Genomic DNA, 72089 nt, shown 5'->3' on the forward strand with positions numbered 1-72089 from the left:
GATATCTTATATCCTTGAATAGGATGTTTATCATGAGTTTATTTGTAATGTTGAAAAATCAATAACACTTAAATGTCTAACCACAGAGGATTGGTTAATTAAATTACAGTTCCTATATACAATAGAATAATATTCAAGTATTAAAAATAATGACAGATCTTATACAACCTTTTTAAATTGGAAAACAGAAGATTAAAATAGTCTTATCAATAACTTGTCATACAAGAGAGATGGTGGATGAATTAGGTTAAGTAACTCCATATTCAGGAAACACATCTGAGGATGACTCAATGTCTCTCAGTAATACTGGGCACTGCCTTCAGTGGATACAACAGAAGGAAAAACCCAACCTCAAGGAACCGTGACACTCCACCAGGTGCAAGCTCCTTCATTTTTAAGAATGTCACTTTTCAAAATCTTTTTTAAATGTTGTGGTCCAATGTAATAGATTTTTCAGATTTCCTTGCTATTCTTAAAGACTTCCCAGTCCATCCCAGGCTTTTGAAAAATGTGTTCCTTTCATGGAATAGTGTTTCTGTTTTCTGGGAAGGAACATCACTATTTCTATTTTTTATATACAGTATACACTCTGAACTTTAGATGAGGTTTTTTTTTTTTTTTTTTTTTTTTTGGGCTAGAAAACTGAAGCATACAAAATTCATCATCACCTATTTTAGTAGCCACCTATTTTAGTAAATTCATTGACTTTGTGACATGACCTCTTGAGACTACATAGGTTTTCTACTCCTGTAATGTTCCAAAATCTTTATTCTACAATCTGTACCCAGCTGCTCAGACGCCCACACTTTAGAATCTAGCCCACATATTTAAGTGTCTAGTGAGTTCATGCAATTGCAGCTAAGTAGTGTGTTACTTCTCCAAGGTAACCAGTAAGACGTTTACCTGTCAGCCTCCAGGGACAATGACTAACCTGCAGCAGTGTCTTTGTCCAGTAATTAGGTTTGAGGCAATTTGGCAGGCTGCTTGAGTGGGATAACTAAAAAGCCTTTAATGTGAGGTGCGGTATGGAAAGCTTCATTCCGATGAAATCTGCACCCAGGTATTGTTAGTGTATTTCCTTCTTTCAGCTCCCAACATTTGCTGGTTTTGGTTTTAGTGTTTTGTTTGTTTGTCTTTTCTGAGCGTTCCTGACATCTTTCCCCACCTCCCCACTGCCCAGGGTAACCGAGGAGAAAACAGACGCCTGGCTACCTGGGGAGTTGTTTTGTATCGTTTTGCTTATCTCTACCTATTTAAACTACTGAATGCAGTCGGGGTTTAGATGAGCACCCCTTATGATTTAAAACAACAAAAACTTCATGCTACTGCAAGCATAGAGGTGGAGAAATCCAGGTAGGGTGATGGTAGCTTTACCAAAAAGAAAGAAAAAAAAATTAATGTGAAATGAGCAAACATAAGTGGTCAAGCTACAAGACCTTGGGTATAATTCTTTGATGAGCAATTCTATGCGTGACCTTCAGAGGAAACTTACCTATTTTATGATTTGTTGACAGGCTGGTGTTTGACATTTTGACTAAAGGACCTAGTTACATTGTGAAAAGAGGAAGATACCCTTTAGGTAAGAAATATAAACAAATGTCTTCAACCCAGACATTTTTGAAAGAGCTCAAGAGACTCCCACTAAAGTGCATGAGTACTTTTGCAAAAGAAGACATTTTAGAACCTATGAGCTTGCTGTTAAATTATTTTTTCAGACTTATACAGAAGAATACAGTGGATACAATTTGATCATTAAATCCAAGAATTAGAAAAGCACAGCTATTGTAAAGGAAGAGACTGGAGAAATAAAAAGGCAAGAAGAGTATGAATGAAATGTTTAAGCTTCAACCTATTTTTTTCAAATATATAGATCCTTTGAAATTTCTAATCAAGAATAAAGATAACATAGAGGGAGATTAATGTTTCTACTTATCTTTACCATAAGGGACATTCGGAATGTTCTTCCTTCTAAGGTACTGTTTAAGAAAAAACTAGAATATTTGACAGAGATTGAAATCTCCAAGGAGAAAGTTATAAAACATCTTGAGAAAATTCTGGCTCACTAGAACAGAAGGAGTGGATGACATTTAGCAATTAACTCTGAGAAAATAAAAAAAGTGCAATACAAAAATGCTGATAGGTTTTGCATAAAACAGAGTAATCTATTTTGGCCTTGAACAGCTGTTAACAGTTCCTTCAAAGTCACTAACTAGCATTCAGCTGAAAATTCCTTTCTATCATCTATGTGCCTCCTATGGAAAAAAAAAAAAAGGTGAGGGGGAAAGGTGAGTTTCCTGTTGTACCGAGATTTGTTATAGGAGAGAAAGAGATTTTATTTTTAGTATGCCAAGTTTTAATAAAGGGTCTTCATAGTCATGGCTTTGGAGCTTTCTTCTCCAATGGTAAATTCACTTGCTGGATACTTTTATTCAGTATGTCATCCTTTTTTTGAATCGTCAGGTTCTGCAAGATGAACATCCTGGACATTTATGAATGAGATGCTCTAATGGGCATCTTAAATTCTCTTACTAAATATTTTATCTTATAGAAAAGGAAATTCATTAGAAGTATGTTAGGCATTCTTTTACTAGAATAATGTTGGATGGTTGATATCAAGGAACAGCTATACTTTAAATGATTTAAATTTTTGTATTGCTCTTCACAGGCCAAAAGTTATTATCAACAAGCTGAGAGTTCCATTTAATCACAAGTCAATATAGTACAGCAACTCCAAATATCTCAAAGAAATGTCAAACTGAAGACAGAAGCCCACAAAAAGTTCATGATTGTGAAAAGTTAACATACTCTAAAGAAGGTTTTAAAGTTATTTTGGCAAAAAATCATTCTATTGATGAAATAAAAACATTTTTTCAGCATGCGGCTTAGTGAATATTGCTGACAGGGTTAATTACATATTTTAATAATCAAATGTGTGCTTGTTGCCTGTAAATATGAATTAAAGCATATATTTACATGTATAATCAATGTAAATCAATCCTCATTTTCTTCTATGGTTAGATTACCAACTGCATGGAGTTATAGGTCAAGCACGGTGGCTCATACCTGTAATCCCAGCACTGAAGCTGAGTTGGGTGGATCATCTGAGGTCAGAAGTTCGAAACCAGTCTGACCAATATAGTAAAACCCCAGCTCTACTAAAAACGTAAAAATTAGCCAGGTGTGGTGGCGTGTGCCTTTAGTCCCAGCTCCTCGGGAGGTTGAGGTGGGAGAATTGCTGGAATCTGGGAGGTTGAGGTTGCAGTGAGCTGAGATTGTGCCACTGCACTCCAACCTGGACAATAGAGCAAGACTCTGACTCAAAAAAAAAAAAAAAAAAAAAAAAAGATTAAAAAGAGTAAATCATGGGCTTTTGTAAGGCATAAAGCAAGCTAAAAAGGACTGTTTTAATAAATGATCATTATCAGATCATTCCAGTCTCCAGTCCATGCAATTTCCACCTATTCAAAATATCCACTCTATTCTCCACCTGGCTACCTTTCAAAACTATCTCAGGTTCACCCTCCAATCCACAATGATCTCTCCTGCCTATGAACCAAGGTCACCTAACTTCATAGCACTCATTTGGCAATTAGTCATTTGGCGAAAATATCACCTGCAATATTTCTTTAATTGGTATTATTTAAATTTATACCTATCAATCCATCCATCTATATCTCCCTCTTTCTCTCTTCCCCTGTCCATGTCTCTTCTTTCCTCTCTCCCTGTCTCTCTCTTCTTTACCTTTTAAACTATGTTTTAAGCTTTATGGGAGTAAGTATCAGATAAAGTAAGATGTATGACCCAGTATTTCATGACATATAACACTATCTTGCATACAGTAAGTGCTTAATAAAAGTTTCTCGATTTAAGAAGTGAGTTTTAAAAATCTACCCTTATAATGGAGGCCTGGCAGGTGTCTGCTGAGACTTAATTAAACTGATGAGCTAAGATTTGAAGGATGGGAAGTGGTAGGTAGCTAGACAGTAGGGTTTAGCAAGGCTTGGCAATCTTTCAGAGGTGTTGTGCCAAATCCTCATTCATCCACTGCCTCCCAAGGTCGGATACATGGCAACCACTTTGGGAGAGGGGAGCATGGCAGACTCTCACAAATAATTCACCTACCTGCCCTAACAGAGCCCACTGTGGTATGAAAAGGTTCTGATGAGTTTCTCAGGAGACAAATGCCAAGGACAAGAAGGACAAAAGTTTCACAGGCCTTCAACTCATAGAATGACCAGGGAAGAGGAAAAATTTGGAGATTTCTTCCTAAGTACCTGAGTTCCTTTTACCATCCAAGAATGCTAAAGCCAGAGTCTTAATTATCAGTTAAGAAACACAGTTTTACTTGACAACAAGATGAGAGAAAGATAAGACAATTGAGGGAAGAGTTTCTGAGAGAAATTTGGTAGCCCACAAACTTACTTCTTCCTTCACATTTTATCTGTGACATCAAAACCATACCAATAATATCTCTTTTCACTTCACCACTACACAACCTATGCATGTAACAAACATACACTCATACCCCATAAATTGATGCAAATAAAAGAATTCTACATAAAAAGCAAAAGACATTTAGAAAAGTTTAGAGCAAGTTTTGCCCCCAAAATACCAAATAAAATAAAGAGAAACAGGAATGACAGTGGAAAGATAAAATCTTCCAAGAAACCTTTAATTATTCTTGATGCAGTTCAGGGATATATTTATGCTTTGCATGATGCTCAAAGTTGTAGAAATGGAAAACCTGACTGAAAGATTTACTAGTAATTTAGTCACCAAAGGTACTTAGTCCAGTTTTAAAAACCCAGTAAAATACCAGAAATTCCTCTATGTTAACCTTCCAGAATCCTACGTAGGTTCTAGTGGAAAATCTTGAATCAAATGCTTGTAAGTTTTAATATAAGCTCAAAATCATTACAAACTACCTTCATTTTTTGAGAAGGAAGGAAAAGAAAAGTATAATTTTGGAAAAATGACAATTGGATATAAGGATATGTAGAATTATATATAAAAAATATATAATTTTTGCTCATTACTTCTTTGAAAATAAAAAATGCACTTACCAATATATTTAACATAGAATTTCAAAGGATCTAAAGACCCATATGTGTGAAACCCATAAAAGTCCATAAACCCCAGATTAAAAAAAATCCCTGTTGCAGATGGAAATACCAGCTGCATGGAGGATCATGGGAAGACCACTGAAATTCTACAGGCACATGGTACCTTTTCTAGTCAAAGACCCAGCTGTGATGACATAGTTATTGGAAATGCTTTGAATGCAGTAAATTTACTTCGCATCAATGTAAGTGTAGCAGACAGACTAATGCCCCACCCCGCCACAAAGATGTCCACATCCTAACCCCTGGAACTTGTTCATATGCTCTTACATGGCAAAGGAGGATTAAGGTTACAGAGACAACTCAAGTTAATAATCAGCTGACTTTGAGATAAAGAGATTATCCTGGATTATTTGAGTGGATCAAATGTAATCACAAAGGTTCTTATGGAGGCAAGAGAGCTAGCGTCAGAGTAATGCAGTGTGAAAAAGAATGGACTGGCCATTGCTGACTTTGAAGATGAAAGAAAATCACAAGCCAAGGAATGCAGGTGGCCTGCAGAATCTAGGAGAGGTAAGGAAATGAAATCCCCCATCGAGCCTCCAATGAGAACACAGCTCTGCCAACATCTTCACTGTATTAGTCCATTCTTACACTGCTATGAAGGAATACCTGAGACTGGGTCATTTATAAAGGAAAGGGGTTCAATTGACTCACAGTTCTGCAGGGCCGGGGAGGCCTCAGAAAACTTCCATGGTGGAAGAGGAAGCAAACACATCCTTCTTTACATAGCAGCAGGAAGGAGAAGAATGAGTGAAGAGAAGGAAAGCACCTTATAAAACTATCAGATCTCATGAAAACTCACTCACTATCATGAGAACAGCACTAGGGTAACTGCATCCATGATTCAATCACCTCCCACCAGGTTCCTCCCATGACACATAGGGATTATGGGAACTAATTGAAAATGAGATTTGGGTGGGGACATAGCCAAACCACATCATTCACTTAAGTCTAGTGAGATCCATTTCAGACTTCCGCCCTTCAGAATTGTAAGATTATAAATTTGTGCTGTGTTATGCCAATAAGTTTGTGGTAATTTCTTACAGCAGCAAGAGGAAACTAATACAATAGGCAAGAAGAACAGAAGGAGAAAGTTGTCCTTTTTCTGCTAGCCTGGGAAGCCAGAGGGATTGGTATATTGAGCAGAGCAGCCCAACATTCCAGAACTATAGGAGGTTTTGATCTGAAATCTGTTAATTATAAAGAAAAAGTACAAAATAAGTCAAAAAGGACATAAATATATCCAAGATAAATTGATAACACTTTGATAAGCACTTATTATGCACTCAGCAGGCTGCAATTCAAGGTAAAGAGTGCAAGATCAATGTAGGTGGGTAAGTCCCTCCCTGAGGTTCAGAGAAAAGGCTTGGTCTGAAAGTGTCTTTTTGATGGCAGAAAAGAAAATGCATCTTTAGCTACACTCTTTCACAAATCCATACATCAACTGATTTTCTATCAAAAAAATAGTTCTTTAGGTATGACTATAGTTACAATCAGAACAGCTTGCCTTACAAAAGAATGTATTTCCCATAAACTAAAAGTCCTAGAAGTGTTCTCTGTATCACTCAGCTCATTTTTCTTCACACATTAGTCTCTGTATCCTTTCTTTATCTTTGCAAAACTCAATTTGACATTGGTACCTACATCAGTAGATACTAATAAGCAAGCAAAAACATATTTCTTTCCCAAAAATCTGTAGACAAACATTCAGTGTCAAGGACAGATTTTTTTTTCCTATAAGTTTTGAGGACCACCTACAACAGCCATGACAGCTGTGCTAATCGAAAAAGCAAACGAGGCCACAAAGGACTGTTCTTTGACCATGTAATCAATTTTCCACTCAATGCATTGTTCATTCTTGGAGACTTTAATGCCAGAATTGATTTTAACAGCCATTATAGAAATACTTAAGTCAAAGGGCTTGCAACCTTTTTTAGCATGACCAATGGAATTTTTAAAATAGATATGTGAATAAATCATTGAGTATGATTCATATGCTCTTTTAAAAAGGTTCTTTGAGTCACTGTCCAGACACATTCTTTACAAGTAGTCAAGTGGACTAAGTAAAATCCCATACTGAGAAATAGTGCATTAGCTACGTTTATGCTTATAAAATTATGTTTGAAACCATTTTCAAACCATTTGTATACCATTTTCAGCATTTCCCAGAAAAGCCAATAGATAATCAGGTAGCATATAATAGATTACCACTATTCAACATGAAACCTGAAGGAGTTGAATAAGGAGTCATGATGACAAAAAAAACTGTGACGTCAATTTGTAGTCAAGACAGATATTTAAGACCCCAGAAATAAAGAGAGATAATAAAGAAATAGCTAATTACTGCTCAAGGTTACCAGGTTAGAAGTTGCTCCATATGAAATAAAATGTTGACAGAATTAATTAAATGACTATATGTATTTCTCAAAAATTCAAAGAACGAGATAAAATAAAACCCTTTGCTTATTCATATATTTTTTGTAAGAGTTACTTGGAGCATTCCATGTCTGGAAACAGAAATGCACATAAAATGAAGTCTAAGCCATAATTAATGTAAAGAACAAGCAATCTATTTACAAAAGATGCAGATTTACAGACATTTAATATGTGGAAGCTTTTCATAACTGATAGTAGAGCTTTAGTTTGTACTCCCGTAGTAGACAAATTTCTGATAAACTAGTATCTGTTTAAATCATAACAAAAAATGAGATTGCCCATTGTTTGTCCAGAATTTTACAATTAGATTGAGTTTATGTTTGACTGAAATAGTATAGAATCCAAGTCACTGGACTGGAGGATTGATAGGTAAATCTCATTATTAGATTACCCCCTCAATCTTACTGTCTTACATTCACCAGCTGCCAAAAGACTTTAGATGCCCCACTCTGCAGCACATCTAGGCTCAAACATTTTCATCATAGGGCGTATGCATGGAGTTTAACAGGCAGTTATTGTTCATGGACTGAACAGTGTTGTTACAGTATGACCAGGCATCCCTCAGAATTCTCAGCACCATACCTATTCTTAAGGATGTGTCCTAGGTGTCATAGGGTACACTAGTGACACAGATATGACATCTACATTAGCAATCAACATTTATCTAGAGTTCCACATGAACCACAAAGCAGAGCTTTAATTCCATTTTAGGTTTTAACTAGGAGCAAAGAAAGTGGGCAAAGGATGATGTCTTTCCTCATCTTTGTTCAGTGTCAACACTGAGCACCATTCACTCATCTTGAAGTTGAATGTGCCTTCTTTTCATGTTTCCTCTTCAATAAAAACAAGACAGAAAAGGTTCTCAATATAAAATAATTTCAGTTTAATTCCAGAGAAACGTAGAATTAAACTCGCTAAAATGTTCATTCTTAACATCCCATGGCAGGGGGGCGGACCAAACAGTATATTTATTGATTTAATAGTCAATAAAATCTCACGCTTTGAATGTAACTAACATCTGATATTCTGAAAGTTACTGATATTAAAGGTGCATTAAAAGTCATTCATAGAAGATAATGAGTGAAAATTTCAGGGAAGGATATAGTTTGAATTTCCTCTTTGAAGATGGAGAGAATAAGTCAGCTTGACTGATAATATGAGATGATTTCGCATCAAGAAAAAGATCTATTAGAGCATGCATTAAAAATGGCATCACACCTCTCCGCAGGGCCCTGACTGACACAGGAAGCAATTGCAAACTCAAAACTTTCAGTACTCTTCAGGGAGTTTATTTGGTAATTTGTAATCTTATTTCTGATTCTGTAAACAAAAGACAGTCAAAAGCAGCCTAATCTTCTTTTGGGACAGCGTGGCCTTCAAAAATCAAACACGCAGTCTTCTTATGCAATATTCCCTTTGTACTCTGATTGTCATCTTCCCCCTTAAGGGCAAAGTGTACTTTGACTTCATCTGCAGAATACTAAATATAGATTTAGCCACATACATATTAACAGCATTTCTAAAACTACTGGAAGATCACTGAAGTATCTAAATGGCAATGATGCACATTTCTGCATTGGGTAATCATATATTGGATGGATTGGGCTGTGTACTCCTGTTCTTGTATCACCTTAAAAATGATTTGTAAAAATTATTTGACCTATATTTTAAGAACCTCAATAAATACTAGACAGTTGAGGGTTATATGTATGGAGAATATTCAGAGGAGCTATCAATGTGGTTCTCAAAAAGTCCTTGTCAGGCAGGTGATTAGGATTTAAATGCCTGATTTCTAAATATATTTAATTTCTTTTTTTCTTTTCTGAGATAAACTCTGGCTCTGTCACGCCAGCTGGAGTGCAGTGGTATGATCAGGGCTTGGCTCACTGCAGCCTCAACCCCCTGGGCTGGTGATCCTCCCACCTCAGCTTCCAGAGTAGCTAGGACTATAAATGTGCACAAACATACCCAGCTACATTTTGTATTTCTTTTTTTTTTTTTTTTTTTTTTTAATAGAGATAGGGTTCACCATGTTGGACAGACTGATCTCGAACTCTTAGGCTCTAGTGATTCACCTGCCTCGGCCTCCCAAAGTGCTAGGAGTACAGGTGTGAGCCATCACACCACACCCAGCCTAAATATATTTAATTTCTAGACTCAAAATTTTTGAAAAAATATAATTATTAATGATGTATAAATCAAGTTTAGCTTTCTTAGCCTTTTCAATTAGTAGGTAAATGCTCATGTTGTCTCTTTTCTGACAAGCTTACCTAATTAGAGTGTTCCACAGGTTGATGAGGACAGAAGATAGAATAGTCGAACTCCTCTTAGGAAATGGAGCACAATTAAAAATACAACAGCAATAACACTGACCCTTAATTTATACCTCAAATTTACTCTCCATACTTTCTGCCTTTAGTAAACAGATTCCTACAGATAAAATTACTCCATTACAAACCTAACCTCCTTTGGTTAAAACTTTACGTTCAATAAGAAGTGTTTCATGATGCTTTCTATGTTATAAGCACTTTCCATATACAATGTTTTAATCTCACCAGTGTATTAGATGTGCACTATCATCATCATTGTTCTCACTGAAATCGAAGCACAGAGATGTTCAGTAACTTGCCCACAATCTCACAGTCAGTAAGTGGGAAAGTTGCAATTCAAATTCCATCAATGGAGCTCCTGCGTCCACGCTCTTAACTAAAATGCTTTGCTGCCTCAGAAAAGTATAATCACATTCTTTCTTATACTGGCCAGTCTTTTCTTGTGCTTTTTCACTCATGGGTATATAGGTTGTTTAAATATTAGCTCATTTCCAAAGGAGACTGTACTAATTAAGCACCTAGTTCAAATTCCTTCCTCTTATCTCAAAGTACTCTCTGCCACAAAGTACTCTTTGTCGTCAAGTACAATGTCATCTCTCTCATTTCTTGCTTAATCAAGCATATCATAAACTTAAGCACATGTTATGTTTGTCCTATATAAACTTGACTTTTGGAAAAAAAAAAAAAAACAATTTCTGGTATTTAATTCATGTAAGATGAATAGAGACAAAGATACGTAGTTTCCTGTCCTTGTAATTCATGTTTTGGTTTGAGTCTTCAAAAAATGAGAGATATTTGTTGCCTTTTTGGTGACTCTCACCTTGAAACGATCTCCTTTTATTAATTTTAAATTTTTATCTGGAATTGAGGATTACATCCTCCAATTTGGATTGAGCAGAGCACAGGAGAAAGGAAGATATTCCCCCAAAGCTACCCCACAGCTGTATTATACCATTGTCCATAAGGGCCTCTTTATTTCTCTCCTTTCTGACCAGAATTGGCCCATCCTGGCAAGGGGCTAAGAAAAGGGGAAATGGTGAACAGTCTTAGCTTTAGGCATACACGCATGTGGAACAAAGTCAAAAGGGTCTCATCATTAAATCAGCAATGAACAACACTCTATATGGCAAGTAACACAAAAACTCAATTGCTTTAGCAAACTGTTTAGGAAAACAAATGTCTTGCAAGTGGGGAAATGCAGATGCTCTGACCAGAGCCAGCCACTCCACTTTTCTCCATCCTTCCATTCTCACAGTGAACTCTCCCTTTCTTATCCTTCATATCTTGTCAAACTTTTCCCCTTTTCTCGTGCTTTTTCCTCTGGTCTGTGATATAGAAGGTGCACATAAAAGGCATGTAGATCACTAGAGCAGGAAATTGACATATATTTTGTCATAGAAGTTAATCCTAGTTAACATATTATTGAAAATATTACTGCAAAGAGCAGAGGAGCCGGGTGTGGCTTCAGGACCCTCGAGGAAGGAAGAGGATGCCCTACTTGTTGGGTCAGAGTCAAGGTAGGTAGAGGGAGTTCTTCTTTCAGAGCAGAGGAGAGGGACTGATGACAGAGGAATTTATCCATCCAGCCATCTGGGCACACTAATGGCACCTTGCACCATAGCACTGGGCCACCCAAACAGAGCATCAGAAAAGGAGGGCGATCAGACTGAGTTGCTCAACACTGCTAGATCCCCAAACAGATACACAGATCTGTCTTTGGAGAACAACCTCTTGCACTACTCAGGACCCAGTGCTCATCTGTCCCAACCAGCAAAATCTGAGCCACACTGAAAGAAAAAGAACATGTGACCCTTTATAAAACAATTGACTAAGGTTTGTTAAATTTTTCCAGGAAATATATTAAAAAGGAGTCCAAATTGGTCACGTCTACTAAATAGAAGCTTCCAAAAGAAATCAATAAGCAGGGCCATATTTTAAAAATTCAATTCCTATTGAGTTTGCGGGCTCTCTTTTAGTTCCATATGAAATTTAAAATAGTTTTTTTCCAATTCTATGAAGAAAGTCAATGGTAGCTTGATGGGGATCACTTTGCAGTCTCAGTCTTTCAGTGTAAAATGTTTTCTCACTATGAACCCCTTTAAAATCTATATGCTTGGCATGCTAGAGAAACGAAAGAACAGTTCTATTAATGAGCTACAGGCACAGATGAATTTTAATAATAAAACTTACAATCCTTAAGTAAAGACTTGTTATAGGAGAAAGTAAAGTATTTTTAACTGTTCTACTGTTTTCTAAAATTAATACATAAGTGATTTTGTTTATGGGATATCCTCTCTGAAATGCCTATGATATTTTGTGCTACTATTGCTTGCTTTTTGCTTCAATATATCCATTTTCTCATACATTAAATTACTAGACAAAATTTAATATACTTTTTCTTTTGAGACAGAGTCTCACCCTGTCACCCAGGCTGGAGTGCAGTTTACCTCCTAAATATTCAGGGAAAAATATTATAACATCTATCCTAACTACTCTATACAATGGAAAGTATATAAAAAGCATTAAGAATTTAAAAAACATCACAAATTTACATTATATTCACAATATGAATTCTGATAAAGTATATTTGAATATAACATCATAGCTACGGAAATTACAAATTATACAATCTTTCCTCTGAAAATGCTATCTTGATTTTATAGAATAGTCAAATTAGGAAGTTATCTAATACCATGGTAGTATTTATTTTCTTCATTATGCTTTTCTAAATTGTTCAACTTTTATAAAGAATAAATGTTTTACTTAATTTATTAAAATTAACATTACAAAACAACCAAGCAAATACATTCTTTGCGACATCTCTGTTGCCTTCAGGAACTTCAGCAATAAAAATTCAAAATCACATTCAAAAAGCCACCAGACTTCCATTTCTGACACTACAGTGGACTGGGTCATATATATTTTTCCTCATGTATGATACAGTAAAAATAGAAACTTGTGTCTCACTTTCATCTTACTAAACTTGACAACAAAATTTCAACCAGATCCCCTGATCTTTAATTGGCACAAGTACCTCTTCCGTTTCTATAGTTGCTTATTCTAAACAACAGACTGTTTAACCTTCTCTGATCCTACATTGTAAGAAAGGCCCCAGTTACTCACTACTAAGATCATAGAACAGAATCCACATAAAACGGAATTGGTGTGTGGCTTGCCTCCATTTCATGTATCTTTACATGTATTTCTCCAACATAAGATTTCCAAAGAAAATGAAATTAGAAATTATCCCAAACTTGTCATTGCTTTACCATTTCCTATTTTTCAAATTATTTGAAAATAAATATTTAGCAAAAAATTTTGCTTATAACAAAATGATAAACACACACACACACACAAAAAGAAATAGCTATCTATTGATTTCAGTCTTCATTTTGCTTTCTACTTTAATTTTCCGTAGGGACCCATTTCCAAATCGCACTCTAAAAAGAGAACAGTAAAATGTAGAGATATCTTTGTCTTAAATGACTAGAGGAATGAACAGTTCTGTTAACGAACTGCAGGCACAGAGAGCATTTTAATAATAAAACATTATGATCCTTTGCTCCTCTCTTCCTAGCAAGTGCTTCTTTAAGTTCATCAATGGATTCTGACTTTCGTACTGTGTATACTTATCAAAATTGCAAAGGGATTCTTTCTGATGCAGACTGCCATCACATGTCACTATCATTGATGCTAGAGCTTATACAGGTAGTTGGCATCCAGAACAGCTTTCTACCTTTCCGCTTCATCAAATCCCCATCATTTTCTAATCACACATGAGAGCATCCTTTTTTCATCTCAACTACTAATTTTTTCCTTCTCCTCATATTTAATTCCAATATTATTTTAACTGAAATGTTGGCAGTTATAGTATGCATATAAAAAGCTATGCAAATGAAGCATTATTATATAGATAATACATGTGAATAACTTTGCAGTTGCTATGCAGCCAAACCAGATATGTGTGTAAGGACACCCCATCCAAAAAGAACTGGGAGTGTCCATGCTGCTTGACTGTTGATGGACATCTCCACTCTGAAAGTTGCCTTTAGCTGTATAAATGAACATTGCTCAGTGACAAAAAGGAAGTCATTTTGATGATACACTCAAATATGCAAAAAGGAAGTGCTTGCAATACACCATTGCCCAAACCTCAGAACTCCTGTCTGAGAATGAAAGTACTTAACAGCACTAACCAACTGCTTTGTTATTGTGCTAAATCATTCCTGCCACTTTCTAATGGGTCAGTTAAAATTACTTTCATTTTTACCTAGCCAGCAAGTTCTAGTTCTTCTTTGCAAATGAGGCACCAGCTATTTGACCTAAGAACAGTTATTAGGTGAGTTTTTGAGCAGACAGTTTTCAAGTGTTAATGATAGAAGACCAAGATTTCTGATTGATCCTGAGCTTCATTCAGTGAAAATATATGTTTGCATAGGAATAGAAGGTCTTATCAAAGCTAAATTAAGTATTTCAACATAAATCTGCGTTTGCTGTCTTAAAGTGTTAGAAATTCCTATCCCTTGACTTATATGGGTGCCATAAATTTTACTATTGAAATGTACAGGTACTCTCTTTTTCATACAGATGAGGTCATTATTGATTAGCCTAGGAAATGGACTTCAGAGAGTGTTCATTTAAACTCCATTCTCTTAGGAAAGTAATTTTCATAACAATAATAAAAATAAAAATAAATATTTTAAATATAGGGTTATATGTTTCCTCTCGTCAGTGTTCCTTTCTGAAAGTCTCTTAAGCATGGCCTAATAGTTGGCTGTAGTTTTTAAAAAAAGAAAAATTAAGATGCCTTAGGTCAAAAAAATCAATTTTGGAAGTAGTAATATCAATTTCCTTGGCAGAGTTGCTGAAGAGTTTGTATTGACTGTGAATCTAAGTTACTAAGAAAAATTAGTGATATTAGCAAATGCTTATACTATGCAAATCCCTGTGATAGAGTAACAATGGCTCATTGTTCACAGATGTGAAAAACATTTTCGAACAGTCTGAAATGATATGCATTGTCCCTTACTTTGAGATTTTGATTTGATAAATCTTAGAGTGACTTAAAATGTATTCAATCTCTTTACCACTACCCTGAATTTCAATCATTTTTCTTCATTTATGAAAGAAAATAAAGAACTTAGACTAATAATTGGAACTAAAATAAAATGTTCTACCTTTTCACTTACGATTTCCCTAACGGCATGCTGATATTGACTCAATCCAGTAAACTTCCTCTGAGTCCCTTATTCTTAGGACCTTTATGTTTGAGGCCCTGAGTTATGGAAAAACTTTGGTCTAATGGAAATAACTTGGTTTAGTATTATAATACATTCATTTCCTTGGCCTCATCAGTGTGCCTGCTAATGACAAATCTCTTTTTATGCTGAGTTATCAACCTCCACCAGATGGACATATTTATTATTCTTTATCCTTTCTTGTTGTGCACTCTTACAAAATTATTTTCATTTACTCTCTGAATTTCCAAGTTTGTTGTCAACTCCTCCATGAGAATATTCCTTTATGAATGCAAACATTATCTGGTGACCAGATATCTGGTGACCATTTGAGGATATCCTCTTTAAATCACTTCTAAAATGCCCATTGTTCTCTAGGAGACCCCAATAAATCTGCTCTCTCCCACACAGAGGTTGATGTCAAAGCAAAACTGACCATACTACTTTACCGCCTAAGCTCCTTCAGTGACTGACTCCTCTTTACACTTCAGGTGGAGCGCTGAGCTCATTATAATAAAATGTAAGGCCATTCAAAACATGACCTTCAATTACTGTTGACTTACATTGTGCAATTATTAGGTCAGTGCAAAAGTAATGGCAGTTTTGCCATTAAAATTGCAAAGCTGCTATTACTTTTGCACCAACCTAATATTTCTTTTTGCACTTTAATTTCCATGGCTCACTAATTGTACACACCTCAAACTATGAGAACTCCAGTCTGTACCCTACATGCTGTTTTCTATACTTAGAGTGCCATCCCTGAACTCCACTGTCACCAACCACACCATGATTTTATGATTAACTTATATGGGTGATCTTAATGATTCTATTCAAGGTTCCTGCTATCGACAACTTTAACCAATTGCTCCCTACAAGGCATAGTTACTCACTCCACCCCTTGTAATCTCACAGGAGTGGATACAGACTGCTGTTACGTTACTCATAATGTTGATTGCAATTATTAAACATGTCTTTCTCTCATATTTTATTGTATTCTCTATTAAGTCATTTATCTATATTTCTCCAACAGCTAGCACAGTGTTTGGCATGGAACAGGCAGTCAATTGTTGGTAGAGGGTAGAAATCTTGCATGCCAATATCATTTGCAGATTACAAATTCCACTGCCAAGTTATCTTTCCTTGTTCCTTTCTTCCTTCAGCCAACAGGTATGTATTTGGTAATGAAGAATATTTCTTTCTTCTATAAGTGAGGTATATTTAACCACTTTATGCCACTCCTACATCCCTTTTCCCATATCACTAATTTTTAACCTATTGGTAACTTTTATGCCTTTAAATAATATGCAAATAGTTTTACTTGTTTCATCAAATCAATTTCCTGACTTAATTCAGAGAACAATAAGGATGCCAAACCCTCTTTCTTTACCTGTAACTTTCCTTTTCTTCTTTCAATCCCAAATTCAGCCATGCTTGCTTTCCCTTTAATAAGAGTAATGGCATTTATGTTCTGTACTGTAAAGCATAATTATGTTTCTCAGCATTTCTTGTATAAAATGACAATGCTTCATTGTTATGACTGTGTGAAAATTATATACTGAATAACCACTAGTGTAATATAATTACATTAAGCACAGATTTATCATTTTGTTGGGTTTTCCTTAGGTTTTTTTCCATGAAATTTTTTTCTTGTATTGCATTCCTTTATTGCTTTCTTAAACCATTTCAAAATCTCAAAAATAATATTGAATCTCTGAGATTCCCCCTTCATCCCAGAAACTCGTTTTCCAGAACCTCCTCCCGAGTCCCGTTCTCATCTAGACTCATTGCTCTCCAGATCTGCTGCACCACTGATACCTTGAGTCAGTTCTACCACAGTCTCTGGATTCTATTTCTCTTTTTTGGTTTAAATGTTCAGAATCTATCCTTACGTAGCTTCCAAAGAAACAGAGATAAATCTTCTGTATCCTTTCAGACATGAAAATATTTATCTTCTAATTTCAAATTTGATGGAGAGATTAGCTGGGTATGTAATTGTAGACTAAAATGATTATTTCTCAAACCTTCAAAGATAGTGCTCTATTAATTTCTAGCATCCAATTACACAGATGTGCAGTTAATGCTGTAGGGGAGGAAATACATCTTTTTCTTCCTCCCATTTAGGTTCATTGGCTGGGGGTCCCTAACAAAAGACATTAACAAGAACACAGATTAAGAAGAAAAGCATACAAATTCATTTCCATAGAAGTTTACATTACATGGGAACCTTTGAAAAGAAATGAAGACCTAAAGGATCAGTTAAACTTGAATATTTTTTATAATAGATTTGCTGAAGAATGGAGAGTAGATGCAAAATATAGGGCAAGAGAGTATAATGTAATGGAAATAAATGAGGAAATTTAGCAAGGCCTGTTTGTCTAGATTCTTCTTGGCATCTCCGTGTCTTTGGAGATAAGACTGCTTCTTCCTTCCAGATATAAGAAGGGGACCTCACACATGAAAGTCTTCTGATCTACTTACGGGGAAAGTCAGAAAATCCTTTTTGGCTTTATGAATTACTTTATGTGACAAAGGTAGGGGAAGGTAAGAGTGACCTTTTTCTCTTGAAGTTTGCTTAATTCCTGAGTCTAAATTCTTCAACATGCCAAGGTGCCACATTTTGGCATAGTGTGTAACCATATTTTGGGGTAATGTGTCATGAACCCCATCAAGATTAATCTGGTATTTGTTGCTTTATTTATATTTATTTCTTTTTGGAAGCTTTTAGAGTATCCTTGGTGTTCTGAGGACTTCACAATGGTGGTCTAGTTTTTGTTGTGTTTTGCACATTGTGCTGGACATTGATCTTTCTGTTTAAGAAAATTGTCTTTGATTATGTCTTTGATGGTGCTACTAGTTGAATATTGGCCCACATATTGATTCTATATATGCTTTGTGTCTTATCTGATATCTTTCCCTGTTTGCCATTTTAATCTGCTTCCTGAAAGACTTCCTTGCTCTTAGTTGTCAAGCCTGTATTCATATTCTAGTTTCTGCAATTTTTGCATTTCTAAAATGTCTATACTTTAAGCCACCAGTATGACTAAATAATAAAGAATCAAAAATGGATCTAGTTCAATGCTATGGTTAGAGTTTAATAAAACATACTTGCTATGGCATAAGAAACTTACTCAAACTAAAATAAGGTATAAGTAAAATGATCATCAATCACACTGATTACCTTTTAATTGAATATTACTAAATAGCAATATATCAATGAATTAAAAATAAAATCACAATAGTTTAGCCTTATAATTAGAATCTCTATGCAGAAAATACATTGGGAATATATTTCTACTTTCATATTTATTTTTCTCATCTAACAAATAAAAAGTGAATCTTCCATAGCTCATAATTTAAGGAAAATTTATTTGTTTCTGTTTACAAGAAATTAGAGATGAAAAACATGTCCTCATCTTTCACTTGAACCACATTGGTGTACAATTATCCAACATAAAACTTGGCAAACCCTCATATTTGCCTAGCCAATAACACAGTTTGGATGTTGAACTAGCACTAACTAAGAAAAGGCTTTACAATTCTAGTGACTTTGAAGCTAAAATTTCCAAGTCTCATTATGTAGTTATACATATTTGACAATAAGAAATCCACCCAAATCTACCTATCTTTCATTGTTTACTTTGTACCAGTTTACAAACTTGCTCTTTCTAAAGATTTTTAAGAATGTGAATCAGAGAAACAAAAGGACTTTGAATAGATTATAATTGAAGCCAGGTGTCCAAAAGAAGACACTTTTTTTTTTTTTAATTATATTCGGTGCAAAGATAGATAATGTGATTCCTATTTACAGTAGTTCATCTTGGCCTTTAATCATTTGTTTATCCACGAGACTATTGATTGCTGCTCTTGCCAGAAGAACAGTAGTGACACAGGGGTAAGAAGAGAAGCAGTGTAATTCTGTGCTGTTGGCTGTTGTAAGCGATGAAACTATAATTCACAAAGTGATAGATAACAGAAGGTAATTTTATGGTTACTAAGAATGAGTTTGCATTTGTTTGTGTAGTTACTATATAAATTTATAGATGCATTTTGTTTGTATCCCATTTTAAATTTTAGTGACTGAGCAGGAAGAGGATTGAAGTAGTATGAGGAGTATGTTCATGAACTCCTTCTTTAGCAGCCACTTGTAAAGGTGGACTGTAATTCAACATGAAATAGGTTCAGAATGTTCCCACAAACTCATTATAAATCAAGCTGCTTCGAAGGTATGGTGTTATTAAGCTTGTTTTTTGATTTTCTCTTGCCCTTCCTCCATCATCTTATCTACAGAAAGAGTTTAAAGGCAGGAAAAGTAATTCAGCAAGGACCTACTTTTAGTAGCTGAAATAAAGAAAGTGTTGTTAGTGCATTTCACTAAGCCATAAATGTAGTTCCAAGAATCAGGGATATTTTTTTTTCCATGTCATTGACTGACTTTTTCTTATGCTATCTGGCCAATGTTTGACAATGAAGTAGTTAATTTATGCACACAAAATTGTGTATTTTATGTATTTTGGAAGCTGTAGAAGACTGTTACAGGAGTCCAACTAGTGATGAATCTCAACTGATTCCAATAATAATAGCACAGTAAACCCAGATGAAACATGCCATGGATTATAAAGGTTTACCTTTTTGTTCTTGTATAGAGCTAGAAAATCATTTTTAATATATACTTTTTTAATGTCTAGGGAAACTTTGGTCTTATTTACAATAAGAATTAGGATTAAACCTGGTAAGCACAGTTCCAAGTCTGCGTTGAGAGACTTGCTGTCTTACTGGTAGGTCCTGTCCAGTCTGTGAATTGTTTAGGTTAGCTTTGTGTACCACAGTGGCTGTCACCCAGTTGATTTTTAACATTACGTATATTGAATAAGACTGGACTAAACTTTAAGAAACCTGTTTTATGTAATGAATGGCTTCCTTAGTTCTTACTAATTCCCAATGCATATTCTTACCTAGTGAACAAATCATTTTCTCCTTCTGAGGTTTTACACCAGCACTAATCATTCTAGGATTTGGTTTCCCCTACATCTCCTAACCCCTTTTCCAGCACTTTCCATAGATCCCCTACATCTCCTAACCCCTTTTCCAGCACTTGCCATAAAATAGGCTCTAGGTGATTGTTAGCTAAACAATAATGAATGCAAAACAATCTGTAACCATGAAGTATCAGAAGTCTAAGAAATCAGAGTATTGGAGAATTATAAAACCTAAAAACTGTCTTCACTTCAAGCGTTAAATTCTAATTATTGCCCATTTAACTCAGTATTTAAACACTCTGTAAATCTAAAAAGATTCCCAACTTCAGCAAGCCCTTTGAAAGATCAAATGGGAAAGTGACTCTTCACGAAGACCTGAAGAACAAAAGTGATATATAAATGCAAAATAGGATTTAGAAAAGTGTTGTGGGTTAATAAAATTACATTAATTAAATATGTATTTATTGAGTAACTATTATGGCCTTAGCCTGTACTATATTCTTTAGGCCAATTTTTAAAAGTGAGGTCACATTTTATGTTTCTAGAGGCTTTTAATGTAGCTATAAGGGAACAATCTGATGATGTAAGTAGAACTCAATGACAGGTTAAACAATGATCTAGCCAAATGAGACTAATCACTCTTGTCCAAGTATCTCCCATATTTTTCTAGCTCTTCATATTTACTTATGATATTGCCCATGCCTGGATAGGCAATATCACAAGTAATATGATATAATATTATCGTATTGTATATGGTCTGTTCTTCCTCCCAGTTCATGTCACTCTCTGAAGCCATTCCTAGTTGCACCAGTAAGAATCACGGTGTCCTTTCTCCATGATAGCACCACTCTTTGACCTGTAGTCTGCATTTAGCATTATCTCCTTTGCATTACAGGTTTGCACATTGACTCTTCATGTCCAGATTGAAACTCCTTAAGGACCAAGACATAGGTGTTTGGAAATGCAAAGCAGCACGTGATACAAAAGAAAGACACAGCAATATTTTTGTCCTTCTTCTTTCCTTTACCCATGCAGTGTTTTAAATTTACTAGCTGTTTTAAACTGATTGCTATTGAATGATATAATAAGTCATACTGATATTAGGTATGATAGAAATTTGAGAATTAATATGGAAGAACAAGATGGGGTTTGTGATCATTGAAGATCATTTCATAGAGAAGGTGCAAATTTAGCTGGAACTTAAGGAAGAGTAGAGGGCATATAGAGATGACTTGAAGAATAATTCACAGAATTTGTAAATAAAAGCAGGAGGGTATTTGTGCAGAAGACTATGAGGCCAGCATTTTGGAAAGTCATGGGAAATACGGTTGAAGAGGTGAGATAAGATAGATGTTGGAAGAACTGGAACATCTGTGCTCATTCTACTTGGGCACAGAACTTTGAACTGGGAGGTGATAGGAAGATACTAAAAATCTCATGATCAGAGGAAAAATAAAAAGAAATCTGAATTTTAGGAAGCTTAATCTGGCAGCAGAGTACAGAATAGAATAGAAAAAGAATAGGTTGGATGAGACTAGATAAAATTGTGCTATAGTAATTCAGAATAAAATAGTGTGTTTCTAAATTACAGTTCAAGCCACATAAATAGAATATTCAAGAGAAAAGTGTGAAACATATGCAATAAATGAAATATGAGATGAACATATGAGATAAAGACTTGGTGACTGTGAATAAAGGGCAATGATTTCTTATTTCAAATTTATTATTACTATGCAAACATTTTTACAGAACTGACATAGTTTTGTAAAATTTTAATACAGTGAAGACTTTCTGCATCCTTTCCTACAGGTCTTTGTGATTTTGATTACCCTGAAATGAACCACCTACTTTTGAAAACTTCATTCATTCTTCAAAACTACCTCAAATATCTCTTCTCCATGAAGCTTTTCTTAATAACTTCAGGTGGAGGCAGTCAAATGTGCTCCTTTGTCTATTATGCATATCACATTCTTCCTCATATTAAATTTACTTATTTGCATAATTGGTTCTTTTATGACAATAAAGTTCTTGACACTCACCTTGAATTATTCCTCACTAAGTAGCTAGCACAAAGTAGGTGTTCAATAGTTGGATCAAAAAGATAAAAGGAATAAACAATGACTGAAGGACTTCTAACCTCAGAGACTGAGAATTCTAAGGTTTGGAATATTCACTGGAATAAATAAAATAATAACAAGAAATACAAGTAATTTGGAGTCTGAGTGAAATTTTGGAAATAGAGAGGTATTATGGGGTTACCTGCAGAGAATGAATCATTGAAACTGATAATGTCTTAGTGAAGTAAGACCAGACAGAAAAGAATACAAAAGTGTGGCAAGAATTTTGGAGAGTACCCATAGCCAATGGTGAGGAAGATGAAGATAAACTGGTAAAAGACGTGGCAAAGAGGGAAGTAGAGAGAGACCAGCAAAAGGCTTTGTTCTAGAACCCAGTGAATGACCAGGCTTTAAAGACCAGTGGTCAGCAGTCAAATGAAGAGAGATGCCCTTTATGGTTTGTATATGTAACCCTGATAAACAAAATAAACAGTACTGAATCTGATTGCAAAGACTCTGACTTACAGCTGCTGTTAAGTTGTGTCCTTGAGAGAAAAAAAATAAAAATCCAGAATACATTACGTGTTAGAGCATTCAAGGAAGGAAACATCTACACAACAGCTGCAAATTATAGAATGTATGCTTTACAACAGTATGTCAATGAAAATAGTTCGTCAACAAAGGTCACATGTAATTCCAGTTCAGTGTACACTAATTTATTTTTTTATTCCATTTTTAATGAATTCACATTAGAGAGGTTCTTTTGAAGTCATAATGTGTTATTTTTAATAATTTATTTCTGAACTTTAAAAAATTAATAATATTTGCACAGGGCCATTTTATAATCACAATATGGCATTTCAAGGTGTGAATTATGACATAATAACTCATACCTTGTGCGTTTAAACAAGCACTCATCCTATGGCCTCATTCTTAGCAAAGCAAAAGATATGAATTATTATGTAATAACTCATGCTTTGTCACATATTATTACTTAATTATGGAACAAGAGGAGAATTTCAACTAATTTCAGGCTTGAAAAAAATTTAACATTTTATCTCTGGAGTAAAAAGCTCAAATGCTTATTTGACACAATAGAACCACTTTAAGCCTTTCCCATTTGGACCAGGTCCATTCAGACCACTCTAGACGAACTTTTTATAGCACCTTTGTCCTTCTACTTCTTCCTGAGAATCTTAGGAAGTTTCTGACAGAGAAACTGAAAATCCAATGTAGTCCTCTAGTCTATATTTCACAGAATTATTCATTTAGATCTCCAAAACAAACAGCTGTATTACCTCAAAGAAGTTTTTAAAGTACTATAAAGAAAAGTAAAATCTGACTTCCCTTTCTAGTAAAAATGAGCAAAAAAAGAAGAGGAAATGAGAGAGGGAGGGACTAAAGTATAAATTTCTACAAACTATGATGATTTTCTGAGAGTTGTTAAATGAAACAAAGATCCCTCCAAGACAGTATAAAATACACTTTTCCATAAACCATTAGAAAATAGCATATATATTTTCCAGAAAAGGATATAAATATCATCTCAGGGATATATCACCAATAGTAATTATAAAATGAGTTTATCTCAAAATTCAAATGAATAAAGTTATATATTTAAGGCCTTCCTTGATCGTGGAGGTGTTTTCTGCCTTTATGAAACTTACAATACAGAAAGAAAGAAAATGAAAACAGAAAAAAAGACTAGATATATTACAAGTTTATTGAACTCTTGCTCAATAAAATAGCCAACATACTGAACAAATAGTATAGAGTAAAAGGGCTCTAATCTCTCAGGTGCATCATTAAAGAATGATATATTGAAAACATGTGGGATTTGTGTTGTTAGATAAATGAGATGGAAACAGAAAGGATCATGTACACGTACAGAATAAACCACCATGCCACTGACCAACAGATTGCTGACTGATTGATTGGTCTGTCTCTATTACCACTAATCTATCAATGAACTAATGTTTAACTTTGTTGCATAAGTTTCTTCAGAAGTCATTCTTTCCTCCTATATTACCTATGATCCCCCACTCTAATTTACTATTGTTAATAGCATTTTTGCATCTTAGAGTTAGGAATGGTAGATATCAGTGACTTATGGCTTGGAGATCTCCTACATTCAAAATTTTATGGAACCTTCTCAATCATTGTAAAGACTTTTGGTGATACCACTGTGGAAACAGCAAGGTAACCGAAGGAGCAAAACCATGCTTCAAAGCCACATGTTTGCTTGCCTTATCTTGATGTTTTATGTACAACATCTAAAAAATGTTTGTCTCCTAAGGGATACGTGGCCTCTCCTGCTTTAGTTCTCCAGTAATTGCTGTAGAATCTGTCAGTGTACCTCCAGGTATCGAGACATGGCAAGTGTTTTCAATTACTTTTTAAGATCTCTGATGATACAGTAGTGCAGTCTTGTATTAGCCCTTGGTCCTTTGCAAGCTGGTTTAAACTCAGTTCATTGTTGTCTTAAGTTTGGCATGTTTATAATGGCATGTCTAGATGGTCATGAATTATGAGAGCACAGTAAGAACCAGATTATATGTTACTATATCAATTGTTAATTAACCAGTGATTATATCAACTGATTTATAATTAGGGGTAGATGATTTATAATATAGTGCTTGGTTATAAATGGGACTTAAACATTAACCACTTATTTAATGCTTTATGTAGGTTCCATTTTAGTTAGGCTATGTTACACAAATTAGATTTTATATGATTTTTGGTAGCACATATATCCAAGATGAATCAGTATATAAGACATATGACTGCCCAAAGTCAATGTCTCTTTTCCTTATATTATGTAATTACTTTATCTAGAATATTTACAAAATGATTCTTAAATTTTTATTTGTACAGAAACTTGAGAAACAATATAATCAATGTGATCATTACTTTAACGTTCTGCTGTTTGTGTTTATGAACGCCTTAAAATAAAAGCTTTTTAAAAAAATTATTCACTTAATGAGAATAATAAAATAAGATGTTTTTCTTCATAGAATTAGATACATTCCTAATTGGTTCTCTGATTTGCTGAGGTCTGGATCTCATTTAATATTTCCTGGTTCTGAATGCAATACAGTTTTATATACTTTAGTTAAAGAGCTATGACAAGGCGCTAAATACCACAGCAATAAGCAATTAAGAAAATGAATCCTTTTAAAGAAAAATAAGGGGCAGAGCAGTGAAAGTTCACCTAGAATGGCAAGCGCTGCAGAGAAAGCAGATTACTAAAATCATATTAAGGTATTATTATGTATCATATAATAATATTTATTATTGTCATAGGCTTCTACCCCCTTAGTTTAGTAAGATACATCACAAATGTCCCTACTAAGTCTTCTTCAATTCACATACAAGATTAAACTCATGGCTCGACCCACACTCCATAGGAGAATTTTCTATCTCACAGACGGGGAAAAGATATTTGCAGTGCAAAGCAGTATCATTGCAATGAATTTGGGGAGGACTGTTGCCATAGAGTCCAAAACTGCTTAATCCCAATGTCTTTCATTTCCATCTGAGAGGACTCTTTGTCTCCAAATTCCTTTATTAGAATATTTTAAATGGTAGTTTATGTGAAGTATCTACAAGCCAGCTATCTAGCTTCAATACTGAAGGTAAGCTGAAGGAGTCACAAGTGTTTGCAACTATCTGGGTACTGCTTGAACATATAAAGAAAACAACTAGCTTGCTCTCAATGCAAAATGAGCAAAACCATAGCTCGTATTTTTTATCCAAGTTTGTCTAGTTTCTTATTTTGTGCTCTTTAGATGTGGGTGTCTATTTTTCTTTCTGTTTTTATTTTCTAATAGTTTTAACCTAGGATTTAATGCTTCTCATAGAAGATATAAATAATTCTTGCCAGAATTCCATCTTCTCTTTCTTACTCCCAAAACAAAACTTGCCAAAGAATTGAATATAAATATGACTCAATTAACAACAGCCAACACATTTTGAAATTTTCTCCACAAAATTGGGGACTTTATAAATGCACATGCCATCTATTCTTTGAAAAAAGCTAAGTCAATTATTTTACAATACAGTAGCATATAGTCCCATTTTCTAGCTAAAACTTAGCAGGGTGGTTTGTTATATCCTTATAAATGTCTGCCCTTTTAACATACTGTAAATGCATTCTAAAACGTGTGCTAGGTTCTAGTTGTTATGGGGAAGAATTAATGCATTCTATTAAATTTAACTTTTGCTGAAACACTCTTACCTCAGCTAAAGCTCAGAGCTGTAACTGGAGACTAGCTTCTAAGCAATTAAGGAATAAAATACCTGGCTTTTATAATCCATCTTTTGTTCTGGGAAATGCCTATACTTAAATCAGTATGGCGTTAGACAGGGACTTGTGACCGCTAAATATTTAATTTCATCAAAGTCCATCCATATTCTATGCTTTGACAACCCCATTACTATATAAGTATTATTTAAACAAGCAGAAACATTTCAATTAAGTATATAAACTGGTCCAGTGATTATGCCCTATCTCTGGACTCAAAAACTTACTATACTTCCCCACAACAATATAGAATAAAATACAAATACCTTAGCCTAACATGTTGGTCCATTACACACACACCCCAAAATCCACACTCTTCATTTAGCAATCTTAGTCTTCAGATCTTTCCTACAGTCCCTCTTCCAAGTTAGCCTGCTACTGGTGCAATTTATGCAAATACTTACTTCTTAACTCACATCATCCCTAAGATGTTTAAAAAAAAAAAAATGTCCAATATGGGTATAATCTGGATTATGTTCTTATGTTTTCTCTACAGCTTAGTGCCTTGGACATAGCAGGTGCCCAGTAAATATTTACAGATTTGAAATAGACAATAGACAGTACCTCCATAGACCAGCTACCCTGGACCTCATGCTGTATGTGGTCCCACATATCATAAACACACATGATAAATTAAACGTGTTTTTAAAATACATAGGTACCTCCATCATTATAGGCTAATTGACTCAGCACAACTCCATCTTATCTAATGTGGCTGGGCCCCCAGAGAAATGCTTCTTTGTGTTGCTTTGCTCAATATCTTCAAAACAAGACAATTGTGTTATAATGCCCTCCCTCAGCGTTTGTAGGTTGTGCCTTAACCTGCAGAAGAAGCCCTTAGATTCCTGAGATTTATACTAATTTGAACTCTTCCTCTCAGACAAATAAGGATACAACCAACACTCGCACTGTAAACATTATTTCCTAGTAGTGCCCATCAGCCATTTTCTAGTTTCTTTTTGTATTAATGAATTTCATGAATTAGCACAGTATTTGCAATAGTTGCACATAGCAGCTGAAAAATATTTTACCATATTAAGAAATTCATATAGCCTTTAATTTTATATACATGTAGGTCTAGATGAAACTCACATAAAACATAATAGCAATATTATACATTACCTGTTCAATGGTCATTGAACACTAGAATCACTTTATTTGCACAAAAACATTTAAATTAATTTTTCAAAATAATAAATGGAACATTTTCAGCTATATTAAAAAACTTTGGACTTACTGATATCCCTTAATAATTTGTAGACTTATTTTTAATGTAATCAATAATTTTTAATAGGTATAATAAAAGAATTTTTTTTAAATATATAAAATATGTTTAATTTTTGAATTTTGACTTTTACTTATATCTCTATAAAAATATATTCAAATTTTATACAATTTAGTGGTGGTTGCAGCAGAAAAATCCAAAAAGTTTTCTTTCTGTGAGTTAATATATATAGAAAAACACACATGTATAAAAATTAGCCATAATTCAGTCATTTACATTTAAAATTTAAATGAAAACTGGTCAGTGTCTACTACTATTAAGATTTTAGTGTATATCCTTCTAATTTTCCCAATATATTTTGTACTTACATAGACATATATGTGTATAGTATGTATACATTTTTGAAGCAAAAATTGAATCATGAAATATACATTCATGTGCAACATATTATATCCAAGCTTCCAAAAGTAAAATTTAAAGGGAGATCTTAAACATCTCTCTTTAATCAGTTTCTTCACATTGCTATTGCTATTTCCTTCTGCAAGTACATCAGAATATAGTGCTTTGATGCTGAATTCTATTCGTTTCCTTTTCTTTCCTTTCTGGAATTGGATTCAATTGTTCATATATTTGCAAACCAGTACTTCCCCTGATCATTCAAGTTGTTTATTGGAAAGAAACTGACATTAAAAACTGACCTACTTCTGGAGGACAATAAATAGAAGCCCTGATATAATCTAAGAAATAAGAGAATAATTCCTCAGTGGTCACTGACAGACACAAGCAAATTTTCAGTTTTGAACGAAAAGGAATGGGCATGTTCTAGCCTAAAACTCTGTCTTAAGTTCAGGCAATGGCTAACCATAGCCACCACACAGAACAGAGGAGGGAAAAATGTCCAAAAAAGCAAATGTCTAAAGTTGCCCTGCTGTCCCATCTTATTTGCACCATCAGAAGAAAGAATGGGAAGGGTCTGTGGACCAATATTCCCAAAAGGAGGATTTCGCCCTCAACTCCCTCCTGGATTTCATCAACTGCATATGTTGTTTCTTGCTGCAGCCCCACGAACATTACCACTTAATAAAATTGTTTCACTCTTTGGTTGTCATAAATGCCACATCTATTTAAAGCCGTGTTTTATTTAGTTAAAGTTTGCTTTGTCATCCACAGAAAGGATTATTAAATTGAACAGGTGACTATTTTAGCTAAAGTTAAAATCAATACAATTTAGCGGGGCCTTAGGCGCTAAATTCTAAAACTCCACGTTTTTCACTTTGCCGCAGCTCTATATCTAAGCATCGCTGACGGTTCTTGCTCTGTGTTCACCTATGATTTATGGCTGTTCTAGTAGGTGGGACGAAAGCTTCAAGGCCTCTTGCAGTGTTTAAGCTTCTAATAATCAGAGGAGTTTTCTTTTCTTACTCTTTGAACTGAGACTGCCGTTCTCAGTTTTAGAAACTCATTAAAAAATGGAATTTTAAAAAGTTCAGGGCTTAATCTGTTTTCTAAAACAGTTAATATCTGACTTTTAGAAAGAATGTAATTCTATAAAACATGCCCTCAAATTTCATCTAAAACCAAATCAACTGAAGTCCTTGGATAAGGATTTTTAGCTCTTCCTTATTTCTTCATTACTCTAAGATAATGTGATGAGAAATGAAGTCTTTGAACGCCCTAGACTGGTTCCAAACAGAAAAATTTTTCTAACAGCAAACTTCTTGTTCATGGAACTATAACTCACTCTTGAAAGCATGGTGTTTCTATTTTCCTATTTAATTTACATAATATAAATGGTTATAAATAACTATCAGAATGTTTCATATCAAAGCATGAATGATTATTAATTGCCTAAACACAAAGAAAGTTTGTCATTCAATCACTATAAAAATTATTTTTCATTAGGTTGGCATGTTAGAAACTAATTATTTTAATAGGCATGGTTAAAAATTCACTAAAAGACACCCCCCAAAATGAAATATATGTTTTTTATTCTAATTTGTGTGGGTGCATAGCTATACATAGGGTACATGAGATACAGACATGTAATGCATAATAATCACATCATGTAAAATGGGATATCCATCCCCTCGAGCATTTATCCTTTGTGTTAAACCTATCTTAAAAAAAAAAAATCTGTGAAATCTAAATTTCTGCTATCTTAACAACAACAACAAAAATCACTCAATGGCTAATTTGGTTTACTAAAGTATGTATACTGCCAGAAGTCTTCCTTAGGAATTAAGGCACAAAAATTCAGTTTTTGTAGCTGTATTAGAGTGTAATTATTTATTTTGTTGTCTCATATTGGTATACATCAATAAAAAATAAAATAGATTTCACTTCAATCATATTAGGACATGTTTAATAAAAACACTGATATAAAAGAAATTTGAAAAATCCTTAAGGTGATTCCTCTTTAGTGCTTTCTGTTTTTAAGTTATTCAATCCATTCAATGTGAAAAGAAATGAATGAAACCACTACAAACACAATACATTAGAACTGAGAAAAATTATAATATGAAATGTATATTTTAAACATATACTTTTGGATCTATTTTAAAATTTAAAAATAGGAACAAAGCACTTACTGTTGTTAAGAAGATTATACCTCTATATAATTATTTTTATTTACCCTAAATAGTCTATGCTTTTAATCAATTGACTTGGCATTCAGGATAGAAACTTACCTAATTATTTGTATTTATCTGCATGGTAACTGACTATGTAAGTTATGTAGACAACTCCTAAAAATAATTTCAACAGATATTTTAACTTGCCACAAAATTAAAGGTTATTGTAAAAAATTTTGAGGCAATATACTGAGAATTTTTTCTCCCTTCAACACACACTGAGAGAAGAACACAGAGTGATTCCCTGAAATATTGAATCCAATACTGAATGAATAGGCAACACCATTGTAATTGTCATTAGTAAAGATTTACATCTGAAATATCAGAAACACTTTAGGACTATTGACTTATACTAAGGGATGTTCAAAAGCCTCCCTTTATTTTCAAACTTCTATTTGTAGGGAAAGGAAATAACCTTTACTGTATAGTAGGTATAAAAGAAACCAGATGATTCATCTCTGTGAATCTGCTTGTTGAATTTGATGGATCATTCTTAAAAGCGACGTTGCTAATCTTCAGGTTTTCTTTTTTAGGTTATTCACAGATCAGTGGGTTTTCCAGCTAATACAGGTCTGATGCTCTTCTGTCTTCACACATGGTATTCATCATATCTTGACAAGAAAAGACCTTCAGTCTACAAATAACCTTCACTGAAGTAAGACATGTAAGTGGGTTTCTTTATGAAAGATAGATTTTATGGCTGAATAAAAAACAACTGTAGTTAAAAAGTGTCATTGCATGGACTTATTTGAAGATTTTTCCTTAAAGGAACTTTAATGTTTGTTGTTGAAACTACTAATAGACTAAAAAAGAGAAAAGTATTAAATTACTTTATCATTAACCACAAACGCAACAGGAAGGGTTGATCAGCTCCGTATTTTATCATTCAGAAGCGTTCAGCCTTTAAAATATTTAAGCATCCACATTAGTTCTTGTCAAACTAGCACAAAGCAGTGCATAATATGACCTGTGTGTAAGAGCAGAACAAGATAAGAGGGTACAGTCAGGGTGAAATTTCCACAATGGGATTGCCCTGTACTATAGATAATAGTTTGGCTTCCTGTTTCCACACAATTACAAAATGATGTTGAATGTTTTCTTTATATTTTTACTTGGTCATACTAAGTCTAGTTGGTATGGAACTACCAAGGAAGTAACAATAAATTTGAGGCATCCTATATGCCATGTATTATTTCATATGGCCAATTAGAAAAAATAAAAATCAAATTTTATGGTATCAGACAGCATGATAATTGGGGTTCTCATGGTATAAATAACTTTAAAGAAAATATTAAGAACTTTCAAGCAGGGCAAGAATTAAAATAATTTCTCAGCGTAACTAAACATCTGAGAATCTCTTTGCATAGTGCCTGCTGTGTAGTGAATAAAGGAATGGCTGGGAGACAATTTCTTAAACACCCCTTAAAATCTTCCATTGGCCTTATATAAACCAAAGCATATAGAAATACGATTATCAGTGAAATTAATATTGAGTATATAAAAGCACAAATTTTAACCCTACTGTGTGGGATGAGGAAATACAGGAAAAATGTGATTTCCAGGAGGGGATTACAGAGTACTAATGAAAAAAAAATCCTTGTAAATCTTAAACCCTAATTTCAAAAGACATTGATTACAAAGCTTTCTGTCCTTCTCTAGTTTTCAATCCAACAAATGATCCTGGAGAAAAATAAAGTTACTATTAAGTGAGATATCAGGAAATTTCACAACAGTAGGTATATATTTATATAATAAAAAAGTTGGGATATATATTTTTATGTATATATCTACCCCAACTTTTAATTTGGTTATTCATTCATTCATCCATTCATCCATTCAATAAACATTGAATTCCTGATATGTACAAGCTGCTGGAGAAACAGTGGTCAGCAAGACAGATAAGGGCCCTACCTTCAAGTAGGTTACGTTATGATGGGAGAGAATAACAATGAACAAAAAAAAATATAAAATAATTACAGACTGGAATAAGCAATGAATAAAATAAACCAGGTGTTATAATGAAACATACTGGTTAGGACAGGTGTCTCTGAGAAGATATTCAAGCTAAGATGCAGGAGAAGAGGCTAGCTGTTTATCTGAAAACCAGGAGCAAGCTGTTTCATGCTGAGGAAACAGCAAATGCTTGGAAGGTTCTAGAAGTTTAGAAGCCAGTGTAACTGAGGTTTTAATGACCAAGACATAGTCCACAAAATGAAATGGGAGAATCAGCCAGAATAGATCAAGCATTATAGGCCTGGAAAGAGTCTGGATTTTGTCCTATAGTCATTAAGAATTTTAAGTAGCCTTTGATAAGATGTGGAAAGATTAAATCCAATCTCAAAGCAAAGCACTGAAACAATAGAGAAGGAGGAAAAAGAATCAAAGGTGAAAAAGGATTTTAAATATACATAAACATTGAATGGCCTAAGCAAAGTTAAAAACAGACCCATATATTGGAAGCTTTATAAACTATCCTTGTGGCAAATATTGTTGAATTATGGAAAACGAAACAAAACAAAACCTAATGGGCATAGAATGCTAATATATAAAAATGCAGCTTTCAATCATATTTATATATACTGTAAAATAAAAATGCATAGACCTAAGCATTTTGAGAAGTTTTGTTAAGTTTTATTAAGATCGCAGCAATAATAAAACTATTAAAATTTCACCTTCAAGAGGAGAAAAGTGGATGCTAACACAATATATTGTGTACAGTCTCTTTAATCTGTTTTAAAGTATTAATTTTTAAAATCATTGCTTTCAGAAATAATTACTTATTTTAATATTTTATCCACACTGCAATGTAAGAGTAAAATAATTTTTAACCTTTGGAGAAAAGATACTATTTTCCAGACTGGCAACTTAATAAATATTTGGGTGACTATACCTGTCTTCAACATCTAAAGTGGACAATTTAATACAATAATATCATTCAGTTGTGGAGTAGCATGCAATTGAATTGTTATAAATTTACAAAAATGCCTGTAATAATATCACAAATTAAAACATAAATTGATAGAATTGTGGTAGTATGTTTTTACTGTGCAAGAGGATCTGCTAAAATAACCAGCATTTAGGAAAGTGAATGGAATAATATAAACACTTAAATGTAAAAATTACAGATATGACATTGGATATATTAAAGTATTTTGTGGCAAACAAATATTAAGGGAATAATGATTGAATTCCTTCCTAAAATAGCTTTGCCAATGCAGGATCCAAACTCTCTGATTCTGCTTGCCAGAGCATTTTGTATTTTGAAGTAAGGAGCTGGATCATACTTAGGTTTTTCTGTACATTAAGAAAAGTGTTAGCAGTAAAAAGTCCAGCCCTGGTCCTTCTGTGAAGTCCTAGGGACTGCCAAAAACTCTGGGGTATTCCACATCTACTTTCATTATCCATTCATTCATTCAAAAGTAATTTATCGGCTACTGTGTGTCAAGCACTGCCCTAGACACTTGAGATTTATCAGTAAACAAAACCACAAAGGATCCCTGCTCTCAGAGAGCTTGAATTCTATCATACGGAGATCAATAAATATTAGCCTGGTAAATAACTGAGTTATATAGTAGATTAGATGATAAATGTCATAGAAAAAGACAAAGTAGAACAAGATAAGGGAGATCCAGACATGAGACAGGAAGCAGGTTACAATTTTAAACAGCATGATCAGTGCACACCTTCTTGAGCAGGTGACTTGTAAGCAGAAGCTTGAAGGAGGTGAGGGATTTGCTGGGCATCTGGGAAAAGAGCATTCCAGGCAGGGCCCTAGGGAAGACAGGCCCAGTGTTTTGTAAGAAGAGAAGGGGCTGGAGTGACAGGAGTGGCAAGGTAGAAACCAATTTTCTGCTCTCCAGTATCCATGAAGGAGAAGCCCTGGAATTTTAGCAAAGGAGCAGCTTAGAATAGCAATATGGAAATGAAGGGAGAAAGGGAGGAAGAGAGAAAGGGAGTAAGGGAGGAGGAGAGGAGGGGAGGGAGGAGGGGAGGGAGGGGGAGAGGGAAGGAGGGGAGAGGGAAGGAGGGGAGAGGGGGAGGGGGAGAGGGAAGGAGGGAAGAGGGGGAGAGGGGAGGGGAGAGGGGGAGGAAGGGAGGAGGTGAGGAGAGAGAGGAGGAGGGAGGGGAGAAGGGGAGGGGAGGGGTGGGGAGAAGGGGTGGGGAGGGGTGGGGAGGGGGAGGGGAGGAGGGAGGGGAGGGGAGGGGAGGAGGGAGGGGAGGGGAGGAGGGAGGGGAGGGGAGGGGGAGGGGAGGAAGGAGGGGAGGGGAGGGGGAGGGGAGGAAGGAGGGGAGGGGAGGGGGAGGGGAGGAAGGAGGGGAGGGGAGGGGGAGGGGAGGAAGGAGGGGAGGGGAGGGGGAGGGGAGGAAGGAGGGGAGGGGGAGGGGAGGAAGGAGGGGAGGAGGGGAGGGAGGGGAGGGGAGGGAGGGGAGGGAGGGGAGGGGAGGAGGGGAGGGAGGGAGACTTACATTGAATTTGCATCTTTATGGCAAGCCTACTGCTTAACCTAGAATTTTTGTCAGAAATAAGAATATCGAAGCATTCTAAAGATCATCGTAGTCACACTTTGTGTTTGGAGTTTTCTTTTTTCTTATTATAATCATTCTTTAAAGATGATAGTATGTACCACCTCTCTAGCTACCTCATAGTTCTCAGGCCTGGTTCAAAGTCTTTCTTAGGACTGTGCACTTATCTGACAAGCAAATTAGTGGTTATGAAGGAATCAGAATGATAGGGCAGCCCAAGAAACTGCCCAAATGCTGGAACTAAATGTATAGTAATCACTTGAGAAAATGTGGTAAATTCAGAAGAAAATACAAGATTCTTAAAAAGAAAAATGTGCATTCAGGCACACCGAGTTTCAAAATAAAACAAATAACTGAGGAGAAACCATAAAAATCAAGCCTTGCATGTAAAATAATCTCCCTTGTCTATTAAGCAGCACTCCACTTTTTGATTTTTTTAATGACATTTGTCCATTACAGTCAAATCAGAAAGAAAAAGTATGACAGTGCTTCAATATTTTTAAAGAAAGCAGAAATCTTCTAATAATCTGTTGACTTGAAATACTCCAAAAGAAAGTGGATTAGTTCCACAAAACAAAGTGCTTTCCTCAATACGTGTTTATTGTAATGGAGTCCAGGACCACCACATGTGATTATAGTAAAAGCTCTGCAGTATTTCCATCTGGCAATGAGAACACAAGATGTTGTGTAAACTACCAGAAGGACTCTATTTCATTGTAATTAAAATTTAGTGTTACACTTAAGCAATAAGGCAACTCCAGGAGATGTGATTATCATGAGATAATGACCTTGGGGTGTTACAAGGCATACAAGGAACCAAATGCCTCCAATCCTCTAGGGGGCAAGATTATTTTTACATAACAATCTCGATCTCCTCTTGCTTACCCACCCCTGCCCCTGAAGCTGTATGATCAGTGAAAGCGGAAAGCTTGGGATTAAGAGCACTAATATGATTTCTGCAAAAAGAGGACATCGGGGGACTGGTATATGACAGAGATGGCATCGTGGAATGCTGAAGCAGCAGTTTCAAATGAGTTGTGCTGTTTGCGCAATAATTATGCAATGGCTTTAGAATTCTCTGGACACACATAGAACTGTCAGTGATGTCATAGTCATGTAAGTAATCCTCAGCAAGGGCACAGATTTAACCTTTTTCCCCTGTTTTGGTTTCATGATTTCCATTCCATAATAGCAATAAGATATGACAGGTGGTACATTTCTTGAGGGTTTATTATTCTTCTTGGGTGGTTGAAGCCATTCAGCCTTTGGCCCAAACCTCTCAAGACATCTGAGATGTATAATAATTTCCCCAAAATGCAATGCCTGTCATGTCTTATTGCTTAATTACTTTGTACTTACCAAGTAATTCTTCTTAAAGTGAATGCAGATAACAGTGCTTACATTACAGTTTATAGTACTAGAAACTACTTCTAAATGGAAAAACATGAAACAATTTCTACAGTTATGAATGAGGGAACATTCCATTATATTACTGTTATAAACTAAACTGGAGGGTCACTTAAAATTATGTAAAATATTTATATGTTTTAATAATTTGTTGGAGGGGAAAGTGATAAACTAAAATTAGAGTTAATATAAAATTTAGAGTTAATATAAAACTAGGACATCCTCAATGACAGCTCATGTTGAGGAGATGGGTACGCTAATTATTCAAAGATATCTCAACTCTCATATATCAAAGAGTTGGAAGGGGAGAGCTTAGCTTGTATAATATTTTTAATTTAAAAAGAAACAAATATTATTAAAGGGAAGCACTGGAAAATGGGAAAAATCATAAAATAGTAATATGGAAAGGATTGCATATGTAAATATATATCCGTGTATATCAAATATACAAAACATGGACACACTGAAAGGGTAAAAGAGTAAATATTCAAGGTATTAGGGGTTTTTAAAATTTTTTTTAGGGTAAGGAAGAACCTTCTAAATACAAATGAACCCTATTAGCCATCTACCCGGTTGAAGTTTAGAGTTTCATTGCCCCCTGTTTCATTTTACTAGTGAAATTTTCATTTACTCATGTCCCAGTAAACACCTTCAACTCTCCACTTAAGAGAGTATAATCTTCACTTCTGTTGAGGCTGGATCTAAGATCTGGTTAGCTTATGAATCTAGAATACCTTGAGGTGAGTCTACATATTCCTGAAACTCAAGGATATCTATACAAAGATTAATTTACAGGGCCAAAAAAAAGTATATAAATGTGATATATTTATACAAATCAACAAATACAAATTGTACATTAGAACACTCTCTAAATTAACCTCTGTAACTAATCTGCATAATTCAGGTACACAACACAATAACATATTTCTTGACAAGGTCTCCATTATGGTGAATACTCTCAATGACATGTCCTGAGTCACCAGGAACTCAGCAGTCATATTATTCAATGATTCTAGAACATGAGGCAGGGGAAAGCTGAGAGCTCACTCCAGGTCCAACCCACTCCAAGACCATGCCTCTGATCCCCTTCTTCATCGGAGAATCAACCAGGAACTTCAGCTCCCATTTTCTAATTGATCAATCTTATGACCTTAGCTAAAGTCAATTGACCTTTTTGCTCAATCTAGATTCTATATTTGGAAAAAAAAAAGTACTAATACCAGCTGTAACAACTTCACAGAGTTTTGTGAAGACATGAAATACTATAAGGGGAAATGTTTTATAATTCAAGTGCTAGTCACATCATGTCTGATGTTGCTGTTTTTGCTATTATTGCACTCGACTGAACATTGAAAATGGATGGTGAACACAACTTAGGCACAACTTTGGGACAAACATTAAACTAAAGGGATATGGTTGGGGTCAGACAGAGGCCACATTCTTATTTTCTAAAAGTATCAGGTGACAGAATGAAAATATCAATTTTTAAATCATTATAATGAGTCATAAATCTCCATATTAAACAGACAAACACAAGAAAAATTCTGTTGCAAAATCTCTCTTATGTTGGAAAGCATTCATCACTTCTTGACAGAAGATGTTGCTGATTTTGGCCTCCTCCATGAAAGTCTTCCTTCATTGAAAATGAGATAAACAATCCTTCTTTACATTATTACCCTGTATCAACAGGAAATCTTTCCGTCAGAATCCTGCTGTATCTCACCTCAAACATTGTTTTACTATTTCCATTATTGTATCACCAAACTTGTAGGTTCTGTGGTGAGAATGTTTACATCAATTCTGTCTTGGATTTTAAACTACACAGCAAGAAGAGAGTCTGGCAAAGATAATTTTACTGTAAAGTGTTAATGAGTGTTTTTATTGGTAAGAAGGAAATATTTTTTATTTAAAAATGTGCCTGTAAATATCATTGTTTAGGAAGCCTGCATATACTTCATGACAACATTAAACATGTTTATCCTTCCATATACGCAAGAAAGTCTTTGATTTATGTCACACTTTTATTCTTATAGTACATATAGATAACTTTGCTTCTCTTTCTAATGTATACATTTTTTGTCTAGAACTTTTAGAAGAAACTTAAATTATAAGTTCTGTTTTTACTTAAAATGTGTTTTTACTTCAACCATTATTTAAAATGCATTCTGACCATGACATACAAGAATATACAGGAAGTCTCTCACAGAGGAACTTCTCTACTTCTCCAACAATGTGTCTGCTCGTATTTTCATAGGTAAATTAACTAGGCATAATTTGATAATAAATTTTGGTAAAGTCTTTCTTCCATTTCTCTCTCCATCTCTCTGTATCTGTACATATATTTTTTCATTATTGATAAAAAGTTTAACTCTCATGAGATATCTTAAAATTGTTTACTGTTTTTTTTTTTTTAAAGGAAACTGGATTCTTAAATCAGGCCTTCCAAAAGAACATAAAATTAGAATTGCCTGCTGAATGAAGATAATTGAGAAAGCAAGCTAGTATAATCCCAGAATTCCCAAATGTTCTTTTCTCAATGATACTTCTATCTATGGAGGTAAGAGTGAAAAATATGGGTTTTTTCCTAAATCAAGTACCCGCTTGACAGGAACTATTTATTCACCTCTAAGAACTACTTAAACAGTCTTTTTTGATACCAAGCCAAGGAAAAAAGCTCAACCACTGTCCTACGTATCAAATTTTTATTGCACAGAGGCCAGGTGGTAAATCTGACCTAGAAAAATTAGTGGCCAACATATGCCTGCTGCCTGCTCTCTCTCTCTCTCTCTCTCTCTCTCTCTGTCTATCTATCTATCTATCTGTCCATCTGTCTTTCTATGTATCTACTTCTTTATTTTTTAATGCCACCTGTGTAAGCAAAATACTTCTTAGAATGGGACAATTCATTCAGGCAGGGGAGCCACAGTCCCATGCTCCTTCCACCTTAATCAAGAGTGCTCTATCAACAATCTAACACACAGGTTCAACACCTGATCTTGTCCCTGGGGCGACTATGATCTTCCTTGGTGGTGATGGTGGTGGTGGTGATGTTGCTGTGCAGTTGCATTATTGATCCAGCTGCTTTATTGCTAACCATGACTTTCTAGTTTCTGAAATGACTATTCTTTCCAAGGTGATAAGTTCTTTCATACAATTTCCAAACAGCTTCATACACATATTCTGGCCTTTTCCTTTCATACTTCTGGCTCCCATTTGCTATCCCACATCTAAAATGGTGACAGATAGTGATTACACATTTGTCATGAGATCAGAAATTCTTTAAAGATTTCCCAAGAATCCTCATGATAGCTGCTTGAAACTGTATTATATTCCCTGGCACCAGATGGAGTTATTATGGGGATTCTTTTCTTAAAGATTCCATCTGCACAATGACTCTTTATGGATCAAAGATTGTTCAAATATGCTATCATTTCCTTGATTAAAATTATAAAATGTGGGTGCTTAAACTTGAGAAATATTTTTATATTCTATGGTCTTGTCACTGTCATGCATTCTGCTTAGTGCTAAACCTTTGATGGCCAAGATCAAATCTAAAAATGTAAAACTTTTAGGCAGGGGCATTTAGGATACTTAGAAAATCTTTATAGGATTCCTTACATGAGGTACAGGTACATTCCAATGTTCCTTTACATTGAAATAGCATCTGACATTTTAAAAATCTAAGTGTTAGTGACCATATTCACTATTTATGAAAAAAAACAGTGGAAGATTTAAGCCTAATTTCCCCTGGGTAACTGTAATCTTGCCTTTGTCATCCAGAATTAGATATAAATCTTTTTTTGGCTCTGAGTATTAGAAGTGCTCTAGATGAAAAGATAGCACAGTTCCATAGGACCAAAGTTTCCTCTTCCACATTAAAGATGTTTTCTATGTGAAATAATAGAGCAAGTCAATCGTGAGAAAACTCAAGACTACCCTAGGGATGGGTAATTTCCGTGGCCTATGGGTGGCCCTTGATTTATATTTGTATTCATAAACAAGTATGGACTAAGAACTTACAAGTGCTTTAGGGATATCAGAGGTAGAAGATTCAATCCTGGCTCTGTAGACATATATTTTCTTCTTGCATGTTTTTTTTTTTTCTTTCACGAAATGGTTGATTTAAATCTTAATAGATGGCCTCATTATGAAAACTACAAGATAAATAACAAGAGCCTAAAAAAAGTGGGGTTAAAAAACAGAAATTCTTGGGAAAAAATACATGCCAGCAAGCAAAAATGGCTCAGATTACAAAACACTTCAAGAGAATTAAGGTGACAGAGTTCCACAAACAAAACATATTATCTGTTATTCAAGGTATTGGTAGAGCAGGGATTGCAAAAATCAATGCACCTCTAAACCCAAGACATTGTCAAACAGCTGTTTAATACTCAAGTCCCACTAAGTCACAAATCCAGGTTGGTAATAAATAGAAAATTGGCAGGCTAGGGCCTCATTTCCTTTCACTTCTCTTCAACCTCACCAACTGTGAAAATGTAAAACAGGTAAGCAGTCAGTGAGTGAAACAATTAATATCCCACCACATCCTTACATGATTAGCCTCTTTAAAAAATCGGAAGTAGACTTAAAGGTGATGCAACATCAGAGTATAATTTTAACAAGAATAACTTCAGCTCCTACTATGTGCCAGTCACTTTTTCACTCGTGTCTGCTTCAGCTTGTGGAATTCAGTGGGAACTGCGTCTTTCAAGTCCTCAGCCTCCATCTCAGAAAACTGAGTCAGTCTAAAATGAATCTCTGCTTACATAAATGACTTCCTCTTTTGTCTTGCTGAAGGGAATTTAGCTTATCTGAATCAGCCCAGTGACAAATCCAAAAGTTTCTTGATGAGATCAGATCATATAGCTTCAGTAAATTAGCACATACCAAATACAGTATCTGCTGAATCTTCAGTATTCCAACAGACTCCTATCTATTGTCAGCAATAGAAAATGACCTTCAAGAAGGCTGCTTCAACTAAGGCTCCTGGAGTTTAATTGAGGCTATGACTAGACCCAAAAGTATTCAATCTTTGCCCAACTACTTTACGTGGAGACTCTGTGTCCTCTCTGACTTCATGAATTTATTTATTAACTCTGGAGAAGTTTTAATATACCAAAAGAAAAGTTTAAAAAGACTTCTTTGTGCCAGCATTCTAATGTTCTTCGTGTTACCTTTGCTGCAGCCTGTAATTTAGAACCTTGGGTTGACAGAGCCTGAATCATAAGACTGCCCTGTGGCTTCTCCATAGAGCCTGAGCTCTGGGTTCCCATCAACATTATAAAGTTGCTTTCTTGATTCACAGAATTTCATGAAAGTAGACACAGAGTACTGAAAACCATATATAAAACATAGTTTAATAAATGTTAATTCATTCAGAGATCATGAAGTGCCTCTGATTTTTGCCTTACATAGTTCTAGCTTATTTCATCTGACCTCACCATCCTGCATATTTACATATGTATACACATATGCATATACACACACATACACATATGTGTATATATAAATATATAAACAATTGGTAAATCTGAGTAAAGGATATAGAAGTCCTTCATATTTTTGTGTTTTTCTAGAAGTTGCAAATTATATCAAAATTACAAGTTACCCCCCAATTAAAAAGTTATTCCCCCTAATTAAAATAAAATTGCCAGAAAAAAAGAGAGGAAGAACAGAGAGAGATGAAAGCAAAATGCAATGCATAACCTTGAATTGAATCCTAGAGCACAGGAAAAACATACCCTGAAGAATGGTAATTGGTGAAAATTGAATAAAGTAGGTATAGTTGAAAACAGTATTATAATCAGTGTTAATTTTCTGATCTTAATAACAGTGCTATGGCTACATAAGTGAATGTTCTTGTTCTTACTCTTAGGAAATAATTAGGGGGAAGCTAGTATGATGTCTCTAAGTTATTTTCAAGTAGTTTAGAAACACATGCACATACACATACATCCCAACCACCCCACATACATATATACATACACATGCATACACATATTCATATACACGTACATATGTGAGTACATATATACATGTATGTGTATGTGGGGTGTGTATGTATTTCTAAACTATATACAATATATACATATACATATACTATATACATATATACATAAACTATATGCAATATATATGTGTATATATAAAAATTATATATATATACACACACAGAGAAACAATAAAACAAATGTGGCAAAATGTTTTAAAATGGTGAACTTGGATATAGGGTATACAGGAGGGGTTTTGGTGGTGTTTTTTGTTTGTAATTCTTACAACTTTTCTGTTGACAGTACACCTCCTGCATTGGACCCTTGATCCATGATCCCTTATTCATGATACCTGACCCACTTGAGATCTCATGGCTGACATTTTTTTTTCATTGAATTTCTGCATGAATTGCTGGTTTATAACTTTGCCTCCCCACTGACACCGACATCTTATACGTAGGTCTCTGGCTCTAGTTCCTATATCCCCAGCCCCTATCTGGGCCATAATCCTGATTCAACATGCTGTTGGTTCTCAGTCTGAATTCTTTAGACCATTCAATTCAAAACTGCACACTTTTTTTCTCAGAGTGAATCTTTGTTTGGAACCCCTGCTACTTCAAGTGGAATACCTGTGTACATATTTTTCCATGTGTATAGTTCATTAAAAAATATATATATATGCTTCATTTATACTATCCACCTGTTGGAAAACTATACAACACTAATTGTTTTTGAATTTTCTGTTAGGCTTTATAATTTATAAATTCTCATGTTTCTTTTTTCAGATAAAACTCATTTCAATTTTATTACATTACTGAAACTCCCTCAGGATAATGCAATCATATGTATTGACTAACTTTCATAGTTCTATTGTTTAAAATAAAGCAGAGTTGAGTTGAATTAAAGCCTAATATAGTCACATAAAAATTACACTGCTTTCTTTTTTTAAATTTCATTTTAAACAGGGAGCCAAGATATCCAAGGCCAGTTATATAAACAAAAATTTGTCTAAGAAAAAAAAAGCAAAAAAGGTACTTCTATCTATAGAAGTTAATAGGATAAGTTTCTAAAATCCAGATTCAAATACTGAAGCCTTGCAGAGCAGTTCTTCTCTTAACAGTATAGATAGGAACAAATTGTTTGGCCCACATGAAAAATCTCACTGTGCCTGATAATCTTGGAACGTGATTGGAATTAATGTGACAAGTATTCTTTTTTCTAATATGAAATAATTCTTCAGAAAAAAGTACAAGATATCTCATACCAATTTCATGTTATACCAATTTACTTGGATGAAAGATTTTTAAAAAATCCTCCTTCCTAGTTCTCAGTATGGATAGGTTTACCGCTTCTCTCTACTGTGTGTCATGGAGTGTTAATGTTTCTACAAAAGGTGAAAATATTAAAACTTCATAGTTGATAAATGGAGTTCCAAACTATATAACCTGTATTGTTAGCCTACATCTTTTTTTTTTTTTTTTTTTTTTTTTTTTTTTTTTTTTTTTTTTTTTTTTTGAGATGGAGTCTTGCTCTGTCACCAGGCTAGAGTGCGGCGGCACGATCCTGGTTCATTGCAACCTCCTGCCTCAACCTCCTGAGTAGCTGGGACAACAGGTGTGCACCACCATGCCCAGCTAATTTTTGTATTTTTAGTAGAGACTGGGTTTCACCATGTTGGCCAGGATGGTCTCGATCTCTTGACCTCGTGATCTGCCCACCTCAGCCTCCCAAAGTGCTGGGATTGCAGGCGTTAACCACCACATCCGGCCACCCCACATCTTTAGAAAGCATTTTGAGATTGACCCCATCAAAATATTAAGCTTCTTTTAGCATTCCTCTTCTGGTGAAACAAAAAGAAAAAAAATAACAATACTGCATAATTGTTTTGTAAGAGTCTGTTTTATTTCCCAATTTATTCCTTAGGAAATTTCCCTGGATTTAAAAAAATTATCATAATGCTCAAGTATCTCAGTTGTAATCTGGATAGTTTTTTAATGAAATATGATTTGAACTGTGGAAGTACAAGAACAAAACAATGGACACCTTTAAAGAAAATGAGACCTAAATCTCACGGCAATATGCTAGTCAGTGTTTTGTACAGGGAGGTCCCATTGGTTTAATTTTTGTTTTCTTCTCACTTTACTCTGATCCTACAAGGATGCAAATGGAGTAAAAGTGGAATTAGCAGAATAATTTTCCCCAATGAAGACAAATAAATCAATACAAGAGGAAATAATATGCATGTCAACAGTCAAGACTGTATATGACTCTAGTACCAAGAGCAGTAAGCACTTGACTCTAGTCTCCACTCTAAAACTTGGGGGCATACAATCAAAAGCTGATGTCAGTGAGTTTACTTTTGGGGATTCAAATGCTGATATTCTTTGACATGTTCTACTCACAAACAAGAATAAAGATTCAGAGTAACAGCCAACTTTGTCCCTGAAGCTCTGTGAAGCCCAAAGAGGGCTGTAAGAAACTCCCTCACTGAGTTTCAATCTTAAAACCACTGAAAAGCCCTGCCGTACAGGCCAAAAGTCTTGTGTGTTTGCATGTGGAATAAGATGAGCTTGGTGAATTACCACCAATAATGATAGTTAAGCTTGGTACAACAGGGCCTTGATTCATTTCATCTTAAAAGAAACTATATAATAAGTTGCAGCAAAGGAAAGAAAAGGAAGCATGAGATGTTCCACAGAGTTCCTCTGTCTTGTTTTCTGTCTGGATATATGACAACAATATTTCTATTGAATAATCAGGACACTGTCTTTTAATTGTAACTGGATGTCATGGTTGTCTTCCATGCAAGCTGCAGATGACTGCCCCTCCACAAACCGTCATCAAGTTATGCCACTTCAATGCCCTAAAATGGAGAGATGGAGAGATGGGTGTGGGAAGAGAAAGACACCTTAGCAGCAGAGAGCGGAGAAAACAGTGTGAGTTTTATTTAATTCCTACTTAACATTACTTTGTATAGTAAACAAAAGGGATATTTTTGAAAATCCCTTTGGATAATTTCTGCCACCTAAAATTCTGAACATTTTGACTCACTGCCTTATAAAAGAATCAATTAATTGAAAAAGAGAAGGGATTCTCCCCTGATCTTTTCAAGAATCCTTAAAAGGCACATTTCTTACTAAGGATCTTGAAAGTGTATTTCTAGTCAATCCCAGGAGTCACTGCTCAGAGATTTACATTTCACAAATGTAATCAACAGTCTAAGCAGGATACTGATGTTTGGACTGCAGAGCTCTGCTACCTGCCGCATCACTGCCATCCTGAATACTGCTGTGGAATCTATGCAGAGTTTATACAGAAACCAAAGCGGACATGTATCACAGGCCAAGTAGACCCCTTCGGCATTGAGACAGTATTCCCTGCATGCCCCAAATTAAAGAGTAGTTTCAAATAAAATATATGACCACAGTAGAGATGTTATGTACAGTCTGAGGCAACTCCCACGACCTCCTGAACACAAAACCTCGACCTATTTATTTTTCTTCATAGCACTTACCACTCTCCAGAATTTGTTTCTTTCTCTGTGTATTGCTTTGCTCTTCCACTAGAAGTACACACACCCCAGGAGGACGGAGACTTGGACTTGGTCACTATGCAGCCACGGCATGAGAGCATGCCTGCTCCACAACTGATGCTCAGAAAACATCTCTTGAACAAATTAATGCCAGAACACTTTTGCCAGTGTGGCCATTAACACAGAACACTGCTCCAGAAGATGAGTAGGTAGATTCAGACACTCACATCTGCCATGTGAGTGAATATTACACCTGTGCACCACTTACGGAATTCAGGATTCTGAGCACAGAGTCTATGTGAGGAAGCGTCATCTTAAAGGAAATTTCAGGGCCATTATCAGAGTTCACTCTCCCATCATCTTGATTATTTTTTGACAGTTCTAGCAGGCCCAGAGAGGAGGCTACACCGTACTGCTGCATTTTCAACAGAGCTCATCTAAATCGTAGGCCTCTGTTGAAGACAGAGGTTACACTGGTCAATAAATTGATGAAGATGTCTTCCAAAATATTGTTTCACTGTGCCCTTTGCTGAAGTGTTGAAATCACTATGAGCTCTTCAAAACTATGGTGTAAATGTCCCTAGAAGTTATGCTGGGAATGTACAATATGGCTTTTCATAGGACAAAAAAGAAAAAGAAAACCTTTTAAAAGCTTATCCCCTACCAGGAATTAGTGGGAGGAAAGCATCTTGGAAAAGAATATCCCTCAGTCTTTATGTTTCATCGTCACGAAAACACAGTTGTAGACCCATAGACCCTCAGGGAACTTTGTATCTATGAAACCTAGTGTTTACAGAAAAATCCTAAAATGGCCTTCAAACCTGAATAGCATACCTTTATGAAATCGCAGAGGGTCTGACACAACCTAGAGAACAAACAACTTGTAGGCTAAGTAATAGGTTTCTGAACCATAGTACATTTTAGAGTATTCTGAATAGTAATGTTGCATTCCAAGGGTATGATTTACAGTCCTCCCTAAATCTGGTCTCCAGAGCTGACTTAGGCTAATTTCTAGATCCTACTGCATCTACTTAGATCTTGTTCCCCATATATTTTGAATGCTAAATGCAAAACATGTACACTATTGGTGGCTATATTTTAGGTGAGGAATGCAATTCTTCCCCATAGTGGCAATACAGCATCCTCTCAGTTATAAATATCTTCACTTCAATGAGAAAAGATGATGAAATTCTTTTTGAAGACTCTCAAAGGGCTTGCAGATTTTTAAAAATATTACTGCCACTTTGTTTGGAAGAAATACAGTTTGGTCGTAAAACCATCATTTGTGATTGGATTTATGAACATGACACGCATTTGCATGCTGTGCATGAAAACCGTGCGCCAAAGAGTGGTTTCAGACAAGGAAACTGTTGCTAGTTAGAATGTTCTCACCTGTATTATCATTAACAAATTTCAAGTTCCTTCAACCTGTTGAAAACAAAGGTAATTCAAATGAATCTTCCTTTACATGAACAGTCTATCAATTTCAAAATTCCTCATAACTTCATTGGGTTTTTTCCAATTAAAAAGGGAAATTCCTTTATGTATATACTCCAAAGTGCTTTTTCTTTTAAAGTCAGATTGGGGAAAAGCATCCTTCTTTTTGTGTATTCTATTTATGTCTTGCTAAGCACTTAAAGTCTATCTGTAACTAGCTTAGAACATTTCCTTATCATTGAGCACAGTACTTAAGAGTATGTTTTTTAAAAGAGTTGTCTACTAAATTGAATGTATTTATTCAGCAAGTCTGATTAAGCACCAGAAAGCTATTGCTAGATTTTTTGAAAAGTAAATAAGTAACTTACATTAAAGAAGCTTACATTTGAGGAATCACCACACTATCTTCCACAATAATTGAACTAATATACATTCCTACCAACTGTGTAAAAGTGTTCCTTTTTTCTCCACAGCCTCACCAGCATCTGTTATTTTTTGACTTTTTAATAATAGTCATTCTGATTGGTGTGAGATGGTGTCTCACTTTGGTTTTGATTTGCATTTCTCTATCGATCAGTGTGACATTGAGTTTTTCTTCATATGATTGTTGGCTACATGTAGGTCTTTTGAAAAATGTCTGTTCGTGTCCTTTGCCCATGTTTTAATGGGTTTGTTTTTTTTCTTGTAAATTTGTTTAAGTTCCTTAGAGATGCTAGATATTAGATCTTTGTCAGATGCACAGTTTGCAAAAGTTTTCTCCCATTCTGTAGGTTGTCTGTTTACTCCACTGATAGCTTCTTTTGCTATGCAGAAGCTCTTTAATATTTCTATACTACAAAATAGAAGGAAATAAGGGTTCAGTAAAGGTATATATGAGACCTTATGCTAAAAAAAAAAATGGAAAGGGGTAATTAGTTAGGACCTGGGGGATCTGGTAAGACTTCTTGAGAAGTTGTCATTTGTGTTTGGTTTGAACAATTAGTAGAATTTTTATCATTGTAAAATGAGGGGAGTCTGAGGGAAGGGGAAGTCTCTGATTCAATAATTTGGAGACTTCTCTCAAATTCGGTGGCAAGCCCAGAACAAAATTTTATGAAAGCAAATGCATTTAACCGATATTGGAGATGTTAAATGAATCCAAGGTACACTTTCCAATAACAGCAGTAAGGCAACCCTCAAAGAATTTGGCGACTCTCTAAATTATTTGAAGTGAAATAGTTTCCATAGATGAGACCTATATTTTAAATATCCAATGTTTCTACACTGAGAGGGTATAAATTAAGATTCTTTATTTTATTCATTTTTACTGTGCTCCTTAAGAGAAACAAGAATTCCTCTATGAAGTAAAATGCAAAGTAGAATACATTTGGAAGAATCATCCCAAGAACATGTAAAACATCATCACACCAGCTGCTGATTTCATCCCAGTGTTTTCTCCTGTCAATAAGAAAATCCTTGATGTGCTATTGAATCCACAGTTATCTTGACAGTCATCTTCATGTAATATTCAAGATAGCTTTTACACAGTCTCCGTTATAATATTAGCCTGAGATCTAATGCTTGCTCTTTATTTAAGGGATGATGAACTTGATTTGATGGTTTCTCTTCTGTGAGCCAGTTCAGACTCACAATTCTCCTGGGCAGATTTCACTATCTTTAACTGACTGTAAGTTTAAGATGTTCCTAGCCAAAACCCTATTCTTATCAATTACTGTTCTACACCACTAGTTTTACCCAGATTTAACTCAAGAGCTATTTTCATCAGCTTTCCATCATGTACTAGGCCTGACCTTTGAAATATTGTAGCCACTGAATTGCTATCATCCAAGATAAGAAAGATCTATCTGAAAAGCTCTATCTTGGTTCAAAAGAAAATAAAAAGTATTCTATGACATTAACTATTTCAAATCTCTTTTACTATTGCCAATCCACACAAGATTATTGGGATGTAGTTTCCCAGATTGAGAAACATGTTTGAGAAGGAAGGAAGGAAGAAAAAAAGAAAAGAAGGGAGAAAGGAGAGGAAGGAATAAAGGAGGAAGGAAGGGAGGAAGGGAAAAAATTGGGCAAACACAAGCCCCTGAAATAAGATCTGATGATTTCCCCCTTCTCTGGTTTTAAAAAGTCAAGTATACAAGCTCTATATTCAAGAATTGAATAGTACAGTTAACCTATAAGTAATTTCAGATGCTGGGTTCTAGATGCAGCACTGTAAATAAGATGACAGGGACTTATATTACTGCTGAGAAAACTGGGTTTGATAAACTAAAGATGCCCATGTATATCAGTCATGCTCCTGGTGAGAACAGGTGGCTCACTACATAATGAGAGGAATATTCAATAAACTATTTACAAAGCTATGGATGACATGTAGGGAAGCCACAGAGAGAGGGCAGTATCTAGGGCTAGTAAGAGTAGAAGGCCATTAATGTCCCCAGGCCTAAAGGAGGTAGAGCAGTCAAAGGAAACAAGAGACGAGGGAGGCTGCGAGGACAGGGCCACCTGGTAGAGCCATAACCTTAAAGTATGTAGTCACTTCTTGGCAACTTTGCAAGCAGGGAGCTAACCTCACTTTTAACCCTCCCTCTGATGCCTAGCTGGTTTACCCCATTGGTGAAAATCAGTGGGTGAGGGAACCAGAGAGCAAGGAAGCTTACTGTTCTATTCCAAGTAACTCCTACCAGCTGTAGAGAGTAGGGATCAGGAAATAGAATGAAGAATAGGTCTAAAAGGACTCACAGCAGAAATCCAGTACATCATATTAGTAATATGGATTAGGCCCAGTACTGTAAATCAAAAATTTGTGAAGAAAGAATAACAGGAAAAAACTCAAACTCCTTATTTCATCTACGAAAACTCTTTGACCCTAGAGTCTTAAAATGTAGATAATTTCAAAGATTTTGAGAACATACTCCTAAAATTATATATGCATAAGCAAGCATGAACACACATATACACACAAAAGGAGATACAGCAAAATGATTTAGTTATTACAGACTCAGAAAAACTTGATGGGGAATTAGCAGACCAGTAAGCTTGCTGGCTCCATATACAAAAGGTGGTATGCATGAGGATACTGTTAGGGGTTAGAAGGAAGTGAGAAGTTTTGAGAATTGAGACACGAGGAGAGGTAAAGTAATAAAGAAATGGCACAATAGCTTTCTTTCAGGCTTCTTGAACTTATTGTGAGCTATCGTGCAGTTACTAATTTAAGTACAATTCCCTCAAACATAAAGAGAAATCAAGCATCTGATATGATTTGACTGTGTCCCCAGCCAAATCTCATATCAGTTGTAATCCCCATGTGTCAAGGGAGGAACCTGATGAGAGGTGATTGAACTATGGGGCAGTTTCCCCCACGCTGTTCTCATAACAGTGACATTTCATGAGATTCGAGAACCCACTGACGGGTTCTTCCCTGTTCACTCTCATTCTCTTTTTCCTGCCACCTTGTGAAGAAGGTACTTGGTTTACCTTTGCCTTTCACCATTATTGTAGTTTTCCGGAGGCCTCCTTCACCATGTGGAACTGTGAGTCTATTAAACCTATTTTCTTTATAAATTATACATTCTCACATATTCTTTATGGCAGTGTGAAAACAGACTAATACAAGAAATTGGTATCTTGAAGAATGAGGCACTGCTATAAAGATAACCTGAAAATGTGGAAGTGACTTTGGAACTGGATAATGAGGAGAGGCTGGAACAATTTGGAGGGCTCAGAAGACGACAGGAAAATGTGGGAAAGTTTGGAACTTCCTAGAAACTTTTTAAATGATTTTGACCAAAATGCTGATAGTGATGTGGACAATGATGTCCAGGTTGAGATGGTCTCAGATGGAGACGAGGAACTTCTTGAGAACTAGAGCAAAGGGGACTCTTGCCATTCTTCAGCAAAGAATCTGGTGGCATTTTGCCTCTGCCCTAGAGAAGTGTGGAACTTTGAATTTCAGAAAGCTGCTTTAGGGTATCTGGCAGAAGTTTCTAAGTAGCAAAGCATTCAAGAGGTGAAGAGCATAAAAGTTTGGAAATTTTGCAGCCGGACCACGTGATAGAAAAGAAAAACTCATTTTCTGGGGAGAAATTGAAGCCAGGTGCAGAAATTTGCATAAGTAACATAGAATGTTAATCACCAAGACAATGGGGAAACTGTCTCCAGGCCATGTCAGAGAACTTTGTGGCAGCCCCTCCCATCACAGGCCCAGAAGCCTAAGAGGGAAAAATTGTTCTGTGGGCTGGGCCCAGGGCCCTGATGCTCTGTGCACCCTTGGGACATGGTGCCTTGCATCCCAGCTGCTCCAGCTTCAGCTGTGGCTAAAAGGAGCAACATACACCTCAAGCCATTGCTTCAGAGGCTGCAAGCTCCAAGTCTTGGGGGCTTCCATGTGGTGTTGGGCCTGTAGGTGCACAGAAGATAAGAGTTGAGCTTTGGGAACCTCGGCCTAGGTTTCAGAGGATGTATGGAAACACATAGCTGTCCAGGCAGAAGTCTGCTGCAGGGGTTTAGCCCTCATGGAAAAAACCTCTGCTAGGTCAGTATGGAAGGGAAATGTAGGGTTGCAGACCCCACACAGCTCTGTAGTGGAGCTGTGAGAAGAGGGCCACTGTCCTCCAGATCCCAGTATGGTAGATCCACCAACAGCCTGCACGTGCACCTGGAAAAGTCACAGTCACTCAACACTAGCCCATGAAAGCAGCTGGGGGGGGTGCTGTACCCTGCAAAGCCATAGGGGCAGAGCTGCCCAAGGTTGTGGGAACCCACCTCTTGCATTAGTGTGCCCTGGATGTGAGACACAGAGCCAAAGGAGATTATTTTGGAGCTTTAGATTTAATGACTGCCCCACCGGATTTCAGATTTGCATAGGGCCTGTAGCCCCTTTGTTTTGGTCAATTTCTCCCATTTGAAATTAGAGAATTTATCCAATGCCTGTATCCCATTGTATCGTGGAAGTAACTAACTTGTCATTCTCACATGTGAAGGGAGGGACCTGGTGGGAGGTGATTGGATCATGGGGGCAGTTTCCCCCATGCTCCTCTCATGATATTGAGTGAGTGGTTTCTCATGAGATCTGATGGTTTTATAAGGGACTCTTCCCTCTTCACTCTCTCCCTTTTTTTCCTGCCACCTTGTGAAGAAGGTGCTTGTTTCTCCTTTGCCTTCTGCCAAAATTGTAAGTTTCCTGAGGCCTCTTCAGCCATGCTGAAGTGTGAGTCAATTAAACCCCTTTTCATTATAAATTACCCAGTCTCAGGTATTTCTTTATAGCAATGTGAAAATGGACTAATACAGTATCTTTATATTTTCTATAACTATCTGATCTCACTCATAAGGTTCCAACATGTTAGGTAGCAGGAGGAGAAAAAGGCTACATTAGGTACTGCAATTGTCATGGTACATTTGTGTTGCTATAATAGAATACCACGGACTGGGTAATTTACAAATAATAGAGTTTCAATCAGCTTACAGTTTTAGGGACTGGTAAGTCATGAGTATGGTGCTGGCATCTAGTGAGGGCCTTCTTGCTGCATCATAACTTGGCAAAGGGCTTCACATGGTGAGAGTAAGAGTGTGCTATTTGGATCTCTCTTCTTATAAAGCTACCAACCCCATTATAGGGGTCCCACTCTGATCATCTTACCTAATCATAATTACCTCCCAAAAGCCTCACCTCCAAATACCATCAACATATAAATTTGGAGATTGTATTTCCAACACATCAAATTTAGGAGACACATTCAAACCACGGCAATAATCCATTAATTTCTGTCAATCTATCAACTTGAATTTTTTAAAGGTAACTTAGCCTTTTTTAACATAAATAGCCAGCCATTCTGATTTGTTCCACCACACCCTGCTTTATTCCAATATGGCAACTGAGGGTAAGCAAAAGTAGAGCCTAAGGGGTCTCCTGATGCGGGGAGAAAGGAGAAATCCACATCCAGGTCTTTTCGCTTGTCCTCCAGCAGTAAATCTCAGATGCGTGGTAGCTGGCCCCACTAGCACCTATGCTCAGTTCCCTCACCATTTGGTCAGAGACTGGAGTTGTCCCTGCCAATTGGGCCCCAGCTCATCAGCAATGTAAAAATATATTCTTACATCTGCCAAGAAGCCCTGAGAAGTGGCTGTGGTTCCCCCTTGGTTCTAGTCCCAAGAGGTCTGCCCCATAGCCCTCAGTCACAGGGCCACTCCATCTCCACTACTGTGATTTCCTCTGCTGAGTTTCCCATTCAAACTTCATTATCCATCCCTCTTCAGTGTCCTGCCCACTCCATTTGGGTACAAGGAACAGCTCAAGAAAGCCAAACTCAAACATTCCTCATCCATGCATGCTGTACCTTACCTCTAAGGTATCATCCAGGAATTCCTCTGGATAAATGTAACTCCCCCAGTCACAAAGGCTGGATTTGGTCCAGAAGGAGATTAGGATGTATTCATCCACTGCCTCTTCTACCTTGCTCTCTGTGTATTCTTTCCACAATCACCAAGACTGGCAAGGACAGTTTTCTCTAAATAGTAGCCTGAGATTTCCCCATGGAGTAAGTTGCTCAAGCTACAGTCAACAAGTTCTCAACATGGGGCCTGTAAGCCTTTTTCAAGAAGTCTTCAAGATCAAAACCATTCTCATATACTAAAATGTTACTTTCCTTTTCACTCTCATTCTTTGACACTCATACAGTGCCATTTTCCAGAAGCTACATGATGTGTGATACTTTAAAACACTGAACACAGAAGACATGAGAATCCAGGTGCTTTCTATTAAGCCAGACATTTGCAAAGTGTTAAGCAATGCCGATCTAATTTTTTTCTGGTTTCAGAAAATATAGTTTTTTAAAAGAAAAATATGTTATTTATGGTAACATGTAATGGGTTTATTATTGATTTTTATTGATATCATTGATATTTTACAGTGAATTTACACTCAAGCACCACATAACATTTTAGTCAATGACAGACAGTATATACAACAGTAGTCATATAAGATTACAATAAAGCTGAAAAATTTCCTATTGCTGAGTAAAATCATAACCATCACATTGCAGCACAATGCATCACTCAAGTGTTTATGGTGATGCTGGAGCAAAAAAACCTACTGCACTGCCAGTTGTATGAGAGTCTGGCATATACAATTATGTACAGTATGGAATACTAATAGTGATCACAAATGACTAGGTTACTGGTTTATGTATTTACTATGCTATACTTTTGTTATTATTTCAGAGTGTACTCTTTCTACTTACAAAAGAAGAAAAAAAACTGTAAAACAGCCCCTCAGGCAGGTCCTTCAGTAGGTATTCCAGAAGGCGGCTTTTTTTTTTTTTTTTTTTTGAGACTGAGTCTTGCTCTGTCTCCCAGGCTGGGGTGCAGTGGCACAATCTTGGCCTCCCAGGTTCATGCCATTCTCCTGCCTCAGTCTCCCAAGCAGCTGGGACTACAGGCGCCCGCCACCACACCCGGCTAATTTTTTGTATTTTTAGTAGAGACGGGGTTTCACCATGTTAGCCAGGATGGTCTCGATCTCCTGACCTCGTGATATGCCCGCCTCGCCCTTCCAAAGTGCTGGGATTACAGGCGTGAACCACCGTGCTTGGTCGAAGAAGGCTCTGTTATGGGAGATGACAGCTCCACATACATTATTGCCCCTGAAGACCGTCTATTGGGACAAGATGTGGAAGTGGAAGACGGTGATATTCATGATCCTCACCCTGTGCAGGCCTGGGCTAATGTGTGTGTTTGTGTCTTTGTTTTTAACAAAAAAAAAGTTTACAAAGAAAAATAACAATTGTAAAAGTAGAAAAAAGCTTACAGAATAAGGTTATAAAGAAAATATATTCTTACATCTGTACAATGTGTTTTAAGCTAAGTGTTATTATAAAAAAGTTAAAAGGTTTTAAAATAATTTAAAAGTGTACAAAGTAAAACATTTACAGTGAGCTAAGGTTATTTTATTATTGAAGAAAGAAAAGTTTTTAAATAAATTTAGTGTAGCCTAAGTGTACAGTGTTTATAACATCTACAGTAGTGGACAGTAATGTTCTAAGCCTTCACATTCACTCACCACTCACCCACTGACTCCCAGAGCAACTTCCAGTCCCACAAGCTCCATTCGTGGCAAGTGTACTACACAAATGGGCCCTTTTTAAAAATCTTTCCTACCATATTTTTACTGTATCTGCTCTATGTTTAGATACACATTTAATTACCATTGTGCTACCACTGCCTACAGTACTCAGTAGAGTAACATGTTGTACAAGTTTGTAGCCGAGGAGCAATGGCTAGACCATATAACCTAGATACGTAATAGGCTAGGCCATCTAGGTTTGAATAAGTACCCTTGTGATGTTCCCACAATGATGAAATCACCTAATGACACATTTCTCAGAATGTAGCCCCATCATTAAGTGACATATGACTGTATATTTAATTATTTTATAACTTCTCAGTTTAAAGTTCTATTAAGTAAATATCAATAATCCACACAAATCAAAAGCTTTTTAAGGTCTTCCATAATTTTTTAAGAGTTAAAAAGCATCTCGAGACCAAAAATTTGAGAACTTCTGTTCCAGTCTCCAAGTCCACTTCTTAGCATATTTTTTTAAAAAGCATTATTTAGAGACCTCCCTACAAAGCCACAGGCTCACTAAAGAGCTCACAAAATGAATGTTGACTAAATTCTGTTCTGGGCAGCATCAGGGTTCTCTCTCTCTCTCGGTTTATACATGAAGGTAAAATGTTCAAGTCTTGATGGTAATATGACTTAAAGAGGGGAATTTTTAAAGTTCCAGTTCAGTATCTGCAAGATATTCTCCTATGTGAGAGGTCTAAGGAGATGATAAACCAAGTGTGAGACTCCGGGCTCAGGTGGGGCACCCTTTAGGGACCCAAGAAACAAAGGCTGACTGAGCGTTTCGGGGTTGGGGAACAGACATTCTTGTCCACATCACTGTGCCATGTCTTTCAGGGCTCCAGGTGGCACACGTGTGGACAGTACAACAGTCTCCCAAGGGCTTCTGGAGGACGGTACTAGTGAGGACTCTTGATGAAGAAGTTCAGATAGGAGATGGTGAACAAAACTTATCCTAGCATGTGAAGCTACTAGAAGAAATGTAAAAGCATGGAAACTGACATCCTGGGCAAACAGATGGGGTCTAGGCACTGTCCAAAGCCCACTATTAATCTTGATGAAACAGCACTTTTACCTGTGGGCTGCTGAGGCCTGAGACATGCATATGAATTATATGCCTATGATCAAGTACTGGTGCACCATAAGTTGTTATAGAAATATAATACAATCTATATGTTACAGTTGATAGCCAAAGAATTTAAGAATAAATTATTCTTGTAAACATAGAATAATTTTTATTTCAAAAATATTAAAGTAAAAATTATAACAATCAGAATTTATGTTTTTTGAATGCTGGATATTGTTCTAAATGCTTAGAGTGAATCGTCATCTAATTGTCTGATAAACTCTGAAACATAGATATTATTATCATCATCCTCATTTTAGACGTGAGGAAACTCAGGAAAGAGGTTTGTCTAAGGCCACATATTAGGAAGTATTAATAAAATGTGCTTTTTACATTTTTTCTCCCCAAATCCACCTTCACAGCAAAAATCAGTCACCCTGTAATGATACACATTTACATAAAGCTTCAGTATATTTGTAATATAAAAGCTCCATTTCTCAACTCTTCATCATAGCCCACCCGCCTTGTTCATACATACCCATCTCAAATGGTCCTGAGAAAAGCAATCTGGTTCAATTTGCTAAGGGGGCAAAAATTCCCAATAAGGTTTAGTGATTGCCACAGTTGGAATGTTCTGAAATCAGGGCCATGTTCCTGTCATGGCAAATTAGGTCAGCATGGTGAGACATGGAACCATGCATAGGATGACGGAATGTAAAAGTACATTATTAGCTGATGTCCTCTCTGTTTTATTTTTCCCTGGTGACATTTAACAAATTGAATGTAAATGTTCAGAAACACACAATGCTCTGTTAGATGGTTTAAAAGACGTAGGAGGAGGAAAGAGTAGCACGCGAACTGGCAGGCAATATCATAATATGACACTGACTATTGTGTACATTTCAGAAAATGTTATTTTTCTAAGAATGTCTTTTAGGAGTTATCCTTTAAGTAGTCCAGTACTTTTTTGCTCAAGCTGTTTTTTTAAGTGTGGCAGAAGTAATTCTGTAAACCTCTAGGTGGTATTATAGAAACATGGATGTTTAAAATATACACCCTTATAATCGGACATGGTGATATTATACAAAATTAATAAAAGTGTGAATATTTTCAACTACCCTATTGAATGCCAGAAAATGATTAACTCTTAATTTTTTTAATTTTTAAAATTTTTCTTTTTTTTCCCATAGTCCTCAGATGCTAGATTTTTTCAATAGACATCAAGTCAAAGTAAAAAAAAAAATTGGTCGTCACCTACTATTTTAAGTCTTACATATCTCAGACAATAACTAAGACAAAATGGCAGGATAGTTTGGTGGTTACCCATGTGGACTCTGTAACCAGATTTTTTGGTTAGAATCTTGACTCTACTACTTACTGGCTGTGTGACCTCGGGAAAGTTACTTAACTTCTCTGTCCCTCTATTCCCCTGTAGTGTGAAATAAGTTTCATAATACCTCATCAGAATTTTATGAGGAATAAATGAGTTAAACATACAAAAAATACTTAGATAACTGCTCAGTACAGAGTAGGTACTCAATAAAAGTTAGCTATTAGTATCATCTTGTAAATGCTTGACTTTTACTGCCGTTTTAATCTAAATATCTTGCAGATAAAACCCAAATGAACCACAACTTCCTTCACCAATGTTAAAGCAAATCAAAACTCAGAGATATATTTAAAAGAAATATAAATCCAAATTCAAAGAGCCTGAAAAATACTTAGATCTTACTGATGTTTTATTGCAGATACAGAAGTATTCACAGAAAAATTTCTAGCACATGTGCTTTCTGAAAGAACGTTTGCCACATACATTTTTAAAAGATCTCTGCAACTATTGTGTAGATAAGTATAGCATGAAAGAATCATTTAAGAGTTGCTGCAGTTGTTCAAAGATAAGATGAGGTTGGAATGGACGATAATCACGGAAACAGAGATGCACAAAAGCAGAGATTCTTTACTTAATATTCAATAAACACAATGTGGAGCTACTTCCCCACAGATACAAATATATAGCTATAGAAAATAACAAGTTTGGGCGAAGATGTGGAGAAATTGGAACCTTCACACAAAGCTAGTGAGATTATAAAATGCAGCCATTTTGGAAAACAGTTGGACAGGTCCTCAAAAAATTAAACACAGGTTATCATATGACCAGAAATTCTGTGAATACTCTTAGGCATATAACCAAAAGAATTAAAAATATATGTCTACATAAAACAATTTGTACACAAATGTTCATAGCATCATTAATTACATTAGCCAAAAAGTGGAACCCAAATGTCCGTCCACTGATGGAAAAATAAAGTGCAGTATATGCATGCCATGAAATAGTATTCAGCCATGAAAAAGAATGAAAAAAAATTTGTGAGACAGGGCCTCACTCTGTTGCCCAGGCTGGAGTGCAGTGACATGATCATGGCTCACTGAAACCTCAACCTCCCAGGCTCAGGTGATCCTCCCACCTCAGCCTCCCTAGTAGCTGGGACCACAGACATACACCACCACACCCAGCTAATTTTGGGGGGGTTTTTTTTTGTAGAGACAGAGTTTCGCACATTGCCTAGACTGGTCTTGAACTCCTGGGCTCAAATGATCTGCCTGTGTCAGCCTCTCAAAGTGCTGAGATTACAGGTATGACCACCATCATGCCCTGCCAGGAATAAAATATTGATAAATGCTACAACATGGATGAGCCTTGAAAACATTATGTTAAATTTTTTTAAAAAACAGATACAACAAGCCACATATTCAATGACTCCATTTGTAAGAAATATCTTTAGTAGGTAAATCCAAAGGGACAGAGAGTATATTCGTGGTTGCCAGGACGTGGGAGAAGGAAGAACGGAGAGTAACTGCTAATGGGTACAGGGTTTCTCTTTGGGATGATGAAAATGGTCTGAAATTAGGTAGTGGTGATGATAGTATAACTTGGTGAACACACTAAAAAAAAACTTGAATTGTATGCTTACAGAAGTAAATTGTACGGTATTTCCCTATAACCCATTGAAGTTGTTACTAAAAAGTACAGAATAATTCACTTACATTAAAAAGCTATCTGAAGAGCTATCTCTTTACCTCTTCAAAAATGGATGGTTTTTAGAAAAATACTCTGAGGGTCCCCTTATGAAATTTTGCTTGAGGATAAGGAATTTAAACTTCTGCAATGTAGGCTAACAATATTGGTTATCTTCTGGCAGATGCAGCCTGTAGATAACGGGTTATTACTTAGTGATGTGTTACAAACAATGAAATAATTCTCAGGTCAACCATAGAAAGGAAGAGTAATTAAAAGTTAACCAACATCACCAAAAAATAAGAATTTTTTTTTCATAGTACTAAAGCAAAAATGGACTAGGCTTAAAAATAAAAGATATTCTTATGCGATTAGAATGATCACCCAAGAAGCAACTGGCACAATGTCTGGTGGAGTGAAAGAGGACTGATGTTCTAAACTTTTCTACATCATCTTTTTAGAAAGCCAATTGGATACGCTTAACATTTACCAAGTTGTTTTATGGTCACTGAAACTTGTATACCCCTTGAGCTTTATACAAGAGGAAGTTGCACTCAAATACTCAGAAGTTGAAAACCAAGATTTTCAGCTTTACAAATTGCAGCATTATGACATATTTTTAAATTTATTATATGCTGTAGATATTTTACTAGACACTTAATTCATTTAGCACCGCTTAATAACTTTAGGTATATTGCTATAGAAGGAGGTTCAAATATTCTTGCCTTTTTTCATTGTGAAGTCCCTAAACACCCACAAATGCACCAAACCTCTTGAAATTATACATACAGATTATCAGATGAAGAATGATACAGGATCAGATAACTTTTTCAGTTTTATGTCTATCACTTTTAGTCTCTTTCTCGTTCCATTGTGAACCAAAGAACTCTACAATAGCTCTGAGCATTAGCAGGATGTTCTCTCCCAACTAAACTGGGAAGGAGGAGATAGTGAAATAACAGAGAAAAAAAATTACACTCTGCCACAGATTCTGTTTTAGGATTACAAAAATTTTTCAGTTAAGTGTACCAGGTTATCAAGGTGGTAATTTCATACTTGCTCTGAAACATTGAAAATATTGATAAACTTAAAATATAGGTGTTTGGCTGAAAGAATGAACCGGAATCAGTCCTAAATACTTTTTGGCAGAAAGAATAGGAACTTGCTTCTTCAAATCTTGTAATGATACCAAATGTTCTTTCTTTCATCAACTTTTTATTAAAAATGTCCACCTTCCAAGTGCAAAATAATACTAATTAATTAAAGGTAGTACAGCAAATGCTGTATATTTTTTTCTAAAATTGCCATGCCAAGTCGACTCAACCTTTATGCTACAAAAACATATTTATATTTTCTGTAATCAGTTAAATGAATGTATGCTAAGCTAATCATTCTCCTTAGGCCTAAAGTAGGTTTGGTGTTGTTTGTTTTTTTTTTTCTCTTAAGTGAAGAATGCTTTTCTTTTTCTTCTTTTGTTTTCTTTTTCAGATGCACCTGTTACATTTTTACCACCACATATCAGGCCCAGTTTTATGTCCAAACAATCTTCTTCTAGGCATTTTTGAACATCTGCTATCATATTTAGTTTATTGGTCTCCTAATAAAAGAATTATAAGGGACCCATGGGTGTGAAGATCACAATTTTGTGGCTTCGAAAATAGGAAATAGGACACAAGTGATCCTGACAGGTAAATTGTCCAAATGCGGCTACCTTGGAGATACGGTGCCCAGTGGAAATAGCACTTGTTCGCATTTAGAAAAACCTGGAGTCAAATCCTAACCACCATGCCCTATCCCTACCCCCATCTCCCTAGTTCTTTTCCCAGTTGTAAAAAGATGTAAATGCTACATATTTATTTGTTTGGAATTTGTTAGCTCTACTTCCTTTCCATCTGATGGCACCTTCATATTGCATGACGTTATATACCATGTGTATTTTTTTCTATTATATTCTAAGCTTTGATAGCAATTGTATTAATGACATAGCTCTATAAAAATGTTAAAGGTTATTATGTAAAGAAATCAGTCTGGATGAGGAGAGAGCTTTCTGATAAGCTCCAATTTTAAAGAAACATATTCAACAAAGAAGGTAAAGTCCAGAGAGATGGCTGTCAAAGACTAACAAAAGAACTTACAAAGCATTCATAGGTTCAAGGAGGTCTAGGAGGAATAAGTCCACTGCTTAAGACCCTTGGAAACCTAAACTCTTCAATTTTGCTTCTGTCATTGTGAAGAGAAGGATATCAACACTAAAAACAATTGCTTCTGATGTTAGAGCTCTGTGATTCTATAATTTGTACTCTATCGTTGATTCCAACACAGTGCCCGCCACATAGCAAACACTCATTGGAATGTACAATGAATGAATGACCGGGATTAATATTTTCAGAACTGCATGGCTTTAAAAAGATACAAATGTGGGCAAATGTAAGTTACATTAAGGAGGTATCAAATACAATTAAAGCTTAGAAAACCAAAGAGGCCTTAGAACAATTATCTCAAAGAAACGACACATTCAAAGAGGAAAGGAAAAATTCTAATTGATAGGACAAATATGATTTTAACACCAGAAGATTCTTTCAAAGAGATCAATATCCACATGTAAAATTTTAAGAAAGGTAGGCATAGATAAAGTCAAAATAACCGCATCTACCTCTAATTATACCAGAAATATCTCACAGTTTCCAAATCTGATTTCTTATGGTCTTATGGTTATAGTTACTATTTGCTTTATACTCTTCTCTCCATGAGATACAAGAAATTATATATATAATTGCATTGTATTGTTAGTATTTAGTGCATCAAGTCTTCAATTTGCTAAACAAGCAAATTAAATGCTAAGCTTCTTTTTTTCCAAATAAATACTATTCCATTTACTCCAAATATATCAAAGATTCGTTCCCATAGGAAAAAAAAAATAGAAAAAAGTTCCCAGAAAGCTGAGTGGAAATTTGTGATGAGGGAGAAGTTAAAGACTAGCTTCTCCCCATGACAAAAATCCTGTCCTAAGCCATTAGAAACTTGTAGAACCAGCAGTTCACTCTTCAGGTCAACCAAACATCCTTAATGCTGTTTTGCATTTCTTTTGGCAACAGGCCACTGCATTTTAACATTTGACATACTCCTTCCCTTTTGCCTAGACCTGTAAGTTACAGGACATTTTTCTGTGCCTGGAAATCAATTCTGTTCTCCTCCTATTCTATTACTCATATAATAAGATACTAGGAGACAGTCAACAATCTCACACTACTACCCTTCACACTGCAACCTGAAAACTAACTTCAATTGTAACTAACTTCAACTAAAGTTGTACTGCAACCTGAAAAATATAACTTTCATGTTAATATAAAACAATTCCTATTTTTAAAGTCTATAAATTAACCTTTTTTGCTTTACTTGAAATGAAAAAAATTAAAATAAAATAAATTTTATTTATTTTAGAGAAGAATGAATTAAAATACAAGTAGTATGAGAAGAACAAATTAAAATTAAAAATCAACCAAATTTTAGCAGGTTGATGTATATTCAGCATTGTGGAAAACTCTCTGAAGGGATTTCTGTCTTAATGTTTAGTATTTTAGGAGCTCTTGCTATGTATAAGGTATGGTAATTGGTGTCATGAGGAAGGAAGGTAGAAGAAATGTCTCTGCCACATGAAATATATAATCTAATTGAAGAAACAAAACCACTGAAAGGTTTTTAAGTTGCACAGCATAACAGGATTAAATTTTCGGAAGTAGAGGACTTGTTGAATGAATTGGACAGGCAAAAAATACTAATTCAGAGTTATAATTAAGAGGACACAGCATCACTTGAGCTGGACTGAATTTGGAAGTCTTCACAAAGAATAAAGGACTTGCACTGTGACTTGAATGATGGATGGGATTTATGGAGGCAGAGAGAAAGGAGTGCATTTCAGGCCAGCAAAATTGGTTTAAGCAAAAGCATAAAATTAGAAAAGTTCAAGGCAGGTTAGGGCAGAGTTTAGCTGGAGTACAAAGCTAGGGAAGTGAATAGTTACAGCTGTCTGCAAAGGTTGCAGTAATGGTCAAGGTCTTACACTGTCAGAATAAGCCATTTGGACTTCTTCTGGTAGGCTGTGGGGAGTCACTGAAGTCTTCAAGCAGGAGAATGACAAGAGAGAAGGAGTGCTTTATGACCAACTTGTCAGCAATATGAATGATGAATTGGCAAAAAAAGAGACTACAAGTAGGATGAATAATTAAAATTAAAAAGCTTCTATAATAGGAGAAATGGGGAAGATGATAAGAAGCTCAGAAAGAATGTTGGTAACAGTAGAAGGGAGGATCAGGGAAAGAAATGGAATCAGGAAACATTTGTGTGACGGTGGATTTTGTTTTTGGCATTCTTGAGGAGTTTATTTGGGTAGACCCAGGGTGAGAGGGCCCTGCACCTAGAAGATATAGGATCTCTTGGTGGTGGAGTGTAGCTTGTGCTGGTGATGTGGGACCCATTAGGACAGTGGGAACTTCATCTTGGAGTTATGGAACTGCTTGGTGGGTAGCCAATGGCACTTGCTAGCCAAGATCTCTTCCACCTTCATGATCTGAATCTAAAGGACCCAGGCACAGTGTCAGGCACCCATTTCTCGGTCTGTAGAATGGGAAGGGGACAACATTACTGCATTCATTGGGTCTGGGCATTTGGCAAACCTATCAAGTGCCTGCTCAATGACCTGGCACATCCTGTCAGGAACAGCAGTTGCCTGATGACCCCAACTTGAGACTGAGTTGGGGACTAAGTGGCTGCAGCTGCTGGTCCCAGCAGGAACTTGCCACGAGGGGTATAAAACCTTCAAATTCACTTTAGGGGGCACGACCACAGCTCTCTAAACGTGATGAGATCCTTCAACAGACATTGTGAAGAAATAATTGACAAACAATGGTGACTGGTAAGATCTAGGAGGCAAAGAACACCCATGACATCAAACTTTAGAACCTGAATTACTAAGACAGCATCTTACATTTGTGTAGCACACTAAAATTAATTTGCAAAACATGTTCATCCTAGAAATAAAGAAATGAAACCTCTGATAGTAAACATTATACCCTTGGAGGATGGTACAAAATGTTCTTTCAACTACCTAGTAGACAATTTTTTTTTCTTTTATTTTTTATTATTATTATACTTTAAGTTCTAGGGTGCATGTGCATAATGTGCAGGTTTGTTACATATGTATACTTGTGCCATGTTGCTGTGCTACACCCATCAACTCGTCAGCACCCATCAACTCGTCATTTACATCAGGTATAACTCCCAATGCAATCCCTCCCCCCTCCCCCCTCCCCATGATAGGCCCCGGTGTGTGATGTTCCCCTTTCCAAGTCCAAGTGATCTCATTGTTCAGTTCCCACCTATGAGTGAGAACATGCGGTGTTTGGTTTTCTGTTCTTGTGATAGTTTGCTAAGAATGATGGTTTCCAGCTGCATCCATGTCCCTACAAAGGACACAAGCTCATCCTTTTTTATGGCTGCATAGTATTCCATGGTGTATATGTGCCACATTTTCTTAATCAAGTCTGTCACTGTTGGACATTTGGGTTGATTCCAAGTCTTCGCTATTGTGAATAGTGCCGCAATAAACATACGTGTGCATGTGTCTTTATAGCAGCATGATTTATAATCCTTTGGGTATATACCCAGTAATGGGATGGCTGGGTCATATGGTACATCTAGTTCTAGATCCTTGAGGAATCACCATACTGTTTTCCATAATGGTTGAACTAGTTTACAATCCCACCAACAGTGTAAAAGTGTTCCTATTTCTCCACATCCTCTCCAGCACCTGTTGTTTCCTGCCTTTTTAATGATCGCCATTCTAACTGGTGTGAGATAGTATCTCATTGTGGTTTTGATTTGCATTTCTCTAGGAAAAGGGATTCCCTTTCCCCTTGCGCTTCCCAGGTGAGGCGATGCCTTGCCCTGCTTCAGCTCTGGCTGGTCGGGCTGCAGCAGCTGAACAGCACCGATTGTCTGGCACTCCCTAGTGAGATGAACCCAGTACCTCAGTTGAAAATGCAGAAATCACCGGTCTTCTGTGTCGCTCGCGCTGGGAGTTGGAGACTGGAGCTGTTCCTATTTGGCCATCTTGCTCCCCCTAGTAGACAATTTAAAGGCGCTGCTAGGCTCATGTCCCCCTGCTCAGCTATGGAACATGGCTCTTTATAGTTCCTCATACTTATACTGAATCATCCTTTCCTCCTTTGATCAAGCATGGACTGAACTGGGCCGGGTGATGTAGACCACATGGGGCCCATTCTGGACCATGCAAATTGAAATCTGGAAGAGTCTCAGCTGCAGGTCCTGGAAAACTCAGGGTTTAGAGAGAAATTTGTGGGACTCTATGAAGATGCTATGCAAATATAATAGACTAAAGAGGTTATAAGAGGAAGAAGAAATGAGGGAAGAAAGGAGAAAGAGGAGGAGGAGGAGGGGGAGGGGAAGGGAGGAGAAGGTGAAGGAGGAGAAGGAGAAGAAGAAAGAAGAAGAAAGCGGGAAGAAGAAGAAGAAGAAGAAGAAGAAGAGGAAGAGGAAGAGGAAGAGGAAGAGGAAGAGGAAGAGGAGGAGGAGGAGGAGGAGGAGGGAGGAGGGAGGAGGAGGAGGAGGAGGAGGAGGGGGAGGAAAGAAGAAAGAAGAAAGAAGAAGAGGAGGAGGAAGAAACTGGCAGATATGCAGAGAAAAACAATGACAAGACACCACTTAAAACTACAGAGGAGGGAGTATCTGTCTTCGGCTGGCTTACTTGACCAGTTCCCTACTCCCTAGTGAGATCCAGCAGCAATTCCTGCCTGTGGTTCACACCAATACTCTATATCCTTCCTCAAATGTCTCCTTTTGCGTCACCTAGTTTAAACTGGTATCTGTGCCTTGCAACAAAATTATCCCTGGCAAAGAAAACTTCATCCTACTATCTCAAGGTGTCATGAACCGAAAGAGAACACCCAACGAGAGAAGCTGACTTTAAGAGTAGATAACCAGGGAGAAGGGGTACAGTTTCAAACATATTTATGCATCTAAGTGTGTCATTGGAATTACAGGAGTGAAGCTAGGGCAGGACTTGGCAAACATTGATTTAGTTGTCAGTAAGTAAAGATGATGGTAGAAATTCTCTCACCAGTGAGCATGGAGTAACAGAAGACAGAGATCCTTGCCAGGAAGGGGAAGAAAATGTGGTAGAAGTGGTCCGAGTTTGCCAGATTTCCAGGAAAGATCCTTTAAAAGGAGATGCAAAGAGGAGAAAAGCCATGCTTACCCTGAGTCATTTCCTTTACCAAAGGAAAAAAAACATAACTCTTTTGAAATAAAAGGGCTTAGAAAACAAATTTTATGAAAATGAATAGCTTCTTTTAATGAGGGTAAAAATAAGTAAATGTGGGTTAAATTTCAGCTGTTATAAGTTAAAGCTTAAAATTTTATTTTGACCATAACCTTTCAATGTCAATTTCTGGAAACATCATCACATCTGCAGAGGACCAATCTCTTCTCTCTTGGAAGCTGAAGTTCATCTTTTTCCATGAACTCTTCCCAGGCAGTAACAGTAAAGTAGTGCAGTCGATGGTCTTAAACATGAAAAATATTTCAAGACTACCCCAAATAAACACATATATATATTTGAGATGGGGTGTTACTATGTTGCCCAAACTAGTCTAGAACTCTGGGCTCTAGCAATCCTCCTACCTCAGCCCCCTGAGTAACTGGGATTACCAAATAGACATGTTTTTAATTGAATACTAATGTCTTAATTATACTTTCATGCACTATTTTTAAGTCTTATAATATGACAGTTAGGAACAGGTTTGACATGTCATTTGACAGGAATGTTACTTCATCAACAATATTCAGCATGTGCATGCTGTGTGGAGTGGGGCAAGAAAAAAATTAATCAGTTCTAAGAACCTCGAAGCAGGACTGTTTGATGCTCAAGATTCTGAATTTAGCACCATGCTGGAAGTGCATTTGTAGTTTTGATCCTTAAATAATAGTGCAACAAACTCTCTAAAACTATTATTGCACTTGACCTAAAGTCCTGAATCTATCCTTAAAAAATAATTTGTTTTCAGCAAGTCTCCAAGAACTGTGTGGAATTCAACTAAATCATGTAATTCCGGTCTGCTACATGTTGGTTACGGGAAATGTGTCCTCTTTTGAATACAAATATATTGAACTTTAGCTCAGGGACAGAGCTGAAATTTTGTAAATAATATCAATGTAGTTCTCTTATTTCAGAGGTTAAAAAAGAAGCTGTTTAAACCATAAAATAATCAAAGAGTTAATCTTGTTTTATTATTATAGGAGCAAAACCCACTGGCAAACTTTAACTATGTTAATTTTCAAACCTTCAAGTCCTTACTCAAACCACAAAGCCAGCAAACTAAAGGTAACCAAAGGGGCTGTTTGGTAAAGACAGAAATGAACCATGCCTTTTGAAGTGTTTCCAGGGAAATGTGTTTGGAATATTTAAGTCCCAAGTGAGTTACAAAGGTTATTCATTCACAAGTGAGATAAATTCATAGCTGTCAAATTGTCTGGATTGTCTGTGTGATCACCAGGGCTTCAAATCATTTATTTTTTTCCAGCAAAAGTTCAATATTTTCACAGCTTCAAATTTGATCGTACTTTATAATTTGGAAATAAAGAATTGCTTCTCTTCCTCACCTGCTCACTGAAGCAATAAAAGACTATGAGTATATTAAAGCATTTTTCCTCTTCCATTGTATTTTATTTCTTTAGTATAAAGTCAAATGTTTCTAAATTGGATGTTTCTACCAGTGAAATAATTGGATATAATTAACAGAGTCCAGTTTTACCAAACAGATGGGGTGGGGTACTATTGCAAATATACATTTTACAGTGTTTTCTATTTGACTGTACTTTCTGGAATAACTGAAAATAAAATAGAAGGCTCACCATATCAGTTTTGCCTTTTCTCTCTCTCTCTCTCTCTTTTTTTTTTTTTTTTTTTTTTTTTTTTTTTTTTTTTTTTTTTGAGATGGAGTCTCGCTCTGTCGCCCAGGCTGGAGTGCAGTGGCCGGATCTCAGCTCACTGCAAGCTCCGCCTCCCGGGTTCACGCCATTCTCCTGCCTCAGCCTCCCGAGTAGCTGGGACTACAGGCGCCCGCCACCTCACCTGGCTAATTTTTTTGTTTTGTTTTGTTTTGTTTTGTTTGTATTTTTTAGTAGAGACGGGGTTTCACAGTGTTAGCCAGGATGGTCTCGACCTCCTGACCTCGTGATCCTCCCGTCTCGGCCTCCCAAAGTGCTGGAATTACAGGCTTGAGCCACTGCGCCCCGCCCTCTCTCTTTTAAACTATCAGAGGTAATTCAGAAAGAGAGGAAGAACTTTAATTGCTTGGTAACACTAAAATCAGGAGTTAAAAGGAGGGTAAGAATCCTCAAGAAAGACAACAAGGTTGATAAGATACCTCTTAACAAAATACTTCAGAGGAGACAGGAATGAACTGTGGCTACTGGCCTGGTTAACTTTAGATTCTTTTCAGCTCCCAACATACGGGAGAGGAGGGGGCTCCAGGGAACAGTAACCAGGCCTGACCTCCTCTGCTCCCAGAGGAAAACAAGGAGCTCGGAGTGCTCTGAGGCAGGGTGATAAAGCTGAACACTCGTACATACACCTGTTTGGCAAAGAAAGCAGCTTATAAAAACTGCTCTGTAAGTCCAGACGTTTTTGACTCTAGTGAGAACAGAGAATCATTACTACTTGCAAAGTCTTACTGATGACGTACTAAGTAGAAAGCAAAATAAGATGTAATCTTTGTCTTCAAGAAACATGTAATATCTTGGGGGAGGCCAAGCATATATAAAAAAAAAAGCTTAGTTACACTTTATAACAGCAAATGTGAAGTAAATGGGCACTCGCTGGAGTAACAGTAATTGCTAGAGGAATTTGAAATGAGCCTGAAGGAAGGAGAGCACTGAGCTAAGTGGAGAGGAAGGGAAGGACTTGCAGGCAAAGGAAAAGAAGCCATGAAGTTGTGCAGCTTGGGTTCGGGAAATTATGAATAGACCAGTTAGGTTGCAGCAGAGGACCCATGCAGAGACATAGCGTGATAGTGGGACAGAAGGTTGGGAAGTAGATAAATGCTAAAAAAAAAAAAAAGAGAAGTGAAAGGGTTTGGGGCATTGTGCAGAGCTTCTGAAAGCCTTTACTAGAAAGATATCATATGTGAAGTTGCATTTTTACTTACTTATTTATTTATTTATTTGAAAGAAGATCTCACTCTGTCACCCAGACTGGAATGCAGTGGTGCGATCATAGCTCACTGCAGCCTGGAACTCCTGGGCTCAAAGTGATCCTCCTGCCTCAGCCTCTGAGTAGCTGGGACCACAAGTGCACACCACCAAGCCCAACTAATTTATTTATTTTTTGGTAGAGACGGAGTCTCACTTTGTCACCCAGGATGGGATGTTGTATTTTTTTGAAACTATTATTCTAGTGTTAATCTATAGGATGGAGAGATTATAACAAAGTAGACACATTAGAAGGTTATAATAGGCATGAAATGATAATGATTTGGAGTTGAAGTGTGCTATGAGATGAAGGAGGAGATGAATGGCTAAAACGTATCAAGTTTTTAGCCACGCTATTAATGTCAGACACGCTGCTAAGCATTGTAAGATACATGAATATGAAAGAAACGACTTAAGACTAACAAAAGGTAACAGATAAGGTCAAGTCTAGTATCACTTTCTGAACAATGACATCTTCTGCATACAAGAGAAATATCTTCTTTGATAAATGATGGAATATTTATCCAAATAAATCCAGTATTCAGTTAGAGCCTCAATTAAAAGTTCAAGTCATATTCAATTTTCTGTTTGACAATCAAGCAAAATTAGATGTGATCCGAGATATATCAGATACAAATAATCATATATCTCTACTATATATACAAGATTTTGTCCTGTAAAACAATTTACACAAGATTTTTAAAAGATCAAACATTGTTTTTTGATGTGTTTCCTAACACTGCCCAGGTGTCTCACACTTCACTAATATTTATGATCTTTCATTGTTTATTAATCATGTGATATTTTAATGACCTAAAGAAGATGGCTTTTAAGAGGTCCTATTGTGAATCACCGTAAACTGAAGGGACTTTTTGTAATATGGATTTACTTATATTCAGAAGTTAAAATCTTACAGTAAGGAAAGATGATCTATCTGTACAGTCTTATAAGTTCTTTGCTCAAAAAAACTGAGCAAATATCAATCAAAAACAAAGTGAGAAAAAAAAAAAGAATGAACCCATTGTGGGCAACTTGAGTCTGATAGATTTATTAGCTCAAGGTGAGTAGAAACACTATCTTATCTGAAGGCAAGATTACATCTAAAGGGCTGCTTTTAATTTGTAGTTCAAGAATATTATAAAATATTTTTAAAACACAATTATTAACTTTAAATTTTTTCAGGAAATGACAATGATTATCACTGGCCTCAATTTTAAAATATAATTATGAAAAATCATACAATTATGCATATATGACCAAGAAATATCCAAAGTAGGTATAGTATAAGATACAGTGGACTTGAAGAGTAAAAGTGGGCAGTAAATGACTTATTGCTAAAGGAATATGAGTAATGACATAAGTAGAATAGGTTTTTTTTTTTTTAGATGGCGTTTCGCTCTCATTGCCCAGGCTAGAGTGCAATGGCGCAATCTCGGCTCATCGCAAACTCCGCCTCCCAGGTTCAAGTGATTCTCCTGCCTCAGTCTCCCAAGTAGCTGGGATAACAGGCATGCACCACCACGCCCGTAGAGATGGGGTTTTGCCATGTTGGTCAGGCTGGTCTTGAACCCCTGTCCTCAGGTGATCCGCCCACCTCAGCCTCTCAAAATGCTGGGGTTACAGGCGTGAGCCATGTTGCCAACTCCATGTGATTTCTTTAACTTCTTAAACCTTAGTTCCTTCTCTTTAAACTACACAGATAAAAGGTAACAACTCCAAAAGTTCTTTTTTGTTAAAATAAAAATATAAAATAAAAAAATAAAGATAATGCATTTAAGCACTTAGTGCAGAATTGGGCCCACAATAAGAAATTAATAAATATTATTATCTAAATTAGTTAATAAGTATCTGTAGTTTTCTGTGAAATTACCTGTCATGAGCAAATCAGCTCCTTCTTACTGAATTTTTACTTTTAACATACCCCATCTGCTATCATAAAATAGTTTGAGGAAGCTTACAATTCAAGATATGTGTTCAAATACTCTTGTAAAAATATAAATTTAAAAAATTTCACCTACAGTGTAGGAAATGGAAGTTAATATGATTACTATATTCGAACCCTTTGTTTCCTGACTGCAAGAGAAGGAACTAAAAATATTAAGTTGTGCAAGTCATATTTTTTAAGATAGTTCTTCAGGAAAAACAATTAAAATATAATATATTTGGATAGCACTTTCTAAAATGTTTCTCCCTACGATGTTTCATGTGTTTTCTCCAAAACTTCTGTGAGTCTGCTGACCAGCTATGATACCCAATTTTATATATGAGGAAATTAAGGCCCAGAAAGGTCACAGAGCTAAGAAGAAACAGAGCTAAGACTTGAATCCAAGTTTGGAGAAAATCGTACACACAAAAATTAACATAGCTCTGAGCTCCCTGTAAGTAAAGACAAAAATGGGTGAGGGCATGCCT

The 72089-nt window shown here is 36.1% G+C and overlaps 1 long non-coding RNA gene and 1 other non-coding gene across 2 annotated transcripts; one reads left to right on the forward strand and one right to left on the reverse strand.

Annotated features, from left to right (window-relative positions):
• The first annotated feature begins 30842 nt into the window (after window positions 1–30842).
• On the forward strand, window positions 30843–56510 carry LOC103214572 (uncharacterized). Its single transcript, XR_489603.3, has 4 exons — window positions 30843–30981; window positions 38665–38805; window positions 45048–45174; window positions 56167–56510. It is a non-coding gene; the product is annotated as an uncharacterized lncRNA (long non-coding RNA).
• A 1076-nt stretch (window positions 56511–57586) lies between these two features.
• On the reverse strand, window positions 57587–57653 carry LOC119627602 (small nucleolar RNA SNORD37). The gene has a single exon (XR_005243801.2). It is a non-coding gene; the product is annotated as a small nucleolar RNA SNORD37 (small nucleolar RNA).
• Between the last annotated feature and the right edge of the window lie 14436 nt (window positions 57654–72089).

This window comes from Chlorocebus sabaeus, chromosome 3 (genome assembly GCF_047675955.1).
Source record: "Chlorocebus sabaeus isolate Y175 chromosome 3, mChlSab1.0.hap1, whole genome shotgun sequence".
Taxonomy (NCBI): Eukaryota; Metazoa; Chordata; class Mammalia; order Primates; family Cercopithecidae; genus Chlorocebus; species Chlorocebus sabaeus.